At 44.6% G+C, this 72089-nt stretch overlaps 3 protein-coding genes across 3 annotated transcripts; all 3 read right to left on the bottom strand.

Annotated features, from left to right (window-relative positions):
• Positions 1-1060: 1060 nt before the first annotated feature.
• Positions 1061-4214, bottom strand: LOC123164924 (F-box protein At5g39450). The gene is made up of 2 exons (XM_044582533.1): positions 2421-4214; positions 1061-1505 (listed from the first exon to the last, which is right to left on the bottom strand). The coding sequence occupies exons 1-2, from the start codon at positions 4070-4072 to the stop codon at positions 1502-1504; spliced, it is 1656 nt and encodes a 551-aa protein (XP_044438468.1). The 5' UTR covers positions 4073-4214; the 3' UTR covers positions 1061-1501.
• Positions 4215-41392: 37178 nt separating this feature from the next.
• Positions 41393-42387, bottom strand: LOC123171131 (uncharacterized). The gene is made up of 3 exons (XM_044588762.1): positions 42023-42387; positions 41863-41936; positions 41393-41769 (listed from the first exon to the last, which is right to left on the bottom strand). Exons 1-3 carry the CDS (start codon positions 42385-42387, stop codon positions 41618-41620), a joined length of 591 nt encoding a protein of 196 aa, XP_044444697.1. The 3' UTR covers positions 41393-41617.
• A 14943-nt stretch (positions 42388-57330) lies between these two features.
• Positions 57331-58439, bottom strand: LOC123165701 (protein DMP3). The gene has a single exon (XM_044583396.1). It carries the CDS (start codon positions 58211-58213, stop codon positions 57524-57526), a length of 690 nt encoding a protein of 229 aa, XP_044439331.1. The 5' UTR covers positions 58214-58439; the 3' UTR covers positions 57331-57523.
• Positions 58440-72089: the final 13650 nt, after the last annotated feature.

Raw genomic sequence — 72089 nt, forward strand, 5'->3', positions numbered from 1 at the left:
ATGGCCGGTGGTTGGATTGGTAGCCGGTCGCTGCTGCGGACGGTGGCGTAGAGGAGAAGGGAGCTCGGCGGCCGGCGGAGAGGAGCTATACGGGCTGCCGGACCGTCGGAGTCGGCGAATCCTGCCGCGGCTGCTTCTCGAATCGGCGGCGCCGAGGCGGCTGTGAGACGCCCTCCGGCGGGGAGGCGACGCGGGCGAGGGCAGTGAAGGGCGGCGGCGGCGATTTGGGGCGGTGGCGGCAACGGCGACGACGATTTGGGCGGTGGCGGCGGCGATTTCCGGCGACTGGTGCTCGGGCGGGCGGGCGGTCGTGAGCGGGAAGGAAAATGAACGGGCGGTTGGTCGTTTCGCAGGCGACCGCGATTTTACATCAGATGTATCTCATGATGCAATTTTGCATCACGAAGTGTTGTATTTAACATCTCCGAGAGGCGGTGATGTAATTTCTTTACATATGGACCATCTGTTGGAGCAGCGTTTTTTGCTCTCGGAGATCCAAAAGTTAGGTATTTTTACGTATATAAGTTGGATTTTGGTTGTAAAGACCCTGGTTGTATAAGATACTGCATATGTATTATTATTGTTGATGTGGAATACTCTTTCAGTCCCAAAATTCTTGTCTTAAATTTGTCTAGATACAGATGTGTCTAATACTAAAACATGACTTGATAAATTCGTATTTAGACAAATTTAAGACAAAAATTTTAAAACGAAGGGAGTATTTTATAATCTGTTGTGATACCGACCTTGTTACATAGTGTGCACGTTTTCATGAGTACGTTGTGTGAATGTGGAATGTTGTGTGAATGTGGAATCTTGGGATCGATATTATGCGAAGACCACCGAAGTTCCTAGATCTGCATAATGCCGGTCCTAGGGAGCCACAAATGCTCTTACAGGCACAGCTGAGGTTACTTCTGAACGGCGGTGGCGGTCGGCTCGAGCTCTGGAGCTGCCTACACGATTTGAACAATCAATAGTTCTTCAAGATACACAACTGCACTAGGCACATCCGCGCATAATGTATGACACAAATGAGCTAGTTCTGTGAGATCAGTCATGGCAGTTCCATATAGCTGTGCCAGCCGAGAATCTCACTCAACCATGTATACTTCTAAAAAAAATCAATCTCATTACAATTGGCGCCATTTTAGCACTTGGAGCATGGGCCTGGTGCTGAATGACAGGCAGCTCATTCCTTTTAAATGTGGACAACTTTTAAAGCAGAAGCAAGCAAATAACCAAGATAAGGACATAACAGTTATGTATATCGATGCCATTTCCTGTATTCTTAGGGAAAGTGGCATTTCCTTGAGGCTAATATATTTCTCACTACTGCTACGCTTCTTCCCTTGGCAGCAACGGGGCATCATATCATTGCAAGCAGGCTTCGGTATGTAACCTGCCAAGGAGGAACGTCAGAGCTTGATCCAGAAGCATTGCTCGCTTTACCTCTGCCTCAGGTGGATTGTCTCAGTTCCTGACCCTCACCTTGCGCCTTTCACCTAAGCAAAGGGTGTTCATCGAGTTAGGCCGTCAAATGAGTAGCGCAACAATGAAACAGTGAACTGAACAGCTAGGATGTTGGACAATGCAAGATAAGAGCATTTTGAGGTGAGTAAGAAGAACCAATGGTTACTTTCTATCTATCACACCATGTCATCAATTGAAGAACAGCATGAGTGGAATCACATAAGAAATACACCCTTTGTTCACTAATGTAAGACGTTTTGGCAGTTCAATTTGAACTGCCAAAACGTCTTACATTAGTGAACAGAGGTAGTATATAATAAATATTGTCGCAAATGGTTAGTCTTTAAAAATGTATCTGCTACTCTCTTGCAGTGCAACAACTAAGGTTTCAGAACAAAAGCAAAATTGAAATGCTAGTGTATGTTACAATGTAGTGAGTGTGACCTTCAGCAGTGTGTCATGGTAAGCTATAAATTGGTAGCTAAGATCAACCAGCAATGACAACTTCAAATTTAAATACAGAAAAGACATTCTGAAATTTGCCGGGATCAAAAGATGAAGGGGTATCGGGCAATCTTAGCCGTCCTTGTGTTTAGGGGGTGGGGTACCAAAGCAAAAGTGTCAAAAGATTTGGTCATAACGCCCTTAGTCATGACGAAGTCGTCTGTTCAGAGCACAGGGTGTGTGCATGCAACTAATATGGAGATTTGCCCCAATAGAAGTATTTAGACTTAACTTTGTACATCATGATTGTTTTGGGACATGGTTGTGCAAGCAACTAATATGAAATGGGTGACCTCAGATGGTCTAACAACTGATAAGAGCTCATTTGCTACCAGTTTCAGTTTGGTACATGTCGCAACAGATTTTGTCCGATTTTTCAAATTAACCAGCAATTGGATGTCTGGAATCTGTAATCAACTATGACAGCAGAAAATGTGCAGTACCTGGGAGAAGATGAGCAGCTGGGACTTCCATGGATAGCAACAAACACATTGGAGTAAGACTTTGTGAGATACGCGAAGTTCGGTATCGGTGGCAATGTGGGCACACGCTCCCCCTTCCTCAGCAGCTCCTCCAAGTTGAGCCTTTGCAAGGTGAGCACAGACTTGTTGTCTCTCCAAACAAAGGCGAGCCGGCCATCCCGTAGAACAAACAGTGACCCGGGCTTTGAGCCAGGGTACCTGAACCCGTACCCAGTAGCAATGCCCTCTCCAGCAAAGCATCTCTCAATGCTCACACTGCGGGAATCCTCATCGGTCGGAAATGGAAATGCCTCTGTTGATGATTCGCCCACCCGCACCACAAACATGGACGACCCATTCGGATGCACGACATAGTGCGTGCCCTCCAACACCTTGGTTGCAATCAGAAGAAGCTTCCCCTCGCTGTCTTCCTCGTATGAGAGGAGCAGGAAGAAGAGGGCCTTCCCTGGTTTGCGCTCGTCGTCTGGCCGCCCCGGTGGCCACCCGAATGTGCCTCGCCACAGCCCGGCATATTCCCGGCCTGGCATGGGCACCTGCGTCGTCAACTTGTAGAGCGCAAACCTGTTGTCGTGCATGCTCGGCCACGCACGGTAGGTCGACAGCCGCAGCCGCGCGCCCCGGAGGCTCAGGCCGGTGCTCTCACTAGCGCGCAAGAACTCGCCCAATGACAGATGCTTGCTGTCCGCGTACTCCGACCTCGAATTGGCTGATGCAGAGCGCGTCACCATCTGCCGCAGCCCGTTCCTGACGTACCCAGCCATCGCAGAGAAACTCCTCCGCAGCCGCACCCTCTCACCAGCGCTCTCCACCGGCAGCGACGGCGGCACCTTCTTGGCCCCCAGCAGCGCCTCGAGCTCCGGCCTGCACACCATGCCCCCGCTGGACTCAATGTGCAAACGCAACATCGCCTCACGACGGGCGGCGAGCATCGGCAGGTCCTCATCGGAGCGCGCAAAGAGCGGGGCCGCAGCGAGCTCCGGCGGGAGCGTGACGCGACACGAGGCCACGAGAGCGTCGAGCAGCCGGCGGCGGTTGCCGAAGGAGAGGCGGGAGAACTGCGAGGAAGGCTCGGAGGAGGCAGGCGCGTGCGCCTCGAGGAGGAGTGTGTTGGCGTGGGGGTTGACGGAGGCGAGGAGGCCGGGGAAGAGGGAGCCGGGGTGGTGGCCGTGGAGGAAGAGGAACGCGGGGCGTCCATCGGCGTCGGCGAGGATTTCGAAGACGGGGGCCCAGAGGAGGCGCGGGGAGAGCTCCTGGGGGATGGCGCGGACGGCGACGAGGGAAAAGAAGCCCGGGAGCGCGGTGACGAGGTTGCCGAGCTCGGGGTTCTGGTGCGCCCAGAGGCCTTGGAGCGGGGACACAGAGTGGAGGAAGCGGCATACGGTGAGGGAGGAGCCCCCGGCGGCGGCCCGCCAGGCGAGGAGGTTGGACAGGGAGGAGGGGAGGAGGCGGCGGCACTGGGCGAGCCACGACTTGTCGGAGGCGGATAGGGCGGCGTAGAGGCGGCGCGAGGCGGCGGAGAGCGCGAGGAGGTCGCGGGGGCGGAGGTGGGCGGAGATCAGGGCGAGGACGTCGTCCGGCACCGAGAGGATCAGCTCGGCGCCGTCGACGGCCATCGGGATCGGGCGGTTTCGTGCGGTCGTGTGTGTGGTCTGGGTGTGGCGTCTGCTTCTTTTCTGCCTTTTCTTTTCTCCACCTCTGATAAAAAGTGGATCTTTTCCCCCCACCTAGAAAGAAGAAGAGTGGTGACCGACGAGGTCAGTAGGTCGTCACAGGCATTTTTCCAACTGTGGAAATATCCCTTCTCGGCATTTCGCTCTCAGGCCACACCTTCACTCGCCACTATGCCAAAAAATATCTCAATATGCAACTTTCCGGGAGATTTCGTGCTTATCGGCCAACATGTCTTCCTATTTCTTTGGGAAACAAGGTGACGCTGTATATGATATTTTATTTTCTAAAAGAAAGGGTATCACTTTGGTGTGATATCCTTCTCAGGTGGGCTGTGAGGAGATGACCATTTAAAGGCCTTTTAGGCAGCCCAAAAAGGTGCAGAAGCCCACTTCCCATTAGAGTTATGACCTAGGGTCATTTTGGACTTTGCACATAAATGGATGGGGATGCTTTACCCTCCATCCAGCAGCCACCACTAAGTGTGACGAAAATCAGTTCATCCTCCAAGAGAGAAGACGAGAGAAAACCAAGAGAGTAAGGGAAGAAGAGGAAGATTGAAGGAAGAAGAAAAGGGAGCTCCTCCCCAAGGTTGTGATGGTCCAGATCCACTACCTTGTCTCCTTCAAGCTTCGGTTCCACCATCTTTGGTGAGATTGTTCCAATCCCTAGTTCTTGAGCCCCAAATCTTGTTGTGTTCATCCAAGATTCAGAAATCTTGATGTATGAGATCCTCTAGTGATGTCTAGAGAAGAACTTGTTGTATCCCACATTTGATAATAGTGGAAGAGGATTTTGGTGGCTTCGGCCCGTGGTTTTTCCCCTCAAGTTGAGGGGTTTTCCATGTAAAAATCTGGTGTCTCTTTGTTGATGCTTGGTGTTGTCCAGAAACTTACTCCTACCACAAGACACTAGGCTGAGGAGTGTCTTGCCTGCTGAGTAACATTTTTCTGCCTCCATATATGCTGCTGCATATGTTTCCTTTCGTGCTAAGCAACGATCCTTAAATTAGTACATGATATGGTGCTGAGATTACTTGTTTCCGCTGTAGTTTTCAGTTAACCACAAATGCATTTGTGTGCTAATTCCCAGCAGAGTGGCATCAGAGCCTTGGTTGCTTAGAAGGTTGCAAATCCCGGTTGCAAATCCCAGTTGCTTGATTGTTGCTGGAAGTGCTGATCACAATGGCTTTGGAAGAAAGTGCTACTACAAGTGGCATGATAAAACTTGATTCTTCCAATTACTCATTATGGAACCCCATGATGGAAGACATCCTTTATTACAAGGATTTGTATGAGCCAATTATGAAAGACAAGATACCCACAGGTGTCACAGAAGAAGAATGGAGAGTGTTGCACAGAAAGGCAGTAGGTATGATTCGGTTGTACATCAACCACAATATTTTCCACCATGTTGCAAATGACACAAATGCATATGAGATGTGGCAGAAGTTGGAGTCCATGTATGAGAGGAAGACATCAATGAACAAGGTCTCGGTGATTAAAAGACTTGCAAAGCTTGAGTACCGAGATGGCACAAGTGTGATTGAGCACTTGATTGTCTTCCAATGCCATATAAATCAACTTTCAGCCATGAAGATCAACTTTGAGGATGAGGTGCAAGCATTGTTGCTGCTAAGTTCCATGCCTGATAGTTGGAACACGCTTGTTGTGTCACTTAGCAATTCAGCTCCGGATGGGAAGCTGACTTTAGAGATGGTGAAGAACAGTATGCTGAATGAAGAAGCCAGAAAGAAGGAAAAGGGTGATGCCTCTTCTTCTGATGCGTATGTGGCTGAAACCCATGGGAAGAATGAGAACCGTGGACGCAGCAATACAAGGCAAAATCAAATCCAGGGGAGATCAAAGTCAAAACAGAGAAAAGATATTACTTGCTTTCATTGTGGCAATCCGGGACACATAAAGAGCGAGTGCAGGAAGTACAAAAGAGAGCTTGCAGAGGGGAAACTCACAAAGAAAACTGAGCAAAAGGCTGAGAGCAGTTCAGCCATGACCGCAACAGATGAGGACTATCTAGTCATTGAAGATGAAGATTGCTATAGTGTTGTTCGTGATGATGCCATGAGTTGGGTTGTGGATTCAGGTCCGTCCTTCCACATCACATCACACAAGGAGTATTTCACATCTTACACTAGTGGTGTTGCTGACCAAGTGAGGATGGGAAATAGTGGTTCGTCAGCAATTGTTGGCAAGGGCTCTATATGCATTGAAACAAACACAGGTTGCAGATTAGTGCTCGATGATGTGAGGCATGTTCCCGACATAAGGCTGAATTTGTTATCAGTGGGCAAGCTTGATGATATCAAACATCCTAGTTATTTTGGTGAAGGAAAGTGGAAGCTCACCAAAGGCTCTTTGATTGTGGCTTGAGGAAGTAAGCAAGGTAATCTCTATGTGACTAAAACCAAGTTGTGCAATGAGGTGTTGAACGTTGTTGAAAAAGACACTTCGGTTGAATTGTGGCACAAGAGGCTTGGGCATATGAGTGAGAAGGGCATGCATGCTCTTGCTCGCATGGAGTACCTCCCTGAGTTGAAAGGTATATCCTTGAAACCCTGTGCACATTGTTTTGCTAGCAAACAACATAGGGTTGCATTTCGTACACTCCCTCCACATCGTGCAGAAAATGTTCTTGATGTTGTGCACACTGATGTTTGCTCCATGACTAGAAAATCTCATGGTGGAGCATTATACTTTGTGACTTTTATTGATGACCATTGCAGAAAAGTTTTTGTGTATGTGCTAAAACACAAATACCAGACGCTTGAAGCCTTCAAGGAGTTCCATGCCAAGGTTGAAAGAGAAACTGGTAGGAAATTAAAGTGCGTGAGATCAGACAATGGTGGTGAATACAGAGGTCCTTTTGAAAGGTATTGCAGAAAGTTTAGCATCAGGCTTGAGAAGAGTCCACCAAAGACACCTCATCTCAATGGTCTTGCAGAGAGAATGAACAGGACACTCACAGAGAGGGTCACAGCTATGCTCTCTCATGCTCATTTACCTAATTCATTTTGGGCTGAAGCTTTGATGAATGCTATGTATGTGGTTAACCTATCTCCCTCAGTTCCTCTTGCAGGTGATATTCCTCAGAGAGTTTGGTCAGGGAAGGAGGTATCATACAAGCACTTGAAGGTATTTGGTTGCAGGGCATTTGTACATGTTCCAAGGGACGAGAGATCCAAGCTTGATAGCAAGACAAAGCAGTGCATCTACCTCAGCCAACCAAGTGAAGAGTTCGGCTACAGGTTGTGGGATCCAGCCAATAGAAAGATTGTGAGAAGCCGAGATGTGGTGTTCATTGAAGATGAAACAATAAAATAAAAGATATTGGAAAACCAGAGAAGCCAATGACCAACACACCTCAGGTTGACATGGATCAAATCCGTCCTCCTCTCGTGCATGACAATCATGGGGGAGACGATGACACTGAAGACAGTGGAGATGCAACTGATCAAGGCAGTACAAGTCAAAGTGGCGAGCAGCCATCAAGTGATGATGATGATGAAGTTGGTAATGATGATGCCAACGAAAATCCACCTGATTCACCACTAGTGCAGCAGCAAAGAAGAAGTGAAAGAGGTCACATTCCTTCTTCTAAATATCCACCACATCAATATGTGTTGATGACAGATGCAGGTGAGCCCTCATGCTATGAGGAGGCAATGTCTGATGAGAACAAAGAAGAATGGTCAGAAGCCATGCAGGATGAGATGAATTCCCTGTATGAGAATGATACTTTTGAGTTGGTGAATCTGCCAAAGGGCAAGAAAGCACTCAAGAACAAGTGGGTGTACAGAGTGAAGACTGAAGAAAACACCTCAGATCCACGATACAAGGCCAGATTGATTGTGAAAGGATTCAGTCAGAAAAAGGGCATTGATTATAGTGAGATATTCTCTCCAGTGGTCAAGATGTATTCGATTCGAGTTGTGCTTGGCATGGCTGCCACCATGGACTTGGAAATTGAACAACTTGATGTGAAGACTGCATTCTTACATGGTGACCTAGAGGAGGAGATATACATGGAGCAGCTAGAGGGATTCATGGTTGCAGGCAAGGAGCACTTAGTTTGCAAATTGAAGAAGAGCTTGTATGGCTTGAAGCAAGCTCCTCGGCAGTGGTACAAGAAGTTTGAGTCTTTTATGACTGGGCTTGGTTACCATAAAGCACAACCTGACCATTGTGTCTTTATGAAGAGGTACGCCGAGGGTGACTTCATTATTCTCTTGTTGTATGTTGATGATATGCTGATTGTTGGAAATGGCACAAAGTTGATTGCTCTCCTCAAGAAGGCATTGAGTAAATCATTTGCCATGAAGGATTTAGGACCAGCCAAGCAAATACTTGGCATGAAGATCTCCCGTGATAGATCAAAGAAACTGCTTTGGCTCTCACAGGAAATATACATTGAGAAGGTACTTGAAAGGTTCAATATGAAAGATGCAAAATCTGTTATCTCTCCGCTTGCAGGCCATCACAAACTAAATTCAAAACAATGTCCTACAAGCAAGAAGGAGAAAGAAGAAATGAGGAAAGTACCTTACCAATCTGCTGTGGGCAGTTTGATGTATGCCATGGTATGCACTAGGCCTGACATTGCCTATGTAGTTGGAGTTGTTAACCGGTTCATGACAAATCCAGGAAAAGCTCACTAGGAAGCAGTGAAGTGGATTCTCAGGTATCTCAAGGGTACTTCTACATCTTGTTTACGCTTTGGAAGCGGTGATCCTGTATTACAGGGCTATACAGATGCAGATTATGCAGGTGACAAGGATCGTAGGAAGTCCACATCTGGATACCTGATGACTTATGCAGGGGGGCAGTGTCATGGCAATCAAGATTGCATAAATGTGTTTCTACATCAACTACAGAAGCTGAGTACATTGCAGCAGTTGGTGCTGGCAAGGAAGTTTTGTGGATGAAGAACTTCTTGCAAGAGCTCGGCATGAAGCAAGAGAAGTATGTTCTGTTTTGTGACAGTCATAGTGCTATTCATCTTGCCAAGAATTCAAGCTATCACTCTCGAACCAAGCACATTGATGTGAGGTACCATTGGATTCAAGATGTTGTGAGTTCCAAGTTGCTGAAACTTGAGAAGATCCATACGGATGACAATGGTTCGGATATGATGACCAAGATATTACCAAATGAGAAGCTACAAGCACGTTGCAAGGTAGCGGGCACGGCGGTGCCCCCCTCATGAGTCGGAGGGAGAGATTTGTTGGGATATCCTCCTCATGTGGGCTGTGAGGAGATGACCATTTAAAGGCCTTTTAGGCAGCCCAAAGAGGTGCAGAAGTCCACTACCCATTAGGGTTATGACCTAGGGTCATTTTGGACTTTGCACATGAGTGGATGGGGATGCTTTACCCACCATCCAGCAGCCACCACCAAGTGTGACGAAAATCAGTTCATCCTCCAAGAGAGAAGAAGAGAGAAAACCAAGAGAGCAAGGGAAGAAGAGGAAGATTGAAGGAAGAAGAAAAGGGAGCTCCTCCCCAAGGTTGTGATGGTCCAGATCCACTACCTTGTCTCCTTCAATCTTCGGTTCCACCATCTTTGGTGAGATTGTTCCAATCCCTAGTTCTTGAGCCCCAAATCTTATCGCGTTCATCCTAGATTCAGAAATCTTGATGTATGAGATCCTCTAGTGCTGTCTAGAGAAGAACTTGTTGTATCCCACATTTGATAATAGTGGAAGAGGATTTGGGTGGCTTCGGCCCGTGGTTTTCCCCCTCAAGTTGAGGGGTTTTCCACGTAAAAATCTGGTGTCTCTTTGTTGATGCTTGGTGCTGTCCAGAAACTTACTCCTACCACAAGACACTAGGCTGAGGAGTGTCTTGCCTGCTGAGTAACATTTTTCTGCCTCCACATATGCTGCTGGATATGATTCCTTCCGTGCTAAGCAACGATCCTTGAATTAGTACATGATGTGGTGCTGAGATTACTTGTTTCCGTTGCAGTTTTCAGTTAACCACAAGTGCATTTGTGTGCTAATTCCCAACACACATTCCAACTGTCTACAATAATAAGGCTTGTCTGGGAGAAGAATATCGCGGTAATAATATTCTGTAGTGCAATGAGCTCGCGCTTGAAATAGATCCCCTAGCGGCGGCTAAGGTTTAATATCCTCGCGGTGACTCCCTCGACATGAGTCTACCTATCGATGAGTCCTCCGTTGCCTCGTATTGTGATTGTGGCCCTTCCACCCGCCATCTCCTTGCTCTCGCGTGGTTCGCCAGGTCCCTGAGCTCCTGTGGATCGGTTCCTTGAACTCATGTGGTTCCATGAATCCCGTGGATCGAACGTGTTGCCTTCGGGGTTCGTGGCCTAGCAGCGGCTTGGAGTTCGTCATCGAGGCCTTCGCCCTGCCCATCCAGTTGGCCACCCCGCGACCGTTCCGCCTACGCCCTACACATACAGTTGCCCGCACTGCGATCGTTCTGCCTGCGCTCTGCCCATCCACACGACGATGACGACTCACTCTGATGGGCACTCGGCCACGTGCGATGGGTCTGGAGCCCTCTCCCTCACATAGATGTTTTTTGGCCAGTTGGATCTGGTTGATGAGGAATTTGATGACTTGGTGATAGATGCGGAGGATCCGTGATCAATGATCGTGTTTGGTGGATAGGTCTTAACCGAGTCCACACAGAGAAGACATTCAGCCAAGCTGTGTTTTTCAGAGACATGCTTGCAGCATGGAAATTCGCGCAGGAGATACGGTTGCGGCCCCTCGGAGCCAACCTCTTCGTGGTACATGCATCATGCTTGGGAGATTGAGAGAGGATCATGCACCAGGGTCCGTGGATCTTCCACTATTGGGTTGTTCTTCTCCCTCATTATGACGGCCTCAGCAAGGCCGAGCACATACATAGAGTAAATAGCAAAAAACTGCCACATTACATGCTAGGGTTACAAAAAACTACCACTTTCTTTAATTTTCCAAAATGCTACAACTATTTTGGTCCCTCTTCCAAAAAACCCAAGTGGTTGAATGATTAACTTTTAAGTGTGCTTATGAAAGGCCTGGCCTAGCCGCACATGCTGACATCTGTTAGGGCGCAGCCGTTCCAACCGGGTCAAGATGACCCGAGTCGGTTCACTCCCTCTCACTCTCTCTCCTCGCTCTCCCACGATCTGGTAGACATAGGCGATGGCGGCGGCGTAACCAATCGACGACGGTGACTCTATGGGGGAGGTGGCACCGGGGGAGAGAGTATTCTGAAGTGGATAATTGGCTCGACAGCGGCAGCTTCGCAACGCATCCACCGCCACATCCTACACCGCCGCCATCGCCATTGCCTACACCGCCGACGCGGAGGCAACCTACACCTGCGACACAACCTACGTCCTCGCAGCTGAAGCAGCAGGAGCCATGGCTTGAATACAAGCGGCTAGGGCTTTGGCTAGCGTCATCGCTGCTGATCTGGCGGGCGCCCACCGCTAGGCTTCAACATTTGGAGGCGTTGAGTAAGTTTTCTTTCTTCATCTAATTCTCTTGAATGCTCATTGTGTGAGTTAGTTGTGGATGTCTGAATTTAGGTTAGTGGTTAATTCTTGAAAATTTATGTTTAGTTTGGATGCAGTAGTGATTCAGATAGGTAGGTAGGATTTTGTACTTAGCTTGGATGGTGTAGATAGGAAATTTTTTTTTACGGTTAAAGGACAGTGGGAGAGGCTCCCACTGACTTTGTATTAACTCAGATCACAAGGTTACTAGATAGGAAATATTGATGCACTATGATGCCATTATGTTTGTATTCAGTAAGCATAACCACTTTTACTCAGTAGCTCTTAACTTTGATGCAGTACTGCTACTTAACCTTACTGAATTTTGTTGTGGTATATTTATTCAGTTAAGTTTGGATTGACTCCATGTTAGAATGATTTGTGAAGTAATAGTTCATTTAATACAGCTGGATGATGACATTTGGGAGGTGAGGCTGCATTTCCAGGGTAGAGACAACATGGAAAGAAACTTCTCTCTTTCAGACATAACATTTCTGAATTTGATTGCACTTATTGATACTGAAGGGTATGGGTCATGTGACTGCATCTATTATGTGAAGGATGATGGAATTTGTATATATGGGTTATTACTTTTGGACATTCAAGAGGTAGTAAAGGAAACGATTGACCAGTCTGATGTGACTGTTCTGAACATCATAGTGGCCAAGGATAATGAGGACATAGACATGAATTTAATAGGGGTACCAATATTTATGAAGACCATGTTCCAATAGGTAGCCCATTGGGGCAGCCTGGTTTTGTGTTAAGTGTATCACAAGATGGTGTTGTTCACCCTTCTGAAGCAAATCTAAACACACAACAGAGTTGAAATTTGAACACTACAGAAGCTCATGCTGAAGATGGGGATGCTGCTAAAGAAGATGAGTCTGGTGATGAAGATGGGGATGCTGCTGAAGAAGATGAGATGGACAAATCTTCTTCAGACTGTGAGATTGATATGAGTGATTACACGGGCTAAAAGATGCCTTACAGGGCTAGGAAGAGAGGTGAAGAAAATGTTATGAATGAGGAATAAAATTATGTTGTAGAAGGAAGGCCGGAGTTTGAAGGGGATAGTGATGTTTTAGAGTTTTGGCAGGAAGAGAAAATGAACGACAGTGAAGAGGAAATTGTGTGGCACAAGGCAGGCCTGTGAAACTGAAGCCTGTAAGAAGAGGAGCAATAAACCCAGGTCCCACTTCTAGAGCTCACAATGAGCCAGAGTTTCCCAAGTTTGAAGGTTATGTGCCTGAAGCTGATGAATTTTGCTTCCCAAGTGATGATAGCATTTCTGATTTAGATAAAGTGGTAGCGCTACTACCTTCTAGAATGAAGAGAAGACTGAAGAAGAAGGAGAGGAAATGGTATGACCCTGCACTGCCTGATGCACGTGAGCAGTTGTGCAAGGACCTTTGCTTCACCAATGCCTATGTTCAGAAAGGCACTTAGAAATTATCATGTTAGGACATTGAGAAACTTTGAGTATCATATAAATGAACCCAAAAGGGTTATTGTCTGGTGCCCAGATAGAAAGAATGGTTGTGACCTGCATTGGATGGAAGTTGGACCTGTTCCTTGCCTAGTAGATGATATCATCATCACTCGGGTTTGATCCAATGGGAAAGACTTACAGAAACTGTTGCTTGTACTTGCGATTACGGGCTGCTAAGATCATCTCAGCCAGCCGCCGGCGGTAGTTCGGAGAGTATCTTGTTGCCGTTGGTGCCCTCTGGCCTCTCTCTGCACTTATTCCCTTCTAGCCTCCCTTTGCACTGCTGCCCTTTTAGCCTCCCTCTGTCTACCACCCATAAGCACCTCCTCTTCTTCATCTATGACCTCTCCAGGGCTTGGATCCATCTTCACCTACCTAGTGTTCTTAGGTTTTCTCTGGCGATTTGGGGGGGGAGAAGGCAGGGTTGAGGGTGTGAAGTGGGTTTGTGAGATGGGGTTGTGGGTTTTATAGATTGACAAGGGAGTTGTGAGGCAGGTTGAAATAGTGGAAAACAACCGAGTAGCAGGCCCACAATGGTTATTTACCTACAACTAAATATAGCACAACATAAATAATCATACAAGATAGAAAACAACTTGACCTGATAAAACAGTTCTTCACTGCATTACTTAGCATAAGTTCTGAATATAAGAATCTAGTGCAATACTCCCTCTGTCCGGAAATACTTGTCCTCGAAATGGTTGTATCTAGACTTATTTTAGTTATAGATACATTCATTTTATCAATTTTTAGGACAAGTATTTCCGGGCGGATGGAGTACTTAATGTAACCAACAAGTTCTTGACTTAACTAGCATCACTCAAGTTACCATAACTTAAGCAGATCATATAAGACTACACAAAATATACAACCGCCACCATCAACTTGCAAGGCCTGTCTGAAGGAAATATGACCTAGAGGCAATAATAAAGTTGTTATTTATATTTCCTTATATCATGATAAATGTTTATTATTCATGCTAGAATTGTATTAACCGGAAACTTAGTACATGTGTGAATACATAGACAAACAGAGTGTCACTAGTATGCCTCTACTTGGCTAGCTCGTTAATCAAAGATGGTTGAGTTTCCTAACCATAGACATGATTTGTCATTTTATTAACGGGATCACATCATTAGAGAATGATGTGATTGATAAGACCCATATGTTAGCTTAGCACGATGATCGTTTAGTTTGTTGCTATTGCCTTCTTCATGACTTATACATGTTCCTATGACTGGTATTATGCAACTCCTGAATACCGGAGGAACACTTAGTGTGCTATCAAACGTCACAACGTAACTGGGTGATTATAAAGATGCTCTACATGTGTCTCCGATGGTGTTGGGGATATAACTACTAGTGTAACCCGCCCAGGAGGGGCCGGGTTACGCTATGGCAATTCATTATATGAAGCCCAATATCAAGCTTGAAGATGGCAGTTCAATAAAGGGCCTAAAGCCCGTAGGCGACTTAAGGCCCGTAGTGATAAATCGCCGTAATGGACTTGTGTTGTAAGGCAAGATTAACTAGTCACCGAGCCGGACACTGTTTATGAGCCGGCCGGGACTCTGTAGGCCGCGGGGCGTCAACCCGTGTATATAAGGGGACGACCCGCCGGCGGCTTAGGGCAAGTAACATCAAATCGGTAGCCAGGCATAGCGCATTCGCTCCCTGGTCATCGAAACCCTAGTAATTCCACCTCAACTGGAGTAGGCTTTTACCTTCAAAGTAAGGGGCCGAACCAGTATAACCCTCGTGTCCTTTGTCCCGCTTTAACCCCTTTAAGCTTCCTAGTTGCGATGGCTCCACGACTAAGTCCTTTCACGAGGACATCTGCCGTGACTATTCCACGACAGTTGGCGCCCACCGTGGGGCCAGCGCACGGTGGATTTGAGTTCTTGAAGGGCAGCTTCGAAGGGCTCAAGGGATACGCTGTGGGCCGGATGACCAAGAGTCGTCGCGGCAAGCTCTACATCGACGACGCAGGCTGGGGCCCCGACGCCGGCTCAATCGAGTACGGGTACCGGGTCCCCTTCGGCGGAATCCACGTTTTCATTGGCAAGATCGGCGAGCCGGGCCCTGAGCCGGACATCTGCACCGACCTCATCGAGACGGCTCAGCGTGCGAGACCCGCCCGGACTCTGCCTGCCTTGAAGCGTGCTTTCGTGGGATGCATCCACGGAGGACTCTCTGAAGGATCTAGATCTGGCGATGAGACGGCCATCTGCTCTGATGGTGAATCGTCCACAGGTGAGACGGACTCGTTGTATCAACTTCAAGACGGCAGGCTCGGGGGTTGTTCCGATGGCGACAGTATTCCGGACCCTTTTGAGCCGCCAAGCCGGGTTGGAATCTTCATGGCCGGCACACAACCTGTTCAAAACTCCGCCGCTGGGGCAGGAGGCCCTGTACACTCGCCGGCTGAGGTGCTGATGGATCTCACGGATAAGATGACTGCCCTGTTAACCGCCACGATCGTCCCAGCGGATCAAGCTCAACATGATGCAGAAGTGGCACAGTTAAAGCTGGATATAGCACAGGCCAAGGAAGATCTGGCAGCGGAAGGAATCAGGATGGCTGCAGAACGGGCGGCTCTGGACGCCCAGACTCAGCTAATTCAGGCGCAGTCTTTCCGGCTCACAATGGATCATAACGCATCCAATGAGGTCATGAGAAGGAGGCATCAGAAGGCTCAATCTCGGCTCCCTCCGGTTTATGATCCTCGAAACCTCTTCAACACGCCCGGTGCAGGGCCTAGTAACCCGCCAGAAATCACGGCACCCGGGGTTGGAACGTTGGTTCAGCCGCAAGTGATGGGGCCTCCCCGTGTGAATACTGCCCCACCTCGATACGTACCAATACCACCGGGTCATTATTCTAATCCATTGGAAAACATGGTCGCTGCAGCGGCACGACTGGCGGCTCTCCCGGTCGAGGGCGATTCTCCAACGGCGGTTGAAACCCGCAGGGTCAGAGAACTTCTTCAGACGGCTTTGGCACAACAGGAGGCATATTCATATAGCCGGGACAGGATTCATTCAACCCCTCGTCCAAACCGGAGCCCAAGTTATAGCAGACACATGGTTTCAGCGGCCGGCTCAAGCAACGTCCGGTGCCGTGACTTGCCAGGTGGGCATGGCCCGGCGCATAATGGAGCCTTTAACGCGGTAGATCAAGACAGAGCACGTCAAGAGGCTGAGCAAGCGGCTCAGCTGACAGCTTACCAGCCTTTCCCGGTTTACCCAACGGCTTCTATCGAGGCAGGCGTAGCTACGAGGACCGGAGGTGTCCCTTGTCTGGTGCCGGCTCTCCGTAACGAACGTCTGCCCAAAGATTTCAAAGGACCTAGGAAGGTACCTAATTACACGGCTGATTTACAGCCCGGAGCATGGATTGAAAGCTACGAGATGGCTATGGAGTTGCTGGAGGTCAGTGAAGCGGCGATGGCCAAATACTTCACCATGATGTTGGATGGGACTGCCCGCACTTGGTTGAAGGGACTGCCACCTAATTCCATCGGGTCATGGGCAGAGCTGAAAGCCCGGTTCATCCAAAACTTCAAAGATACATGTAAGCAATCTATGTCAATTGTGGATTTGACTAGCTGCAAGCAGCAAGAAGGCGAATCTATAACCCATTGGGTACGCCGGGTCAAGGAAATAATACATTCGTCTGATAAGATGGATGCCGGCTCTGCAGTCTTAATGTTGGAGCAAAATTGTCGTTTTGCGCCCCTGAAGATGAAGCTCGGGCGGCTCAAGCGCGATTGCAACGATATGGGTACACTGATGGCGGCTCTGGTCAAGTACGCCGACTCTGATAGTACCAAGGATCCCGCGTCTGATGATGAGAAGACAGGGAAGGGAAATAAGAATGGCAACGGCAAGGGCCCTCAGCATAACCCGGCGAGTCAAGGAGGTAATAAACGTAAGGCTGATGATGGTATGCAGTTTGTGGCTAACACCAACGCGCAGGGTAACAATCACCGACGTAAGGGGAGACCACCTCCCCGGTCTGGCGGGTCAGGCCCGACGCTTGAGCAATTATTAAATGAGCCCTGTCCAAGGCATGGCTCTAGGGAGAAGCCTGCCACTCATCTATGGAAAGACTGCGCGATCATGAAAGCTTTCGAGAATTCCAACATGTTCGATGGTAACAATGGGCAGGGCGGCGGCTCAGGTGGCGGCGGTTCAAATTCCAATTTTCAGAATTCTCAAGGTAATCAAGGTGGTTTTAACCAGCAATCTGGCCAGGGTAATCAGCAGCAGCAGCAGGGGGATACCAGACCCATCCAAAGCAGCTCAATAGTGGACAGTATCATATGTTTACTACCAGTTTGTGCAAGCGAGACCAGAAGCTTCATAAGAGGGTTGTGAACGCTATTGAGCCGGCAGTTCCACGTTACTTGCGATGGTCTGAGCAGCCGGTTGTATGGAGTAGGGAAGATCGCCCTGCCCGGGTTGATAATCCGGGTCACCTGGCCTTGGTGGTGGCTCCTCAGGTTGGAGGGTATAAATTCACTAAGGTACTCATGGACGGAGGTAGTAGCATTAACATCCTCTATTATGAGACCTTCCGTCGTATGGGATTAACTGATAAAAGCCTCAACCAGTCCAATACTGTTTACCATGGCGTGGTGCCCGGTAAGTCGGCGTATCTAGTTGGTTAGATCGAGCTGGAAGTAGCCTTTGGAGATGAGTACAACTACAGGGCGGAAAAACTGACTTTTGAGGTGGTCAAGATCAGAAGCCCGTACCATGCTTTATTTGGGCGGCCGGCTTACGCCAAGTTCATGGCACGGCCGTGTTACGTATATTTGCAGCTCAAGATGCCGGGTCACAACGGGACCATTACGGTTCATGGCAGCCGAAAGATAGCTTTGGAGTGCGAGGAAGGTGACGCTGCTTACGCTGAATTTGTTTGTGCGACAGAGGAATTAAAGTTTTACAAGGATAATGTTGACCCGGCAGATATGACGTCTTTGAAAAAGCCGACCACGGAGCATGAGCCGGTAATGAAATTTAAGTCGGCCGATGAGACTAAGCTTATTGACTTTGTTCCAGGCGACTCATCTAAGCAGTTCAGCATCAGTGCCAATCTGGATCCTAAATAGGAAAGCGCGCTCATCGAGTTCATCCGTGAGAACCGTGACATCTTTGCATGGAAACCTTCTGACATGCCGGGTGTACCGAGAGAACTCGCTGAGCACACTCTTAATATTGATCCAAAATTTAAGCCAATCAAGCAATTTCTCCGGCGGTTTAACGAGGAGAGGCGGAAAGCCATTGGTGAGGAAGTAGCCCGGCTCTTGGCGGCCGGGTTCATCGTCGAAGTCTTTCATCCAGAATGGCTAGCTAACCCGGTGCCCGTGCTCAAGAAGAACGGCACCTGGCGTATGTGTGTGGATTATACGGATTTAAACAAGGCTTGCCCGGCTGATCCTTTTGCTCCCCCCCGTATTGATCAAATTATTGATGCTACGGCGGGTTGTGAGCGTTTGAGTTTTCTGGATGCTTACTCTGGTTACCATCAGATCAAAATGGCAGTTAAGGACCAAGAGAAGACAGCGTTCATTACTCCCTTTGGAGCCTTCTGTTATGTGTCTATGCCTTTTGAGCTCAAGAGCGCCCAGGCGACTTACCAGCGCTGCGTACAGAATTGTCTTCATAATCAGATTGGGCGCAACGTTCATGCCTATGTGGATGATATTGTGGTAAAATCCAGAGAGAAGGAGACCTTGATAGACGATCTGAGGGAAACCTTTGGTAATCTCCGGGTTTACAAGATGATGCTTAACCCGGCCAAGTGTGTTTTTGGTGTTCCTGCAGGCAAGCTTTTGGGTTTTCTGGTTTCTCACAGAGGCATCGAAGCTAACCCGGAGAAGATCAAGGCAATCACCTCTCTGGCTAAGCCGGCGTGCATAAATGACGTCCAGCGTCTGGCGGGCCGGATCGCTGCTTTAAGTCGGTTTATAAGCCGGTTGGGCGAAAAGGCCATACCGCTGTATCAGATGATGAAGAAAACAGATGACTTTGTCTGGAGTGATGCTGCCAACGCCGCCTTTGAGGATTTGAAAAGACAGTTAGCTGAACCGCCAGTTCTTGCTGCTCCTGTTGATAAGGAGCCCTTATTATTGTATGTAGCCGCTAACACACGAGCCGTCAGTGTGGCCATCGTGGTGGAGCGCAAGGAGGCGGGTAAGGAACATCCGGTTCAGCGGCCGGTTTACTACGTCAGCGAAGTACTTATTGAGTCCAAGCAACGGTATCCACATTGGCAGAAGCTTGTTTATGGGGTATTCATGGCAAGCCGGAAGCTTAAGCAATATTTCCAGGGCCACCCTATCACTGTGGTTAGTTCTGCTCCTTTAGGAGATATCATCCAAAACAGAGAAGCCACAGGAAGAGTCGCTAAGTGGGCCATTGAACTTGGGCCTCATGGTCTAAAGTATGTGCCACGCACGGCTATCAAATCGCAAGCATTGGTAGATTTCATCAACGATTGGACAGAGCTGCAGATGCCTGAAGAGAAACCGGATAACACATACTGGACTATTCACTTCGACGGGTCCAGGCAATTGGAGGGCTCGGGGGCTGGAGTCGTGTTAGCTTCCCCTCGAGGTGACAAATTTCGTTATGTGCTACGGTTGATGTTTCCCTGTACTAACAATGCAGCTGAGTACGAGGCCTTGCTCCATGGTCTTCGGATGGCTAAGGAGATGAGCTTAAGCCGGGTAAGGTGCTTTGGCGACTCAGATTTGGTGGCTCAACAAGTATCAGGCAAGTGGGATTCCAAGGACCCCCTCATGGCGGCTTATCGCCGTGAAGTTGATGCCATTGCCGGACATTTTCAGGGTTACCAAGTAGAGCACATTGACCGCAGAAAGAACGAGGCGGCTGATGCCTTAAGCCGGCTGGGCTCTCAGCGAAAGCCGGTGCCGCCTAATACTTTCTTGGATATTCTGCATAACCCTTCTGTCAAGTTACCTACAGAGGAAGACTTGGCTGTTCCGGACCCAGAAGCACAGTTGGTGGCGGCTCTTCATGTTATCCCAGATTGGACAGTGCCATACTTGGCTTACATGACCCGGGGAGAATTGCCTGAGGATGAAACTTTGGCCAGACAAATAACCCGGCGGTCTAAGTCAATGATAATTGCCAATGGCGAGTTGCATCATCGCAGTGTCACTGGGGCTTTTCAGCGTTGTGTTTCCCCTGAGGAAGGTCAAGAAATTTTACGTGAGATTCACGAGGGGGATTGTGGCCATCATGCCGGCTCAAAATCCCTTGTGGCCAAAGCTTTTCGTCACGGTTTTTATTGGCTGACGGCTCATGCTGATGCAGAGGACTTAGTCAGTAAATGTGACGGTTGTCAGAAGTTCTCAAGACGTGCTCACGTGCCGGCTCAAGAGTTGAGGATGATTCCAATCACTTGGCCGTTTGCAGTCTGGGGGCTTGATATGGTTGGACCTTTCAAAAGGTCCAAGGATAAGAAGACCCACCTCTTGGTGGCGGTTGACAAGTTCACAAAGTGGGTTGAGGCAGAGCCAGTTAGTAAGTGTGATGCAGCCACGGCGGTTCAGTTCATGAAAAAGGTGATATTTCGCTTTGGTTTTCCACACAGCATTATAACTGACAATGGTACCAATCTGTCTAAAGGCGCCATGGAAGAATTTTGTCAACGAGAGCATATTCGACTTGATGTTTCATCAGTGGCTCACCCCCAATCCAATGGTCAAGCTGAGAGAGCCAATCAGGAAATCTTGAAAGGCATCAAGCCCCGGCTTTTGGTCCCTTTGCAGCGGACGCCGGGTTGTTGGGTGGAGGAGTTACCCTCTGTGATATGGAGCATCAATACTACTCCTAATAGGTCTACGGGTTATACGCCTTTCTTCATGGTTTACGGAGCCGAGGCGGTTCTCCCTAGCGACATCCGTCATGACTCGCCTCGTGTGGCGGCTTATGTTGAGGCGGACAATGAACAAGCGCGTCAGGATGCTCTTGACTTGTTGGACGAACAGCGTGACGTAGCAGCAGCTCGCTCGGCGATTTACCAACAAGACCTGCGCCGCTATCACAGCCGCCGGGTTAAGTCCAGAACCTTTCAGGAAGGTGACTTGGTGCTCCGGCTCATCCAGGATCAAACAGATGCACACAAGTTATCCCCACCTTGGGAAGGGCCCTTTGTGGTCAGCAAGAACTTGCACAATGGGTCATACTACCTCATCGATGTTCGAGAGCACAAAGATTCACGTAAGTCGGAGGAGGAGACCCGCCGGCCGTGGAATATCGCTCATCTTCGGCCTTATTACACTTGAGCCACCGGCTCTCATAATGTACATACTTCCGTGACAATGTATATATTATGATAAATAATAAAGCAGGACCTCTGTCCTTTTTTCCCCTCAAAGGTAAATGTGTCATTGTTATTTTCATTGTAATATCACATGATCACTTGGGGGCTGATCCGGCTTACGATCGTATTCGAATCTAGCCGTTAAAATTATGATCACTAGGGGGCTTCCTGTTCAAACATAGGTCGTATTCGAACCAAAGAGAACATAGCTGTCGATACCCTTTTGATCGGCACACTGCCGAGCTCACTGGGGAGTTTCTTGGTCATATTTGAATCATAGCTCAACCCCCTTTGGGAACCGACGTGGATCATATTCGAATCAGCATCGTTAAACAACTCTCAAGGTCATTTGGGGGCTTCCTATTCAAACATAGGTCGTATTCGAACCAAAGAGGACATAGCTGTCGGTACCCTCTTGATCGGCAACGCCAAAGCCACTGGGGGCTATATGATCGTATTCGAATCTTAGCTTAACCCCTTTGGGACGGTTTTCTGGTCGTATTCGAATCAGAAGCCTCCAAATTTTTGAAGTCTCTTTTTGCAAACAATTTTCTGGATTTTATTTGAAGTTCTTTTGATCATGTCTAAAGTGTTCAAGGGTGGTTCTATTCCACCGGCTTAACCTTGATCAATAAAGTTGATCGCACATAATAAACATCATATTACAGAGTTGGGTTCTCACCCTCATTTTTTCTTTTGGGTCACATAAACCGGCAGTGTAATCGAAGGATCACAGATATATGACCCTCCATGCGGTAAGCCGCCAAGGGACTTGTGATTTGTTTTATATGCACGACAATTTCAAGCAGCTCTTTAAACGTAAAGGAAAGCAGAGGATCAAGCATAAACCGGGGGAATATAAGAGGGCGGCTTAAACAGTGTTGAGCGCCACACAAGTGCGCGATGGCACGACAAAAATAAGTGTTTTCCTACTCTATTACATGACTCCCCGAGTCCAAATAGTGAAGCATTGTTTTTTATCAAGACATAAATATGAGCCGCCTGAGGGATCAAAGGTGTTGTTGGGCTGAGGCTTCCGGTTCATTCCTTTCCGCTCCTCCGGCTGTTTCCCTATCCTGGAAGGTTGATGATTTCCAGTCAATGCCACTCAAGGCTTCAAATTCAGCTTCATCATCAATTAACCCGGCCGGATCAACTTCAGGGGCGAAGGTATGCTTACGAGTTGGAGGGATCAGGCTGATTGCTTCATAATGTGGTGTTGGAATTCTCTGATTCTCGGCGTCATAACCCGGTTGGTATTTGGTAAGATCCGTGTCATTACCGATCAGAGTGGCCACAGGGCGTATGTCCTTCACGCAAGCAGCGAAATCCTTCTGGTTAAATGGGGTGCCGTCCTCCTTCAAGCTGGGATACCCAAGGGCGATGTCGGCCGGGTCTAGCTCCGGTAGCCACGCCTTGGCCCGGCTTAAAGCGGCTATGGCTCCGGCTCTTGCAGAAGCTCGTCTCAATTCCTGGAATCGTTGAGGTAGCACGGCAAGCCGCCTTAGCACATCCGCCAGACGAGTGGGAACTTCATTTGACAGAGCCACGACGGCTAAGGCACGTTGTGACCCGGTGTAGAGTTGTTCCACCAGGGTATAAACGGCCTTCAGTTTTGTCAGCATGCTTTGGTTGAGATTGGAACTCCTGGGGCCTGCATTACAAAGTCAGGTGAGCTGATGACAATTGAGATGCTTGTTGTAAAGGATTTAAACTAGATAACACTTACAGGGTAACTTACCAAAGATTGCTGAGACCATCTGAGATACATGGCGTTTTAAGCCGGATAACTCGGCGGTTGTTTCTGCAAGAGTGGCCTCCGCTTGTTCAGCCCGGTTGAGCAAAGCAGTCTTTTCGTCTGCCCAGGCCTTTCTCTCTGCTTCAAACTTCTTTTTCAATTTCTCTTGTGCGGATACACTGAATTCAAACTTGGAATTCGCCTTTTGGGTTTCACTCTCTTGAGTTTTCAGGCGATTCTTCAAGTCAGAGATCTCCGATTCAAATTGCTTAATGGCGGCCTGTATAAATTCCGGGTTACAGTTAGGGTTATCATAATGCAACATTAAGTCCCAAGCACTTTGCAAGCAAAGATACTTGGCACTTGGGGGCTAATGTATGCTAAAGAGCTCTATTTACAGTGGCGGTTCATGGAAATAAGTCCCAAGCACTTTGCAGGCAAAGGTACTTGGCACTTGGGGGCTAATGCATATTGCTGTTCAAGTACTTGGTTAAAATACGGTGAAGACCGGTTCAAATATGCTGTCTGAGCCGGCCCTTGGGTGCTACCGGATAAGCCGGTTTTCTTGCAGTGATTACTAAGCTGGTGTTAAGTCTACAACATATTTCATCATAAGTAATAGACTTGGGGGCTGGCATAGTAAGGATAACTAAGGAACAAGCAACAAGAGTTATACCTCAGATTTTTGGTGTATTTGTTTCACCATATCAATTTCCAGATCCCGGCTGTTGTGCACTTGGTTTACATAACCAGAGACGATTTCTCCAATACTCAGATGAGCATAATCAGTGACATCCAGCCGGGTTTTGCGGCGTTCCAGAAGTTCTTCTTTGGCGGAGCACTTGGCCAGCGCGGTGGGTCTCCCCGGTTCAACGAAGTCAGTCCGGATGATTTCGACGTCCGGGTCATCCGCCTTGGCCGGGCTAGGGTTCTCCGGGTTCTCAGAACCTTCCATAGCTTGTTCGACGGACGGATCAGTGGTGAGAGTTGGAGTATCATGGGCTGGTTCAGGCGGCGGCTCATGAGCGGAAGTATCAGGAGCAGCCGTTCTGAGCTCCGGTTCAGCAAAGATTGGCTCTTCGGCCGGCTTACTTCTCTTCGTCCTCTTGCTGGGCTTTACTTGTACACTGAAAATTAAAGGGTCAGTACAAAAACATGAGTAAGATAAGCACAAGATAAACAGATTATCATTACCCTGGAGCGGTTTTGAAAGCCGGCATGCTGGACTGCATTGATTCGCCGGAGGAAGGTGAAGTTCCCTGATAGTTTGAGTCAGAAGAATTGAGTGGTTGACGAGTGAAACCCGCCAAAGGATACAAAGAATATAAATCAGAGATAACCTCAGTCCGGCGTTTTCTTGTTACATCGGGTAAGCCGGAGGAGAGGTCCGCATCTTTACTGGTCCGGGTCTGCCTCCGACTCTCGTGAATCTGTCGCTTCAAAAGAAATTGAGGATCTTGATAAGCTAAAGGATGTGAAAATCTTACTTTCCGGGTTACCCTTCGGACTTTCTGTCTCGGCAAAGGCTCGGAGTCGGAGGAAATTATAGTTACCTCTTCAATTACTGCATGACTTGCTCCTGTATCCTCCTGCTGATAATCAGTGTCAATAAGATGGTTAAAGAAGGAGCCTAAAGAGTCAAGAGTTACCTCTGACTCGGAGGTATCGTCCAGATGAAACATATCCGAGGCGCTAGGTTTGTTCCCCTTCTTACGGGCAGCGGCTTTCCTGGCGGCTTTCTTGGCCTTTCTGGCTTTCTTTGCAGCCTCATGGTCATACTTGACCTTCCAGAATTTATCATCAGCCTGTAAAATATAGCAAGAGTTTTTGAGTAAAGATGAAATTATCAAAGTGGAAAGTAAGATGCTCAAGTTAATGGTTTACCGCTGGAGCCGGGTTAGCCTTGCAGAAAGGACTTAAGCCCGCTTTCCCGCAATCTGCCAGGCTCTCGTTCAGAAGAGACTTGGTCATGTCATCAACGACATCCTCAGGTAAGTCGTCAGGACTGTGCCGTAGAGGATCATTTTTCTGGCCTGTGTAATCGCACATCAAGCCGGGGCGGCGGCTCAAAGGAATCACCCGCCAGGCAATCCAAACCCGGACCAAGTCAATGCCGTTTAGGCCGTTCCCCAGAAGAGCTTTGATCTTGTTTATGGTGGGGGCAAGTGTTTGACGTTCAGCCGGAGATAATTTATCTGGTAAGGGGTGAGTTGACTCCAGGCGCAGGGCGCGAAAGCCGGGCAAAGGGTTCTCATTAGCCGGAGAAGTGTCTTGACAGTAGAACCATGTCTGGTTCCAATCTTTAGGGTGACTCGGCGGCTCGGCATAAGGGAAGAGACAGTCTCTACGTCGCTGGATTGAGATTCCGCCAAGCTCCAAGCTGGGCCCGTGGGCACATTCGTTTTGACGGTTCAGATAAAATAACTCTCTAAAGAGTAGTAAGCTGGGTTCTTCTCCAAGGTACACCTCACAGAATACTTGGAAATTGCAGATGTTTGACACGGAATTGGGTCCGATGTCTTGAGGTCGCAGGTCAAAAAAGTGCAAGACGTCTCTGAAATTTTTTGAGCCGGGTGGAGCAAAGCCCCGGCTCATGTGATCAGTAAAAATGACAACTTCCCCATCCTTGGGTTGAGGCTTTTCTTCTGACGGGTCAGGAGCACGATAAGACATGATCTCTTTCTTCGGCAGATGACCAGTCTTCACAAAATCGTTTAAGATGCTATCAGTGACGGTGGATTTAACCCAGTTGCATGTGACGGGTGCTTTGGGAGCCTTGGGCGGCATTATGAAGGATGGAAGCCTATGACAAAATAAAAATTTCCGGTTCAAATTTAAGACGGAGAAAATATTTCAATTCATATTCAAGATGGCGGCTTACGAAGGGGCCTAATGATATATGGCTAATTGTTTCAGATTGTTTAAGCCGCCATGGGAAACAATAGCAATTAAATTATTTAAATCCACTTTGAGTGATCAGGATTATTCATTGAGCATTGCCTCTTTAAGCCGGCGATAAGAGTCGCCATGGCTAACAGATACGTTTTTTGCCTAAGTGTCGCACAAACAAGTTTCGCAGGTTGAAGCTGTTATTTTGGATTAAACGGTCGTTCAGAAAAGAAAATATTCTAGACCTAAAAACTGGTACAGATGAGTTTGAGAGTTCTAATGAGGCCTCTGAACTAGAGAAAGGAATCTACTAGCATCTGAAATGGATGCGAAACGGTTACCGCACAAGTTATATGTTCTTTTTGGATCAGAAGAAGCCGCGGTGGAGGAACCACGAAGAAACGATGAAGAACCATGAAGAACACGGAAGAACTTGAAAACCCTAAATGCAGATCTGAAGTGTGGGAAGGTGAAGACTTACAGCTGTAGATCTACTGCGGAGGATCGCCGCCGTTCTCTGGTCGATTCAGGTTGATGCAGCGGCCAAGATCGACGAAGATGAGGTGCTCTGCTGCGGCGGCGGCGGCGGAGCTCGAGCAGCAGCGGAGTCGCGAGAGGAAGAAGACGACAGAAAGGGGGAGAATGAAGAAAGACCTAAAGGTCGTGCTTATTTATAAGGAAAGACTGACAGAGAGGGCGCGAGAAACGAGGAGGCCAGACGTGGTTATCCAGCTACTCCGACGCCTCAATTTTTGGGATGGTCATTAAGATAAGGATCCGTTGTGATATGACAGAATAAAAAATGAATTGAATGGAAGATGACGTCATGACGGGTTATCATGAATCTAGAAGATGACGTCATGGCGGGTTATAACTTTTTGCACAGACAGAAGCCAGAAGGCTTTTTCTTAAGGTATTGAAGATTGACATGAACCGGTTCAAATCAATCTGGGGCATAATGTTGGGGATATAACTACTAGTGTAACCCGCCCAGGAGGGGCCGGGTTATGCTATGGAAATTCATTATATGAAGCCCAATATCAAGCTTGAAGATGGCGGTTCAATAAAGGGCCTAAAGCCCATAGGCGACTTAAGGCCCGTAGTGATAAACTGCCGTAATGGCATGACTTGTGTTGTAAGGAAAGATTAACTAGTCACCGAGCCGGACACTGTTTATGAGCCGGCCGGGACTCTGTAGGCCGCGGGTCGTCAACCCATGTATATAAGGGGACGACCCGCCGGCGGCTTAGGGCAAGTAACATCAAATCGGTAGCCAGGCATAGCGGATTCGCTCCCTGGTCATCGAAACCCTAGTAATTCCACCTCAACTGGAGTAGGCTTTTACCTTCACCGTAAGGGGCCAAACCAGTATAACCCTCGTGTCCTTTGTCCCGCTTTAACCCCTTTAAGCTTCCTAGTTGCGATGGCTCCACGACTAAGTCCTTTCACGAGGACATCTGCCGAGACTATTCCACGACAGATGGTGTTTGTTGAGTTGGAATAGATCGAGATTAGGATTTGTCACTCCGATTGTCGGGAGGTATCTCTGGGCCCTCTCGGTAATGCACATCACTATAAGCCTTGCAAGCAATGTGACTAATGAGTTAGTTACGGGATGATGCATTACGGAACAAGTAAAGAGAATTACCGGTAACGAGATTGAACTAGGTATTGAGATACCGACGATCAAATCTCGGGCAAGTAACATACCGATGACAAAGGGAACAACGTATGTTGTTATGCGGTTTGACCGATAAAGATCTTCGTAGAATATGTGGGAGCCAATATGAGCATCCAGGTTCTGCTATTGGTTATTGACCGGAGATGAGTCTCGGTCATGTCTACATAGTTCTCGAACCCGTAGGGTCCGCACGCTTAATGTTCGATGACGATCGGTATTATGAGTGTATGTGTTTTGATGTATCGAAGGTAGTTCAGAGTCTCGGATGAGATCACAGACATGACGAGGAGTCTCGAAATGGTCGATACATGAAGATTGATATATTGGAAGGTTATATTCAGACACCGGAATAGTTCCGAGGTGTATCGGGTATTTTCTGGAGTACCGGGGGGTTACCGGAACCCCCCGGGGGGTTATTGGGCCTCATGGGCCAAGTAGTAGAAGAGAAGAGGAAGGCCAAGAGGTGGCGTGCGCCACCCCTAGCCCAAACTGAATTAGACTAGGGGGGCCGGCCCCCCTTTCCTTCTCTCCTCCCTCTCCTTCCCCCTTCTCCTTGTTGGAATAGGAAAGGGGGGGGCGCCGAATCCTACTTGGAGTAGGATTGCCCCCCTTGGCGCGCCTCCTCCCCTTGGCCGGCCTCCTCCTCCCTCCCCCCTTTATATACGTGGAGGGGGCACTCCAAAGGCACACAAAAGTTTCTTTTAGTCGTGTGCGGTGCCCCCCTCCACAGAAACACACCTCGGTCATATCGTTGCAGTGCTTAGGCGAAGCCCTGCGCCGGTAACTTCATCATCACTGTCACCACACCGTCGTGCTGACGAAACTCCCCCTCTGCCTCAGCTGGATCAAGAGTTCGAGGGACGTCATCGAGTTGTACGTGTGCAGATCGCGGAGGTGCCGTGCGTTCGGTACTTGATCGGTTGGATCGCGAAGACGTTCGACTACATCAGCAGCGTTACTTAACGCTTCCGCTTTCGGTTTACGAGGGTACGTGGACACACTCTCCCGCTCGTTGCTATGCATCACATAGATAGATCTTGCGTGATCTTAGGTAAATATTTTGAAATACTGCGTTCCCCAACAGTGGCATCCGAGCCAGGTCTATGCGTAGATGTTATATGCACGAGTAGAACACAAAGAGTTGTGGGCGATAATAGTCATACTGCTTACCAGCATGTCATACTTTGATTCGGCGGTATTGTTGGATGAAGCGGCTCAGACCGACATTACGCTTACGCGAGACTGGTTCTACCGACATGCTTCGCACACATGTGGCTGGTGGGTGTCTGTTTCTCCAACTTTAGTTGAATCGAGTGTGACTACGCCCGGTCCTTGTTGAAGGTTAAAACATCACACTTGATGAAAAATCGTTGTGGTCTTTGATGCGTAGGTAAGAACGGTTCTTGCTAAGCCCGTAGCAGCCATGTAAAACTTGCAACAACAAAGTAGAGGACGTCTAACTTGTTTTTGCACGACATGTTGTGATGTGATATGGTCAAGACGTGATGATATAAATTGTTGTATGAGATGATCATGTTTTGTAACAGAGTTATCGGCAACTGGCAGGAGCCATATGGTTGTCGCTTTACTGTATGCAATGCAATCGCCATGTAATTGCTTTACTTTATCACTAAGCGGTAGCGATAGTCGTGATAGCAATAGTTGGCGAGAGGACAACGATGCTTCGATGGAGATCAAGGTGTCAAGCCGGTGACGATGGTGATCATGATGGTGCTTTGGAGATGGAGATCAAAGGCACAAGATGATGATGGCGATATCATATCACTTATATTGATTGCATGTGATGTTTATCCTTTATGCATCTTATTTTTCTTAGTTCGGCGGTAGCATTATAAGATGATCTCTCACTAAATTTCAAGGTACACGTGTTCTCCCTGAGTATGCACCATTGCGACAGTTCGTCGTGCTGAGACACCACATGATGATCGGGTGTGATAAGCTCTACGTTCACATACAACGGATGCAAGCCATTTTTGCACACGCAGAATGCTCGGGTTAAACTTGACGAGCCTAGCATATGCAGATATGGCCTCGGAACACTGAGACCGAAAGGTCGAGCGTGAATCATATAGAAGATATGATCAACATAGTGATGTTCACCATTGAAAACTACTCCATCTCACGTCATGATCGGACATGGTTTAGTTGATTTGGATCATGTGATCACTTAGATGATTAGAGGGATGTCTATCTAAGTGGGAGTTCTTAAGTAATATGATTAATTGAACTTTAATTTATCACGAACTTAGTACCTGATAGTATTTTGCATGTCTATGTTGTTGTAGATCAATGGCCCATGCTACTGTTCATTTGAGTTTTAATGCGTTCCTAGAGAAAGCTAAGTTGAAAGATGATGGTAGCAACTACACGGACTGGGTCCGTAACTTGAGGATTATCCTCATTACTGCACAGAAGAATTATGTCCTGGAAGCACCGCTAGGTGCAAGACCCGCTGCAGGAGCAACACCAGACGTTGTGAACGCCTGGCAGAGCAAAGCTGATGACTACTCGATAGTTCAGTGTGCCATGCTTTAGAACCGGGACTTCAACGACGTTTTGAACGTCATGGATCATATGAGATGTTCCAGGAGTTGAAGTTAATATTTCAAGCAAATGCCCGGATTGAGAGACATGAAGTGTCCAATAAGTTCTACAGTTGCAAAATGGAGGAGAATAGTTCTGTCGGTGAACATATACTCAAAATGTCTGGGTATAATAAGCACTTGACTCAGCTGGGAGTTAATATTCCGGTTGATAGTGTCATTGGCAGAGTTCTTCAATCACTGTCACCAAGCTACAAAAGCTTCGTGATGAACTATAATATGCAAGGGATGGATAAGACAATTCCCGAGCTCTTCGCGATGCTAAAGGCTGCGGAGGTAGAAATCAAGAAGGAGCATCAAGTGTTGATGGTCAACAAGACCACCAGTTTCAAGAAGAAGGGCAAAGGGAAGAAGGGGAACTTCAAGAAGAACGGCAAGCAAGTTGCTGCTCAGGTGAAGAAGCCCAAGTCTAGACCTAAGCCTAAGACTGAGTGCTTCTACTGCAAAGGGACTGGTCACTGGAAGCGTAACTGCCCCAAGTATTTCGCGGATAAGAAGGATGGCAAAGTGAGCAAAGGTATATGTGATATACATGTTATTGATGTGTACCTTACTAATACTTGCAGTAGTACCTGGGTATTTGATACTGGTTCTGTTGCTAATATTTGCAACTCGAAACAGGGACTACGGATTAAGCGAAGATTGGCTAAGGACGAGGTGACGATGCGCATGGGAAATGGTTCCAAAGTCGATGTGATTGCCGTCGGCACGCTACCTCTACATCTACCTTCGGGATTAGTTTTAGACCTGAATAATTGTTATTTGGTGCCAGCGTTAAGCATGAACATTATATCTGGATCTTGTTTGATGCGAGACGGTTATTCATTTAAATCTGAGAATAATGGTTGTTCTATTTATATGAGTAATATCTTTTATGGTCATGCACCCTTGAAGAGTGGTCTATTTTTGTTGAATCTCGATAGTAGTGATACACATATTCATAATATTGAAGCCAAAAGATGCAGAGTTGATAATGATAGTGCAACTTATTTGTGGCACTGCCGTTTGAGTCATATTGGTGTAAAGCGCATGAAGAAACTCCATACTGATGGACTTTTGGAATCACTTGCTTATGAATCACTTGGTACTTGCGAGCCATGCCTCATGGGCAAGATGACTAAAACTCCGTTCTATGGAACAATGGAGCAAGCAACAGATTTATTGTAAATAATACATACTGATGTATGCGGTCCAATGAATGTTGAGGCTCGCGGCGTGTATCATTATTTTCTGACCTTCATAGATGATTTGAGAAGATATGGGTATATCTACTTGATGAAACATAAGTCTGAAACATTTGAAAAGTTCAAAGAATTTCAGAGTGAAGTGGAAAATCATCGTAACAAGAAAATAAAGTTTCTGCGATCTGATCGTGGAGGAGAATATTTGAGTTACGAGTTTGGTCTTCATTTGAAACAATGCGGAATAGTTTCGCAACTCACGCCACCCGGAACACCACAGCGTAATGGTGTGTCCGAATGTCGTAACCTCACTTTATTGGATATGGTGTGATCTATGATGTCTCTTACTGATTTACTGCTATCGTTTTGGGGTTATGCTTTAGAGACGGCTGCATTCACATTAAATAGGGCACCATCTAAATCCGTTGAGACGACACCTTATGAACTGTGGTTTGGCAAGAAACCCAAGTTGTCGTTTCTTAAAGTTTGGGGTTGCGATGCTTATGTGAAAAAGCTTCAACCTGATAAGCTCGAACCCAAATCGAAGAAATGTGTCTTCATAGGATACCCAAAAGAGACTGTTAGGTACACCTTCTATCACAGATCCGAAGGCAATATATTCGTTGCTAAGAATGGATCCTTTCTAGAAAAGGAGTTTCTCTCGAAAGAAGTGAGTGGGAGGAAAGTAGAACTTGATGAGGTAACTGTACCTGCTCCCTTATTGGAAAGTAGTTCATCACAGAAATCAGTTCCTCTGACTCCTACACCAATTAGTGAGGAGCTAATGATGATGACCATGTAACTTCAGATCAAGTTACTACCGAACCTCGTAGGTCAACCAGAGTAAGATCCGCACCAAAGTGGTACTGTAATCCTGTTCCGGAGGTCATGTTACTTGACCATGACGAACCTACGAACTATGAGGAAGTGATAATGAGCCCGGATTCCGTGAAATGGCTTGAGGCCATGAAATCTGAGATGGGATCCATGTATGAGAACAAAGTGTGGACTTTGGTTGACTTGCCTGATGATCGGCAAGCCATAGAGAATAAATGGATCTTCAAGAAGAAGACTGACGCTGACGGTAATGTTACTGTCTACAAAGCTCGACTTGTTGCGCAAGGTTTTCGACAAGTTCAAGGAGTTGACTATGATGAGACCTTCTCACCCGTAGCGATGCTTAAGTCCGTCTGAATCATGTTAGCAATTGCCGCATTTTATGACTATGAATTTGGCAAATGGATGTAAAGACTGCATTCCTGAATTGATTTCTGGAAGAAGAGTTGTATATGATGCAACCCAAAGGTTTTATCGATCCAAAGGATGCTAACAAAGTGTGCAAGCTCCAGTGATCCATTTATGGACTGGTGCAAGCATCTCGGAGTTGGAATAAACGTTTTGATAGTGTGATCAAAGCATATGGTTTTATACAGACTTTTGGAGAAGCCTGTATTTACAAGAAAGTGAGTGGGAGCTCTGTAGCATTTCTAATATTATATGTGGATGACATATTGTTGATTGGAAATGATATAGAATTTCTGGATAGCATAGAAGGATACTTGAACAAGAGTTTTTCAATGAAAGACCTTGGTGAAGCTGCTTATATATTGGGCATCAAGATCTATAGAGATAGATCAAGATGCTTAATTGGACTTTCACAAAGCACATACCTTGATAAAGTTTTGAAGAAGTTCAAAATGGATCAAGCAAAGAAAGGCTTCTTGCCTGTGTTACAAGGTGTGAAGTTGAGTCAGACTCAATGCCCGACCACTGCAGAAGATAGAGAGAAAATGAAAGTCATTCCCTATGCTTCAGCCATAGGTTCTATCATGTATGCAATGCTGTGTACCAGACCTGATGTGTGCCTTGCTATTAGTTAGCCGGGAGGTACCAAAGTAATCCAGGAGTGGATCACTGGACAGCGGTCAAGAACATTCTGAAATACCTGAAAATGACTAAGGATATATTTCTCGTTTATGGAGGTGACAAAGAGCTCGTCGTAAATGGTTATGTTGATGCAAGCTTTGACACTGATCCGGATGACTCTAAGTCACAAATCGGATACGTATTTATATTGAACGGTGGAGCTGTCAGTTGGTGCAGTTCTAAGCAAAGCGTCGTGGCGGGATCTATGTCTGAAGCGGAGTAGATACCTGCTTCGAAAGCAGCAAATGAAGGAGTCTAGATGAAGGAGTTCATATCTGATCTAGGTGTCATACCTAGTGCATCGGGTCCAATGAAAATCTTTTGTGACAATACTGGTGCAATTTCCTTGGCAAAGGAATCCAGATTTGACAAGAGAACCAAGCACATCAAGAGACGCTTCAATTCCATCCGCGATCAAGTCAAGGAGGGAGACATAGAGATTTGCAAGATACATACGGATCTGAATGTTGCAGACCCGTTGACTAAGCCTCTCTCACGAGCAAAACATGATCAACACCAAGATTCCATGGGTGTTAGAATCATTACTGTGTAATCTAGATTATTGACTCTAGTGCAAGTGGGAGACTGAAGTAAATATGACCTAGAGGCAATAATAAAATTGTTATTTATATTTCCTTATATCATGATAAATGTTTATTATTCATGCTAGAATTGTATTAACCGAAAACTTAGTACATGTGAAGAATACATAGACAAACAGAGTGTCACTAGTATGCCTCTACTTGACTAGCTCGTTAATCAAAGATGGTTGAGTTTCCTAACCATAAACATGAGTTGTCATTTGATTAACGGGATCACATCATTAAAGAATGATGTGATTGACAAGACCCATCCGTTAGCTTAGCACGATGATCGTTTAGTTTGTTGCTATTGCTTTCTTCATGACTTATGCATGTTCCTATGACTATGAGATTATGCAACTCCCGAATACCGGAGGAACACTTAGTGTGCTATCAAACGCCACGACATAACTGGGTGATTATAAATACTAGTAAAACGCCCGTGCGTTGCCACGGGCTTTTTAAAATTTGTACCATGGTAAATCAAATATTTTTTATGGCAATTTGTGTTTGTGGGGGATGGCAAGCATAACACATCCGCTTTAGTTCATTTTATTCAGAAAATTTCCGTGCTCGTAAACTAAAAAGTGCCATCCTCACGCCAACTAACTGTCATAGAAAACGTTCGGTTTGCCATGCTTAAAAATCCGACGTTATTTTCTCCAGGCCTGCTTTGGCTAAATCGACAAAGGCTTAGCTTATTATGTTTCGGGCGTTTAGCTAGCATAGAGAATAAAGTAGTTGTCCTGAGAGCTGAATAAACTATGTCATTGGCATAACAGCGTTACCTGCAAAGTAACTCAAGCAGCAACATCACTGTTAATCTTGTTATTAAAGAATCATGAGTGCATCAAGCTTAGTAATGTCGATTGTAGTATCAGGATGCAAAATGTTACTAACCGCTTCTGATTTTTCAAACATGTATACAACTACATGCCTTCAGTATTTTCCGCTGACAACTAAAGGAAGGAATCAAAAGTCTAAAAGTTATAACTGGAAACGTCACATTATATTCACAAAATTTAGGAAAACTCTTAGAATCAACCGACTGATTTTCTATCTACGTAAGCCTCCTCCCGAGCCGTCGGATTTGACGGACGCGTCGCAGCGCTGGGCCGTCAGATCGTCTACTCTAATCACGATTTTGACGCGGGTGCACTCTGGTCCCCTGGGTTCCCTTCGTCTGTGTTCATTTTGAACTACACGTGTTGGTCCCTGACCTTTTTACACGAGTGTGCCCCTTTGCTGCCATAGCTAGATTCCTTTTGCATGCATGTGTTCTTTTGATCTCCACCGCCGCTCCACATGCTAATATAATATGCTGCCACATAGCCAGTTGGAGTAACCACAAGACACCACTAGCATTTAGAGAATTAACACCATGGTTATTGTTATTGTACAAAGATTGAGCAGTTGTATATTTGTATTAGTTGCCAAATTATGTACACCCGGTTGATCATAAACAACATCGAGAGGGTGCCCCTAATTTACGAGCTAGACGTGTGGTGTTGCAAAGTTGGATGACTACTTGTACTGATGAAGGCATACAAAATGTTCCATTCGTCCACCGTTTTTTTTCCTGTAAAACCGAACGGTCATGTTGCAAAGCCCGCCTCATGGCGCTGCATGCTGAAGGTGGACACATTGACGGTCCAAGACCAATCGACATCAAACTAGGATTGTTGTGTTGCAAAGTCGATCACGCGACGTTGAATGCTGCAAGCCGGATGCTTGACGTTGCAAGGCAATCAACGGAAAACCCAGACTGTCGTGCTGCAAAGTCGGCCGCACGGAATAGCGCAAGGAAACACTTGACGTTTCAAAGCGATCGAAAACCACTCAATTGGTTGTTGACATTAGTTATTTAGCTGCGATCACCGCTTGCAACACAAGTCATGTTGCACTCACCGTTTGCAACTGATGGTGCGCTCGGGGAGGTTTGGAACTGGGCGGGCGTTGCAAACACTCACCACCGCAAAAAAATCGCCAACTTTGCGGCCGTCGCAACATCTCCCAAGTTACAGTCGACGTCGCACAACATCGCCCATGTTGCAGTGAATATCGCCAACATTGCGGCCGTCGCAACATCTCCCAAGTTACAGTCGTCGTCGCACAACATCGCCCATGTTGCAGTGAATATCACCAACATTGCGGCCGTTGCAACATCTCCCAAGTTACGATCGTCCTCGCACAACATCGCTCATGTTGCAGTGAACATCGCCGACATTGCGGCCGTCGCAACATCTCCCAAGTTGTAGTCGCAACATCTTTGTAACAAAATCCTCGAGCGCAACATGAGTCATGTTGCAACCCCTGAGTGTAACATGACTCATGTTGCAAAGCACTTGTAGTGCTGCTTTGGGGGCTAAAAATGGGGGGGGGATGGCTCCCCCTCTTTCTCAACAGCCAGTGCTCGCCGGGGAGATTGTTGTAGTAGCTTTTGCGTCTTCTTTTTTCTTTCTGTAAGACTTGGTGATTTCTCTTAATGGAAATCGGAAAGAGAGCTACTCCCTCCGTCCCATAATGTAAGACATTTTTTGATATTACACTAGTGTCAAGAAACGTTTTATATTATGGAACGGAGGAAGTATCTTTTATCAAAAAATAAAAATAAATTAGACGGCTATGTGACGGCTGGCTGTTCAAAAGACCAACCGGTTGGCGCATAGCATTTTCTTTTATTTTTTACCAAGCTACTGCACCCATACACCGTAAGTCTGAGAGAAAATGATTCATGCAAAGCAAACTAGCTAGGTTAAGTTGTTCTAGAATTGCGCACAACAGCGTGTTAGCCTTTTTTTAAGAGCTAGATAGGTTCTGAAGCTAGGTCCCATGGGCCCGATTGCCAAAGCAGAAAAAAGGCTGCTGCTTCAGCGGCAAACCAGCCACGGCTCGAGCCATGCAAACGAAAGCTGACTCCGTGGATCCCACGGCTGGTGAAGATTTCAGAGGAACCGATCGAGTGGCTGGAGAGGCGGCTGATCCGGCGCGGGGATCAGCCGGATGATGCGTAGCATCGGCCAATTTAGGAAAACTCTTAGAATCAACCGACTGATTTTCTATCTACGTAAGCCTCCTCCCGAGCCGTCGGATTTGACGGACGCGTCGCAGCGCTGGGCCGTCAGATCGTCTACTCTAATCACGATTTTGACGCGGGTGCACTCTGGTCCCCTGGGTTCCCTTTGTCTGTGTTCATTTTGAACTACATGTGCTGGTCCTGACCTTTTTACATGAGTGTGCCCCTTTGCTGCCATAGCTAGATTCCTTTTGCATGCATGTGTTCTTTTGATCTCCACCGCCGCTCCACATGCTAATATAATATGCTGCCACATAGCCAGTTGGAGTAACCACAAGACACCACTAGCATTTAGAGAATTAACACCATGGTTATTGTTATTGTACAAAGATTGAGCAGTTGTATATTTGTATTAGTTGCCAAATTATGTACACCCGGTTGATCATAAACAACATCGAGAGGGTGCCCCTAATTTACGAACTAGACGTGTGGTGTTGCAAAGTTGGATGACTACTTGTACTGATGAAGGCATACAAAATGTTCCATTCGTCCACCGTTTTTTTTCCTGTAAAACCGAACGGTCATGTTGCAAAGCCCGCCTCATGGCGCTGCATGCTGAAGGTGGACACATTGACGGTCCAAGACCAATCGACATCAAACTAGGATTGCTGTGTTGCAAAGTCGATCACGCGACGTTGAATGCTGCAAGCCGGATGCTTGACGTTGCAAGGCAATCAACGGAAAACCCAGACTGTCGTGCTGCAAAGTCGGCCGCACGGAATAGCGCAAGGAAACACTTGACGTTTCAAAGCGATCGAAAACCACTCAATTGGTTGTTGACATTAGTTATTTAGCTGCGATCACCGCTTGCAACACAAGTCATGTTGCACTCACCGTTTGCAACTGATGGTGCGCTCGGGGAGGTTTGGAACTGGGCGGGCGTTGCAAACACTCACCACCGCAAAAAAAATCGCCAACTTTGCGGCCGTCGCAACATCTCCCAAGTTACAGTCGACGTCGCACCACATCGCCCATGTTGCAGTGAATATCGCCAACATTGCGGCCGTCGCAACATCTCCCAAGTTACAGTCGTCGTCGCACAACATCGCCCATGTTGCAGTGAATATCACCAACATTGCGGCCGTTGCAACATCTCCCAAGTTACGATCGTCCTCGCACAACATCGCTCATGTTGCAGTGAACATCGCCGACATTGCGGCCGTCGCAACATCTCCCAAGTTGTAGTCGCAACATCTTTGTAACAAAATCCTCGAGCGCAACATGAGTCATGTTGCAACCCCTGAGTGTAACATGACTCATGTTGCAAAGCACTTGTAGTGCTGCTTTGGGGGCTAAAAATGGGGGGGGGGGATGGCTCCCCCTCTTTCTCAACAGCCAGTGCTCGCCGGGGAGATTGTTGTAGTAGCTTTTGCGTCTTCTTTTTTCTTTCTGTAAGACTTGGTGATTTCTCTTAATGGAAATCGGAGAGAGAGCTACTCCCTCCGTCCCATAATATAAGACATTTTTTGATATTACACTAGTGTCAAGAAACGTTTTATATTATGGAACTGAGGAAGTATCTTTTATCAAAAATAAAAATAAATTAGACGGCTATGTGACGGCTGGCTGTTCAAAAGACCAACCGGTTGGCGCATAGCATTTTCTTTTATTTTTTACCAAGCTACTGCACCCATACACCGTAAGTCTGAGAGAAAATGATTCATGCAAAGCAAACTAGCTAGGTTAAGTTGTTCTAGAATTGCGCACAACGGCGTGTTAGCCTTTTTTTAAGAGCTAGCTAGGTTCTGAAGCTAGGTCCCATGGGCCCGATTGCCAAAGCAGAAAAAAGGCTGCTGCTTCAGCGGCAAACCAGCCACGGCTCAAGCCATGCAAAGGAAAGCTGACTCCGTGGATCCCATGGCTGGTGACGATTTCAGAGGAACCGATCGAGTGGCTGGAGAGGCGGCTGATCCGGCGCGGGGATCAGCCGGATGATGCGTAGCATCGGCCCAAAATTTATTGTTTGCTTGTTGTTTAATAAGCCAAGTCCCGCCAAATGTGGTGATCTGCTAGAAAGATAGGACCCAGATCCGAAATACTACAAAACTAAAAACGATTGTCCCCAGAATTGTGATCGCACAATGCAAATAAGCAATACCTGACAGAACTGTTCAAAACCACATCTCAATTCCGAAATTTCTAGCAGTGCTTTCCTTCCAGCAACTAAAATAAACCATGAAAATGATAACAGTCATAATTTTTTTTATCAATTATGGTGAACTCAATCATGAACAATTACCAAAATCTGAAGTACCACTAAAATTCTCTTCCTCTCCTGAAATTAATAAAAGAAGAAATATAGGAAATTCCTCGATCCAATACATGGAAGGAACATATCTATACACCTACTTCTCACACATCTTTTCTCCAAACTACTTCAGAATTTTCATAAGACACTGAGAGTTGTTACAACGATATGGTGAGAAAACAAACAAAAAGCTTCTACATTCCAGTCCTAGGAGATCGAAACAAGAGAACCATCAAGTAACAGTCAACCACAGATTGAATTCCAAAACAGTAATGCGAAAGAATGAATTAGAACCACAGCTTGCAGTATCTGGTAATTGCAACAAACTACCAGTCCTCGAAGTACGCAGATATATTGTCTTGCATATTTTAGGCTAACAATCTCTTCTGAAGATTGCAAAGCCTGGCATGCCCTTAACTGTTTATTTAAATAATGTAATCATTGTCTAATTTTGCATAGCCATGCAAACAAGTTAACTGTTTTTAAATTAAATCTCACCATTACATTTGATTGTAGATCTAACCAAGGGTGTGGGGTGCATATGCAGTCTATTAATCTTGACATAAACTAAAAAGTGATTACATTGACGTGATGCAGTTCATTGGTCTTGATAGTTAGCTGATATAAGTGACATAATAAGTAAGGAATTTCACACAACGAAGGTGCCCGATCGATATACATATTCTAAATTCCCTACAAACCTCGAGCATGTTAGGAACACCTGGACATGCTTCCTTTGAAAGCTAGAAAAATATCTACGTAACATAGCACAAGTAGATGAAGAACTTTTGAATGATGATTTGGGGAGAGCTCTTGAAGCTATTAAATAGGTATAGACGGGGAGGATTGGATGAGCATTACAAATTCCAAGAGTCAGAGCATTGTCACTTATATTAGCTAATATCAGTACAGGGGGATGCAACTGAAGAATAGTAGATTCGTCAGAGATAAGTAGAGGGAATGCAACTGAAGAATAACAGTCGGTCCAGCAGTGATTTTTTTAAATGAATATATTTTGGTTGGCTCAAAATCCTCTTGTGTTCTGACGCTATGCAGCCATTGATTGAGAGTTCATGTTTTTTGTGGGATGAACAAAATAAACTTGGTGGCAGACTGAAACTTTTGGCGTCATGGTACGTCCCTCTTAATGGTTTACACCTCTTCTCAAATTCTGAAATTAAACAATACTCGTGCCTGGCCTCAGAAACCAGGTTCAGGAACAATTCCCTTCTTTTGTGTGCAGGTAAACACAATACTCATTGTTATTTGTACGGTTTATGGCAGGTCATTGTTGATGAGAATGGATAGGAAATTCAAAGTTAATGTAGCGGATAGCTTTGAACTACAGTTTTTGTGGTTATATCTCTGGTGATGATTGTAGCGGGTAACTTGTTGACGTATTTCCACCAGCATCTTTGGGATCCAAGTGTACTTCAGATTACCGTTCTATAGTTTACCTCTCTAAACAATTCAACTTCTGTTTACTGTTGTATATAGTTTACTTCTCTAATCAGTTCAACAAATAATATTATCACTGGCCCACTGAAAGATTTATTTGGTTCATTTGCCCGTCTGAATATGTAGTGGCCATAGAATTGACATAGCACAGGTTGAGTGTTGTACTTCTATTAGCAAAGATCATATGTGGTTCATATTTTCATATGATTTGCTCGTCAGCTAGTAAGACATCGCCTAGGAAGATACAAGCAGCCAAAACATGTAGACAACACCAGATTTTAAAATACCCTTCCCATCGGAGCTCCTTCAGTTTAGAGGATCTAAGGTATAGGTAATAGATCTCACCTGAATCAACAAGATGAGTACCTCTGAATGGAACAGATGGTGTACTACTCGATGGGGGTTGTGAGCTGATTGTAGTTCTATTGCTTCAGAGTTGTGAATATGCAGGTTGCACTATCCATACATACCTATTAGTTATTCATCAAAAAATCAGTGGACTTCATAAAATAGTTGAAATAATGCCACAATCCAATTTCATGGTCCTTGTATATGAGAGTGAACTTGTACAGTCTGTTACAGTATAAGAAATCACATACCTTGCCGTGATATTTGAAGGCAAGCCTACATGAAACACCAACATCAATAGTAGTCAGACAGTGTGCACAGCCGACTGCTGCTTCGTTCAGCCATGGCAGCACACACTCTACCCGCGACACCATGCCCCAAGGCATAAGCATGCTACCATTGTCAATTGGAGGACGGGGCAGCGACCTGCTGGCGCTGAGTAACGATTGTCGCCCGCATACCCTAGCGGGAGGCGATGTTCGTCGCCAGAGGACGAGAGGTTTAGCCCACCTGCAAGTTAACAAATCCAACAGCGATCAATCCGTCCCAACCTACTGACAACGAATCCACCTTGAAAGACAGAGCAACCAGATCGAATCTCACGAGCGCTCACTCCACCAAGACGCATCCAGTGAATCCACAGGCAGGACGGATCGACGGCACCGTACCTTTCCTCTCTGTTCATCGACCCACCCGCCACCGTCAGCCTCGCGACAGAGCATAGCGCTGCAAAGAGAGGAGGAGACAGGTCCTGGGATCTCACCTTCGGCAGGCGACGTCGGCGGCGGCGGCAACCCCGACGAAGATCTCCCTGGGGTCATGCCCCTCTCGGAACTCGACGGCGGCCGTGGCGAACCTCTGCCGCGGTGTCCCGACGGCGACCTGGAGGTCCACAATGAAGGTGGCGGCGGCTCCTCCAGGACCTCGGCGGCAGCAAAGGGATCTGCGATGGCGGCTAGGGCGTGGTTTCCGTCGACGTAGCGAATAGATCGGCGACGGCGAAGGGATCGGCGGCGGCGATGGCGGCTGGGGCGTGGGTTCTCCTAATCTCGTCCTCGTAGCGAGACTGCCCTCGATCGTCAGTTTTTTTTTCTTTTTGCACGACGGGGCCTTGCATCCCTGGTTCATCCGTTTTTTCTTTCTTCCCACAGCTTATTTCCTCCGTTTTTTTTCTCGTGCCAGGGGCCTCGCTACGTGGTTTTCGCTGGGTTTTTTTTCTTGCTACGAGATCGCTACCTCAGGGGATCGTTACTTCGGAGGTGAAGGAGGACGGAAAAAAACCGACGAAGGTGGGACGAAAAAAAACCATGATAGGTGGGACGAAAATAAACCCGGAACGGAGACTACCAACTGAGACATTAGGAGTAGAGATGCTCTACAGATGTCTCCGATGGTGTTTGTTGAGTTGGCATAGATCGAGATTAGGATTTGTTACTCCGATTGTCGGAGAGGTATCTCTAAGCCCTCTCGGTAATGCACATCACTATAAGCCTTGCAAGCAATGTGACTAATGAGTTAGTTACGGGATGTTGCATTACGGAACGAATAAAGAGACTTGCCAATAACGAGATTGAACTAGGTATTGAGATACCGACAATCAAATCTCGGGCAAGTAACATACCGATGACAAAGGGAACAACATATGTTGTTATGCGGTTTGACCGATAAAGATCTTCGTAGAATATGTGGGAGCCAATATGAGCATCCAGATTCCGCTATTGGTTATTGACCGGAGATGAGTCTCGGTCATGTCTACATAGTTTTCGAACCCGTAGGGTCCACACGCTTAACGTCCGATGACGATCGGTATTATGAGTGTATGTGTTTTGATGTACCGAAGGTAGTTCGGAGTCCCGGATGAGATCACAGACATGACGAGGAGTCTCGAAATGATCGAGACATGAAGATTGATATATTGAAAGGTTATATTCGGACACCGGAATAGTTCTGAAGTGTATCGGGTATTTTCCGGAGTACCGGGGGTTACCGGAACCCCCCGGGGGGTTATTGGGCGTCATGGGCCTAGTAGTGGAAGTGAAGAGGAAGGCCAAGAGGTGGCGCACGCCACCCCTAGCCCAAACCGAATTGGACTAGGGGGCCAGGCCCCCTTTCCTTCTCTCCTCCCTCTCCTTCCCCCTTCTCCTAGTTGGAATAGGAAAGAGGGGGGCGAATCCTACTTAGAGTAGGATTGCCCCCCTTGGCGCGCCTCCTCCCCTTGGCCGGCCTCCTCCTCCCTCCCCCCTTTATATACGTGGGAGGGGAACACCCCAAAGGCACACAAAAGTTTTTCTTAACCGTGTGCGGTGCCCCCCTCCACAGAAACACACCTCGGTCATATCGTTGCAGTGCTTAGGCGAAGCCCTGCGCCGGTAACTTCATCATTGGCATCACCACACCGTCGTGCTGATGAAACTCTCCCTCGGCCTCATTTGGATCAAGAGTTCGAGGGACGTCATCGAGCTGTATGTGTGCAGATTGTGGAGGTGTCGTGCGTTCGGTACTTGATCGGTTGGATCGCGAAGACGTTCAACTACATCAACCGCGTTACTTAACGCTTCCGCTTTCGGTCTACGAGGGTACGTGGACACACTCCCCCGCTCGTTGCTATGCATCACATAGATAGATCTTGCGTAATCGTAGGTAATTTTTTTGAAATAATGTGTTCCCCAACAATGTCAATATAGGTCGACTTACTTATCCAACATTCTCCTAATCTTCAAGCCTCTAGCATTGCCTTGATTTGCTCAAGCTTGTCCTTGCTACCATGGCCAGCATTGAGCAGCTCAACAACAACTGTCTCTAGCTCTTTCTTCTCTTGTGTAAGTAGATCCATGTTCACCTTGATACCATGCATGTCCTTTCTGGTGTTTTGAATTATTTCTGTCTGGGACTTAAGGATACACTTTTGCTCCTTTGCTAGCCTAGACTTCTCCATCTTCACCTCCATCTTTAGCTCTTCCTTTTTCTTCTCAAATTTCTCGACATCCATTGCTTTCTGGTAGTCCACCTTGCCAACACCGTCCTCCTAGTCAAACATCTTGGTAACACCACCCCCATCTTTTGATACTCACTAGAGAGATGATCCTTCTCCTTCTTCAGCTTGGATAACTCCTTATCACATGCAAGCTTGTCTTTAGTAAAAGATTTGGAGACCAGTTCGCCCTTCTGCAAAAGGACTACGTCTGGTTGGAGGGGTTGTGATTTAACACATAAGATAAACTCTCTTCGCCTTCTCCTCGACAATTGATTCGTCAATAAATGTCGATTACTCATGGTAGATGCTCAAGGTGATCTCCGAACCTTTACAAACTTCTTCTTCAGGAACCACAATGACTCTTGGTCTCTCAAGAAACTTGACACCTAACCATGTAGAGAGTTCGTAGCTCTCAAGAGTAATTGGTGGAGCGTACTAGACTTAGATACGAGTGATGCTAAACGACTATCTAAATTTTCGGCTCTGGGGTTTTCTCTCGGTGGATTTTATACTCAAATCACTCTCGAGAGAGGGTTGCTCACACAATTGTCTCAGAATCAAACGGAGCAGCCAACGGACAACGTTGGAGCGGGGTGGCTATTTTTACCCGCAACCTTCCCGGATGGGAAATGACCATTTTGGACACTCGGTCCAACCAATGGCCAATCGACATGTTCTCAACAGTCGTATTTTGAGAACAATGATAACATTACTTGAGGTACAAGTAATGCTAACTCTTCGGCCCGAATTAAATCTCTCACAAGAAGAAAATCGTTTCTCGTTAGCGAGTATTTATTCCGAACACAAAGAGATTTCTCTCTCAACTCACATAGGATTTGGGTTTAGCATCAGGGAATCAAAGCTTCGAACACTATACACCTCTTAATAGTATGGTCGTCCTATGAGTCAATAAAGAGAAAGAAGAAGAACAAAATAAATGCTCTGTTTTCACTTCGTCTTCAACTTCTCTGTTGCAGTTAATTTCTTTGGACAAACACCGAACCAATTGCTTTGCTCAACATTTTTGGGGGGTCACTCACGACAGGCATAGTCTTCGTTGATAATTGATAACCCACAAGTATAGGGAATCGCAACAGTTTTCGAGGGTAGAGTATCCAACCCAAATTTATTGATTCGACACAAGGGGAGCCAAAGAATATTCTCAAGTATTAGCAGTTGAGTTGTCAATTCAACCACACCTGGATAACTTAATATCTGCAGCAAAGTATTTAGTAGCAAAGTAGTATGAAAGTAACAGTAACGGTAGCAAAAGTAATATTTTTGGGTTTTGTAGTGATTGTAACAGTAGCAACGGTAAAGTAAATAAGCAAAGAACAATATGTGAAAAGCTCGTAGGCATTTGATCGGTGATAGAGAATTATGCTGGATGCGGTTCATCATGTAACAGTCATAACATAGGGTGACACAGAACTAGCTCCAATTCATCAATGTAATGTAGGCATGTATTCCGAGTATAGTCATACATGCTTATGGAAAAGAACTTGCATGACATCTTTTGTCCTACCCTCCCGTGGCAACGGGGTCCTAATGGAAACTAAGGGATATTAAGGCCTCCTTTTAATAAAGTACCGGAACAAAGCATTAACACGTAGTGAATACATGAACTCCTCAAACTACGGTCATCACCGGGAGTGGTCCCGATTATTGTCACTTCGGGGTTGCCGGATCATAACACATAGTAGGTGACTATAGACTTGCAAGATAGGATCAAGAACTCACATATATTCATGAAAACATAATTGGTTCAGATATGAAATCATGGCACTCGGGCCCTAGTGACAAGCATTAAGCATAGCAAAGTCATAGCAACATTAATCTCTGAACATAGTGGATACTAGGGATCAAACCCTAACAAAACTAACTCGATTACATGATAAATCTCATCCAACCCATCACCGTCCAGCAAGCCTACGATGGAATTACTCATGCACGACGGTGAGCATCATGAAATTGGTGATGGAGGATGGTTGATGATGACGACGGCGACGGTTTCCCCTCTCCGGAGCCCCAAACGGACTCCAGATCAGCCCTCCCAAGAGGTTTTAGGGCTTGGCGGCGGCTCCGTATCATAAAACGCGATGAATCTTTCTCTTTGATTTTTTTCTCCCCGAACACGAATACATGGAGTTGGAGTTGGGGTCGGTGGAGCATCAGGGGGCCCCCGAGGCAGGGGGCGCGCCCAGGGGGGCAGGCGCGCCCCCACCCTCGTGGACAGGTGGAGGCCCCCCTGACGTGGATTCTTCTTCCAGTATTTTTATTATTTACCAAAAATAAGTTCCGTGGAGTTTCAGGTCATTCCGAGAACTTTTGTTTCTGCACATAAATAACACCATGGCAATTCTGCTGAAAACAGCGTCAATCCGGGTTAGTTCCATTCAAATCATGCAATTTAGAGTCCAAAACAAGGGCAAAAGTGTTTGGAAAAGTAGATATGACGGAGACGTATCAACTCCCCCAAGCTTAAACCTTTGCTTGTCCTCAAGCAATTCAGTTGATAAACTGAAAGTGATAAAGAAAAACTTTTACAAACTCTGTTTGCTCTTGTTGTTGTAAATATGTAAAGCCAGCATTCAAGTTTTCAGCAAAGATTATGACTAACCACATTCACAATAACTCTTAGGTCTCATGTTTACTCATATCAATGGCATAATCAACTAGCGAGCAATAATAATAGATCTCGGATGGCAACACTTTCTCAAAACAATCATAATATGATATAACAGGATGGTATCTCGCTAGCCCTTTCTGAGACCGCAAAACATAAATGCAGAGCACCTTTAAAGATCAAGGACTGACTAGACATTGTAATTCATGGCAAAAGAGATCCAATCATAGTCATACCCAATATAAATTAATAATAATGGATGCAAATGACAGCAGTGCTCTCCAGCTGGTGCTTTTTAATAAGAGGGTGATGACTCGACATAAAAGTAAATAGATAGGCCCTTTGCAGAGGGAAGCAGGGATTTGTAGAGGTGCCAGAGCTCGATTTTGAAATAGAGATAAATAGTATTTTGAGCGGCATACTTTCATTGTCAACATAACAACCAAGAGATGGCGATATCTTCCATGCTACACACATTATAGGCGGTTCCCAAACAGAATGGTAAAGTTTATACTCCTCCTCCACCAACAAGCATCAATCCATGGCTTGCTCGAAACAACGAGTGCCTCCAACTAACAACAGTCCCGGGGGAGTTTTGTTTGCAATTATTTTGATTTGATTTGCATAAAGCATGGGACTGGACATCTCGATGACCAGCCATTTTCTCATGAGTGAGGAGCGGAGTCCACTCCTCTTGAGAATAACCCGCCTAGCATGGAAGATACGGACAGCCCTAGTTGATACATGAGCTATTCGAGCATACAAAACAGAATTTCATTTGAAGGTTTAGAGTTTGGCACATACAAATTTACTTGGAACGGCAGGTAGATACCGCATATAGGAAGGTATAGTGGACTCATATGGCATAACTTTGGGGTTTAAGGGATTGGATGCACAAGCAGTATTCCCGCTTAGTACAAGTGAAGGCTAGCAAAAGACTGGGAAGCGACCAACTAGAGAGCGACAACAGTCATGAACATGCATTAAAATTAATAAACATTGAGTACAAGCATGAGTAGGATATAATCCACCATGAACATAAATATCGTGAAGGCTATGTTGCTTTGTTTCAACTACATGTATGAACATGTGCCAAGTCGAGTCACTTAAATCATTCAAAGGAGGATACCACCCCACTATACCACATCACAACCATTTTAATAGCATGTTGGCACGCAAGGTAAACCATTATAACTCATAGCTAATCAAGCATGGCACGAGCAACTATAATCTCTAATTGTCATTGCAAACATGTTTATTCATAATAGGCTGAATCAGGAACGATGAACTAATCATATTTACAAAAACAAGAGAGGTCGAGTTCATACCAGCTTCTCTCATCTCAATCAGTCCATCATATATCGTCATAATTGCCTTTCACTTGCACGACCGAACGATGTGAAAATAATAAGAGTGCACGTGCATTGGACTAAGCTGGAATCTGCGAGCATTCAATAAACAGGAGAAGACAAAGCAATATGTGCTCTTGGTTAAATCAACAATAATGCATATAAGAGCCACTTCAACAATTTAATTATGGTCTTCTCCTATCGACCCCCAAAGAAAAGAAAAGAAATAAAACTATTTACACGGGAAAGCTCCCAGCAAGCAAAAGAAGAACGGGAAATATTTTTGGGTTTTCTTTTTAATTATTACTACTACAGCAAGAAAAGTAAACTTAACTAAAAGCTACACTAATTTTTTTTGTTTTTCTTAAGGTCTATCAAACACACAAGAAGAAAGCAGGAAGAAGAAAATAAACTAGCATGGATAATACAGTGAAAAAGTATGAGCACCGACATCTAGCAATGAGTGTGTGGACATAAATGTAATGTCGGTGGGAAATACGTACTCCCCCAAGCTTAGGCTTTTGGCCTAAGTTGGTTTATTGCCACGGATGGCCTGGCGGATATCCATAGTTGTAGCTGGGGTCGTACTGAGATGAAGAAGAATCTGATTGCCACTGGTTGGCAATCATCTCCGGATCCCACTGGTAATTAGACTGTCGTGGAGGTTCAAATTGTGGTTCCGGCTCCGGCTCTGTGGCTGATGTAGGGTTTCGGTAGGTGTGAATGGCCGCCAGCGGAACGAGATACGGACCTGCAGATAAATCAAACAAGGAAGGAGCAGGCAAGGTAATAGTCTCAGGGTGATGTTTATCAAAGAACAATTTGTATTTAAGCGCCCCTTCCCTATTCTTAACAATAAAGTCATGTGTTACCATACTCTTATAATCTAAATAAACAGTGGGCGACAATTTTTCTTCTTTTTCATAGTGCCTAATGGGTGCTAAGATGTGCAGCTAGGCGTGAGGCATAGATACCTCCAAAGATGGGACCCTTTGTACGGTTCAGACTTAACCGTTTGGCAATAATACCACCCATACTAACAGTATTATCACAGAATAAACCATGGAACAAAATAATAATATCAGGAACACTAAGGTTTCCACAGTTTCCGCGACCAATTAAGCAACGACTAGCAAATATGGCAAAGTAGCATAAAACAGGAAAATGTATGCTAGTGATTCTTACATCGGAGACCTTCCTAGTTTCCCCTACAGTAATAGTGTCAATAAACCCGTCCACATCTTTACGATGTGGTTCTTCTAAGCTACCCTCGAAAGGTATTTTGCAAACCTTGCAAAATTTATCTAGTGACATCTTCTTAACCACATCATATAAATGAAACTCTACTGAAGGAGTTGATTCCTTAGGATAATAGTAGAAGTTTTGCACAAAAGTATTGGTGAGTAAGAGATACTGTTCGCGTTGGTCGCGGAGGAAGTCGGTGAGGCCTGCATTCTCAGCCAATTCATAAATATCATCATAAATCCTGGCTGCTCTCAAGAAATCATCGAAAGGCCATTCACACGGTCGGACCTCCGCGGTGCGAGGCAAATTATATTTGGGCCTCTCTGCTTCTTCTCTTTGCTTTTCCTTCGAGCTTCGGCTCGATGAGCCCCTCAAAAATCTCTTCATTATTTTCTGAAAAATTCTGAAATTTTTAGTAACTTCAAATAAAAGTGAACCAAGCTCAACAAAATTGATAGCAACTACTCCTACAAGTGCCTAGAGCCTATATCATGCATTAGAACTACTTGGAACCATATAAATTTGACATGCAAGCTCAAGAACATGGTCACCTAGGCAGCACAAATTTGCAATGAATAAAGCACTAGAACAAAAACTAATTGGACCATTGGAGGAGTCACATACCAAGGAACAATCTCCCAAAGCAGTTTTGTGAGAGGTGCTTTGAGCAAGGAGATCGAAAATCGCAGCAAAATGAGCTAGAACTCGTGCTTGAGCTGGATGGTGATTTTTTTGGGAGGAAGAAGAAGTGTGTGGGTGCAGGAATAAGTGGAGGGGAGCCACCATGGGCCCACAAGGCAGGGGGCGCACCCTCTGGGGTGGGCGCGCCCTGGACCCTTGTGGCCAGGTGTTTGCTCCCCCTGCTGTGTTCTCAGTGCCAGATATTCTCAAATATTCCAGAAAAAAATCATATTAAATTGGCAGGGCATTTGGAGAACTTTTATTTTCGGGGTATTTTTATATTGCACGGATAATTCAGAAAACTGACAGAAAAATACTATTTTTACTTTATTTCAACTAAATAACAGAAAGTAAAAGGAGGGTACAAAAGGTTGTGCCTTCTAGTTTCATCCATCTCATGCTCATCAAAAGGAATCCACTAACAAGGTTGATCAAGCCTTGTTAACAAACTCATTCCGAATAACATGGAACCGGAGAAATTTCGAATGACACTATGTTACCTCAACGGGGATATGCACATCCCCAATAATAAGAATATCATATTTCTTCTTGACAGTAGGTAGAGGAAATTCAAAACCTCCAAAAATGATTGATGGAATTTTTCCAATAGAATTTATACTATGGACTTGAGGTTGTTTCCTCAGAATGTGTACCGTATGCTCATTGCCATTAACATGAAAAGTGACATTGCGTTTGTTGCAGTCAATAACAGCCCCTGCAGTGTTCAAAAAGGGTCTTCCAAGAATAATAGACATACTATCATCCTCGGGAATATCAAGAATAACAAAGTCCGTTAAAATAGTAACGTTTGCAACCACAACAGGCACACCCTCACAAATACCGACAAGTATAGCAGTTGATTTATCAGCCATTTGCAAAGATATTTCAGTAGGTGTCAACTTATTCAAATCAAGTCTACGATATAAAGAGAGAGGCATAACACTAACACCGGCTCCAAGATCACATAAAGCAGTTTTAACATAGTTTCTTTTAATGGAGCATGGTATAGTGGGTACTCCTGGATCTCCAAGTTTCTTAGGTATTCCACCCTTAAAAGTATAATTAGCAAGCATGGTGGAAATTTCAGCTTCTGGTATCTTTCTTTTATTAGTGACAATTTCTTTCATATACTTAGCATAAGGATTCATTTTGAGCATATCAGTTAATCGCATGCGCAAAAAGATAGGTCTAATCATTTCAGCAAAGCGCTCAAAATCCTCATCATCCTTTTTCTTGGATGGTTTGGGAGGAAAAGGCATGGGTTTCTGAACCCATGGTTTTCTTACCGTGCTTCCTAGCGACAAAGTCTCTTTTATCATAACGTTGATTCTTTGATTATGGGTTATCAAGATCAACAGCAGGTTCAATTTCTACATCATTATCATTGCTAGGTTGAGCATCATCATGAACATTATCATTAATATTATCACTAGGTTCATGTTCATTACCGGATTGTGTTTCAGCATCAGAGATAGAAATATCATTTGGATTCTCAGGTGGTTCAGCAATAGGTTCACTAGAAGTATGCAAAGTCCTATCATTTTTCTTTTTCTTCCTTTTAGAAGGACTAGGTGCATCAATATTATTTCTCTGAGAATCTTGCTCAATTCTCTTAGGGTGGCCTTCAGGATACAAAGGTTCCTGAGTCATTTTACCAGTTCTAGTAGCCATTCTAACATCATAATCATTATTCTTACTATTTAATTCATTGAGCAAATCATTTTGAGCTTTAAGTACTTGTTCTACTTGAGTGGTAACCATAGAAGCATGTTTACTAATGAGTTTAAGTTCACCTTTAACTCTAGACATATAATCACCCAAGTATTCAAGCGTATCGGAATTGTATTTCAATTGTATACCAAAATAAGCATTGAAGTTTTCTTGTTTGACAATAAAATTGTCAAACTCTTCTAAGCATTGTCTAGCAGACTTATAGTGAGAAATATCACCTTCATCAAATCTATAGAGAGAATTTACCTTTACTACCTGTGTCGGGTTATCAAGACCATGAGTTTCTTCGATAGGTAATGGATTAAGATCAGATATTTCTTCAACAGGCGGTAAATTAAGACCATGTATTTCTTCAATAGGAGGTAAATTCTTAACATCTTCAGCTTTAATACCTTTTTCTTTCATAGATTTCTTTGCCTCTTGCATATCTTCAGGACTGAGAAATAGAACCCCCCTTTTCTTCGGAGTTGGTTTAGGAATAGGCTCAGGAATTGGCTCAGGAAGTGTCCAATTATTTTCATTGGTCAACATATTATTCAATAAAATTTCAGCTTCATCCGGTGTTCTTTCCCTAAAAACAGAACCAGCACAACTATCCAGGTAATCTCTGGAAGCATCAGTTAGTCCATTATAAAAGATATCAAGTATTTCATTTTTCTTAAGAGGATGATCAGGCAAAGCATTAAGTAATTGAAGAAGCCTCCCCCAAGCTTGTGGGAGACTCTCTTCTTCACTTTGCACAAAATTATATATGTCCCTTAAAGCAGCTTGTTTCTTATGAGCAGGGAAATATTTAGCAGAGAAGTAATAAATCATATCCTGGGGACTACGCACACAACCAGGATCAAGAGAATTAAACCATATCTTGGCATCACCCTTTAATGAGAACGGAAATATTTTAAGGATATAAAGGTAGCGGGTTCTCTCATCATTAGTGAACAAGGTGGCTATATCATTTAATTTAGTAAGATGTGCCACAACAGTTTTAGATTCATAGCCATAAAAAGGATCAGATTCAACCAAAGTAATTATATCAGGATCAACAGAGAATTCATAATCCTTATCAGTAACACAGATAGGTGAAGTAGCAAATTTAGGGTCAGGTTTCATTCTAGCATTAAGAGATTGCTGCTTTCATTTAGCTAATAACTTCTTAAGATCACTTCTATCATTGCAAGCAAGAATGGCTCTAGCAGATTCTTCAACCAGAACATAACCCTCAGGTACAACAGGTAATTCATATTTATTAGGGGGAGAGACTTCATCATCACTATCTTCAATATTATCAGTTTCAATAATTTCATTCTCTCTAGCCCTAGCAAGTTGTTCATCAAGAAATTCACCAAGTGGCACAGTAGTATCAAGCATAGAAGTAGTTTCATCATAAGTATCATGCATAGCAGAAGTGGCATCATCAATAACATGCGACATATCAGAATTAATAGCAGAAGCAGGTTTAGGTGTCGCAAGCTTACTCAAAACAGAAGGTGAATCAAGTGCAGAGCTAGATGGCGGTTCCTTACCTCCCCTCGTAGTTGAGGGATAAATTTTTGTTTTTCCGTCTTTCAAGTTCTTCATAGTGACCAGCAGATATAAATCCCAAGTGACTCAAAGAATAGAGCTATGCTCCCCGGCAACGGCGCCAGAAAATAGTCTTGATAACCCACAAGTATAGGGGATCGCAACAGTTTTCGAGGGTAGAGTATTCAACCCAAATTTATTGATTCGACACAAGGGGAGCCAAAGAATATTCTCAAGTATTAGCAGTTGAGTTGTCAATTCAACCACACCTGGATAACTTAATATCTGCAGCAAAGTATTTAGTAGCAAAGTAGTATGGAAGTAACAGTAACGGTAGCAAAAGTAATATTTTTGGGTTTTGTAGTGATTGTAACAGTAGCAACGGTAAAGTAAATAAGCGAAGAACAATATGTGAAAAGCTCGTAGGCATTTGATCGGTGATAGAGAATTATGCCGGATGCGGTTCATCATGTAACATTCATAACATAGGGTGACACAGAACTAGCTCCAATTCATCAATGTAATGTAGGCATGTATTCCGAGTATAGTCATACATGCTTATGGAAAAGAACTTGCATGAAATCTTTTGTCCTACCCTCCCGTGGCAGCGGGGTCCTAATGGAAACTAAGGGATATTAAGGCCTCCTTTTAATAGAGTACCGGAACAAAGCATTAACACATAGTGAATACATGAACTCCTCAAACTACGGTCATCACCGGGAGTGGTCCCGATTATTGTCACTTCGGGGTTGCCGGATCATAACACATAGTAGGTGACTATAGACTTGCAAGATAGGATCAAGAACTCACATATATTCATGAAAACATAATAGGTTCAGATCTGAAATCATGGCACTCGGGCCCTAGTGACAAGCATTAAGCATAGCAACATCAATCTCAGAACATAGTGGATACTAGGGATCAAACCCTAACAAAACTAACTCGATTACATGATAAATCTCATCCAACCCATCACTGTCTAGCAAGCCTACGATGGAATTACTCACGCACGGCGGTGAGCATCATGAAATTGGTGATGGAGGATGGTTGATGATGACGACGACGACGGATTCCCCTCTCCGGAGCCCCGAACGGACTCCAGATCAGCCCTCCCGAGAGGTTTTAGGGCTTGGCGGCGGCTCCGTATCGTAAAACGCGATGAATCTTTCTCTCTGATTTTTTTCTCCCCGAACACGAATATATGGAGTTGGAGTTAAGGTCGGTGGAGCGTCAGGGGGCCCACGAGGCAGGGGGGCGCGCCCCCACCCTCGTGGACAGGTGGAGGCCCCCCTGACGTGGATTCTTCTTCCAGTATTTTTATTATTTTCCAAAAATAAGTTCCGTGGAGTTTCAGGTCATTCCGAGAACTTTTGTTTCTGCACATAAATAACACCATGGCAATTCTGCTAAAAATAGCGTCAGTCCTTCCATTCAAATCATGCAAGTTAGAGTCCAAAACAAGGGCAAAAGTGTTTGGAAAAGTAGATACGACGGAGACGTATCAATAATCCTCGCTGCCACACAGGAGATTATCTTCGGAGTTTGTACCAAACTTCTCATGACTTCAGGGACCTGTTACCCTATGTGCACTAGCAAACACATCAGTCCTTTAGTGTTTATGACAACAATCTCACACAAGGAGGCAAATTATTGCACCAACACTATGGTTTGAAAAATGAAAAGCTGTTGTTGGTAATTATGAAATGCTATAGTTTGACAAATGAAAAGCTATAGTTGAGAAATGTAAAACTACAGTTTGACATATGAAATGCTACAATTTGAGAAATGAAAAGCTGCAATGCATGCACATACCTTCTGCCTATCACTCATTAGTGTCCATGGGGTTGTGTTATCTATGCCTAGATCCTCCTTCAATGTGTTTAGAAATCACTTCCATGTGTCAGTATATTCCACTTCAACTATGGCAATTGCAATGGGAAAGATATAATCATTAGGATAAACTCCAAGAACAGTCAACATCACTCCACCATACTTGTTCTTAGTGAGACACCCATCAATGCATGTAATGGTCCCAATCTAGTAAATAAAACCTCTTGCATGCATATAAGGACATATAAAAGTTCTCAAACAGTCCATCCTTTGCATTCAGAAACATGATACTTTCAAGATTTGACCTTCTGATTTTAGTTGCGAAGTCCCATAGTAAATTGTTCTGTTCTAGTTCATCCCTATAATTTGCTTCAGTGCAAGCCTTCTTGCTCTTGCTAGCTTGCTTCTAGTAGGAAGCATATTGTAATCCAACTAAACAAGCCTGACAAAGTTTTTTAATGACATCTACTCTGAATGTCTCCAAATGCTTGCCAACCAGATATCTTGTCGTGAATTGCTTCAGTGATCATTCTCTTGCACATGTATGTTGTCCCACATACTTCTTCACAACCCATGCTTTGGTCCTGCTATCAGGTGCAGCAAACAGGAACCAAGGACAATCTCCAACACAACATGCCCTTATCCTCCACCTATCATTTTTTGTACTGTATTTGCACTCTTTGTTTGATAATGTACTCTTGAATTGCTGCTATAAGTTCAATCATAGTCGAGAACACCATGCCTATGTGAAAATTCACATCTTTCATGTTCTCTAGCCTCCACTTTTTGAGTTTCACTTTCTTCTTCATTTTTTTCTTCCTTGAGCATCAGCTACTTCCACTTCCTCTGCTGAATCACTATCTTCAAGCTCTGAATCTTGCAGCTCTTGCAACTCATCGAATCATAGTCATTGTCCTTCTGCCATTTAGATCTCTTCTTTTTTCTGCTCAAATTTCTCATCTACCCATTCTTCATAGAGATCACCATCATATTTACCCACTTCATTGTCAGAGTCAACCCAGTCTGGATCCCATTCATTGTCATCACCATCACTTTCATTTTCATTGGATGTTTCTTCTTCTACCACAAGTTTTCTTCCGCTTCTTCGCAGCTGATGTCCAACACTTTGGGCCATTGGTGGGACACTACTACTCCCTTCATTGTTGTTGCCTGCATGACATTGGTTAAGTCTGCCTTTCTGAGCTTTAACCTTAAACCTAGGATAGCTCCTAATTCCAGTGTGAAAGCCATGAGACTTTGGGCTTAGTATAAAAGGGAGATCAGGTGTACCACTAACATGAATATCTTCAATTACATTGTCAAATGTCATATCTTTGTGGTCCATAAACAACTGAAAATACTGGAACTTTGGAACAAGTGCTGCCATGTGCAATGTGTCAGTGTCACAGTCCATAATCTGGAGTCCATCATCTAGAATCTTTCTAGGGAGCAACTAGTGTAAAATGATCTTTGGTTGGTCATTATATCCTAATTGCCACATAAAATCAGTGGCGAGAGAGGAGACAATGTATCTACTTCACAACCATCAAACAGAGCAACTTTGCCATCAACATATGTCTTCGATTTGCCAAATCCGCCAAAAAAATTCATCATAGTTTATTTCTACAATGGAAAGCTCCTCTTGTAGTCCTAGATTACAAGGATTCGGTCAAAATCTACCATGGATTCGGCCTAAATCGGAAAAAAGAGTAGCATCGAGGGTTAGGGTTACGGGCACTGACCATATCGTAGAGGAGGATCTCCATGTCGCCGCAGCACGAGTGCCATCCTAGCGGGGCCGCCGTCGGACAACTGCCTGCGATGACCGCCTCTTCTCACCGGAGCAGTGCCTTCGCCGTCGACCGCCCCTGTTTCGCCAGAGAGGGGTGGGGAGGAGGAAAGGACCACGACTGGAAAGGAATTAGGGTTCGAGGGTTCTTTTGCAGATATGTACGACAAGTCGTTATCCAGCCTGGGCCTCGAGTCCACGTGGCGGCGGTCAAAGTGCCACGCAAGCTGGTCAGCGGCGGTTGGATGGAATTAGGACCTCGGATGAACAACTTAAAAAGATTTAGGACCCAGGCATGCATTTTGAAAAAAATTAGGGCCGCATCGACACTAATAGTACCCAGATGCATTTTACTCATCTTTTGTGTGTAGAATCTATAGTCGGATCGTTTACATCCCACAGGCAAATAAGCAAGAAATCGAAATGATAGAATGATACAATGCTCTTAAGTTAGCAGGAGTACTACTGTAACCAGAGTAATTCTTGAGCTTTGTAATACGCGGGTAAGTTTAATTTATTCAGGTGCTGCTGCCAGCGGCGCCGTTGGTGACAGGGTAGCCGATGCCGTGCCGCCTGGTGGGGAACGCGACGAAGAGCAAGCTGCAGAGCACGCCGACGCCGAGCGGCACGATGTCCAGCACCTGCTCCGTCTCTCTCGCCGGCGACGGGCCGTAGAAGCACCGCACAACGTTCTTGTCTCTGGCCGCCACCACCCCGAATACGGCCACCGACAGCGCCGCGTGCACGGCGTCGATTGGCGCCAGCCTGTACCTGGACGTGTCCGGCGGCGTGGGCGCGCCGGGCGGGTAGTCGAGCAGCCAGAGGCCCCTGAGGGTGGCGACGCCGTAGTAGACGCGGCCGTCGGGGCCCTTGAGGGAGTCGGTGAAGGAGGCGAGGAGGCAGGAGAGCGCGAGGACGGCGAGGAGGATCCGCGTGAGCAGCGCCGTGGTGGCGTCGCAGGCGCCGTGGTTGGTGAAGGTCGGCGCGAGCAGCTGGAAAGCCAGCACCGTGCCCGTGGGGAGCAGGTTGGCCAGGCTCGCCGTCGACGTCAGCGCCTGGTACAGCGTCGATCGTGGCGGCGGCGGCGGCGGCGGCACCGGATCCACGGCTTCATGCTTTTCTTGCTGCTGATCCTGGAGCAGTAGCGATGCTGCCGCGGCATTCCTCTGCCTGACGGAAACGGCAGAGGCAGAAGGAGCAGCTGCCATGATCGATTATTGTGAGTGACTGGCTTGGATCTGGATGGATATTTGTAATCAAATGCACTAGCTAGCTAGCTAGAGATGCATGTGCGAGACGAAGGAACGTGCGTAGAAGATTCTTGATGGAGGAGTAGGCGTTTTGTGCGTGCTTGCGGGGTGGTGGTTTTCTATTGTGGGATGGCTGGTTCTTGCGTGTCTTCGAGTTTGCTTAGGCTGGCAGTGTCGACTAGGGAGGGTTGGGTACTTCGGTTTGTGGAAGGCGTCAAGGAATAGGCAACATGTCAACATGGATGGCGTCGCACTGCAAACGTAACGTAACTGCCTCATCCATCGAGGGAAGAAGGGAGGGGGAAGGCCTCGCTGTGCTGACACGGAACTGCCGGAATTTGCATGCTACGAGTACTTAGTTTCTCCACGGTGGAGCAAGCTAAGCGCACCACGCTAAATGATCAATCCCTGATCAGTTTGGGAGCTTCCATCTTAGGGACACTTTTGTCAAACGACTCGACGTGGTAAGTCGCCATTGGAGCAAAGATAAACCCCACACGCTGACGAATGATCATCATGCCCGGTTGATAATAAAGCACAAGGTTTCGCACTTTCACCTGAGTTTTATCGTAAAAACATCTACTTAGTCTTAAACTTCATAATCTAATTCTTCCAAAATCATACACCTACGTAAGTTAACGTAACCTTCCAACTAATCCACTCATCCCCCCTCCCGAATTTCAGGTGGGTGGGTCCGGTCCTCTCCCTAACGCCAATCAATTCTTTTTTATGGTAATACGTGTCTTATTTATATCATAAGGATCATAATACAAGTCACGTACATATCGACCTGGCAAAACTAAAAAGACAGTAGAACACTAGCCTATGCACAAAGGAACGCCGATGAGAAGTAAAATTACAAACAAGACCGAAGAATCATCTGAGCTTGACACCAATGCACGTCACCTGCCTCTCGCACCATCACAACAACCATCAAAGGAAAAAAAAAGACAGATCACCTCCACATCTGAGCTCGACGTGACTCCATCGCTGATATGCAGCTTTACGGACCTCCAAGGTGGCTCGCCAAAAGCGAAACCATAACCGTTGAACGAATCAGACCGGAGTAACACCCCGGACACGCCATCGAACTCCAGATCTGGCACCCCGATATGACTAAGATGTCGGAGGAGGAAACCATGCCTGTCATCCACGAACCACGAACCCAGCACACGATCCACCATCTTCTAGATGTCGCCGATTGATACGTCTCCAATGTATCTATAATTTTTGATTGTTTCATGCTATTATATTATCAATTTTGGATACTTTATATGCATTCTATGCTATTTTATATTCTTTTGGGACTAACCTATTAACCCAGTGCCCAGTGCCAGTTCCTGTTTTTTTTGCTTTTCAAAAAATCAGTACCAAACGCAGTCCAAACACGATGAAACTTTACGGTGATTTTTTCTGAATCAGAAGGGACCCTAGAAGATTCGGGAGGAGGCCATAAGACTTATGGGAGAGCCACGAGCTAGGGGGTAGGCGTGGCCCCTGAGGTCATGACTCCCACGCAACTTCGTTTGACCTAATTCCACGTCTATAAATTCCCAAACCAATAGAGTGCCACCCGAAACACTATTTCCGCCGACGCAAGATTCTGTTCTTCCGTGATCCCATCTGGAGGCCTTTTTCGGTACTCTGTCAGAGGGGGAATCGATCACGGAGGGCTTCTACTTCATCCTTGTTGCCTTCCGATGATGCGTGAGTAGTTCACCATAGACCTACGGGTCCATAGCTAGTAACTAGAAGACTTATTCTCTCTCTTTGATCTTCAATACCATGTTCTCCTTGATCTACTTGGAGTTCTATCAGATGTAATCTTCTTTTGCAGTGTGTTTGTTGGGATCCAATGAATTGTGGGTTTATGATCAGATTATTCATTGAAAGTAACTGAGTCTTTTCTGAACTTTATTATGCATGATTGTCATAGCTTTGTATTTCTCTCTGATCTATCCATTTGGCTTGGCAAACTAGACTGATTTATCTTCAATGGGGGAGGTGCTTTGTAATGGATTCAATCTTGCGGTGTCCTCACCCAGTGACAGAAGGGGTAGTGAGGCACGTATTGCATTATTGCTATTAAGGGTAAACCGACGGGGTTTATTCATATTGCTTGAGTTTATTCTGTCTACATCATGTCATCTTGCTTAAGACATTACTCTGTTTTTCATGAACTAAATACCATAGGTGGATGCTGGATAACGGTCGATTGGTGGAGTAATAGTAGTAGATGCAGGCAGGAGTCGGTCTACTTGTCACAAATGTGATGCCTATATACATGATCATTGCCATGAATATGTCATAACTATGCGTTTTTCTATGAATTGTCCAACCGTAATTTGCCTACCCACCGTATGCTATTGTTTCGAGAGGGAAGTCTCCAGTGAAAACTATGGTCCCCCGGTCTACTTAATCATATTATAAAAACCAAAAATACCCTGCTGTAATTTATTTACTTTTTTGTTTTATAATTTACCTATCTACCTATACAAGATTTGATCCTTGCAAGTAGCGAGTTCAAGGGGATTGACAACTCTCTTGCCCGTGTTGAGTGCAAGTATTTGCTTTTGTGTGTGCATGTGTTGTTCACTAGGATTTGCGTTATTCTCCTTTTGGTTCGATAAACCTTGGTTCTCACTGAGGGAAATACTTATCTGTACTGTAATGCTTCACCCTTCCTCTTCGGGGAAAATCTCGACACAGCTCACAAGTAGCACCGATGCAAGGCCACAATCTGCATCCGCTCCTGGACTACCTTCGAAGCTCCGCACTAGCGTTGGAGTAGACGTCATCGCAACGGCAGAGCCTGAGGAAACATGTCCACCACAAGGATGCCGCTGTCACCGCATCATCCTTGCTTGAACAAACTGGTTTCCAAATTCATCCCCAACCATAGAACCGGTCGCCTCGTCAGGATAGGATCTAAGGAATCTTTATTCAGCACCGCCATCGTCGCACCAAAGACAAGGCGATGAAAAACCCAAAACCTAAGCCACTAAAGGCCAAAACAATCCGCACGCATGAATCCGGCGACCACCCTCACCATCGATGACCAACGTCCTCGACAGAGGGGAACCGTCGGAGGATGGCGGCGGAAGGAAGCGCTCCTAGCGGCGGCTGCGAGATCGCTTTCTTTCTTCCCCTGGATGAAAGAAACGAAACTTTAGTTATTTCCACCCTCTCCCCCCTCCCAAATCGTAATCCACCACGTTTTCTTTTACGTAAAAACATGTAGTAATCGTACGTAAGTAAAAACATGCCGCAATCATACGTATGTCTAGCATTATGAAACAACTTACCCCCTTCCCTCATATCCAATCATGACTTACCACGTTTGTTGTTACATTAAACACGTAAAATTACGGCGGTGTAGAATTTTTGGACCGCTAGATCTCCATCCAACGACCTGAATTGTGCTCTCCATGCGCCACCCTCCGGCCCAACCCTAACCATCGAGGTTCTCCACCCGCGGTCGATAGGCGCTACAACGCGCTGCCTCGCCGCCCCGCCCTCCCCTCAACCTCCTCCCAACACCACGACCATCCCTCTAAGCCCTCCCCCGCCCCGAGCCGATCTGCAGCAACCACAGCGACCCCCCTTCCCCCTCCCCCCCCCCCCACACACACGCACCCGCCTCCTCCTAGGTGGCCTCGAGGTGGAAAGCCTTGAGATTGGAAACAAGTGCTTATTAGGCAAATGGTTGAACAAGTTACCCACTGGAGATGAGGTACGACGGGAGTTGCTTAGAAACAAGTGTCCCAACTCAAAAACCATATTCCATGTGACTGTCAATCAGCGAATTCGTGTTTCCTGGAAGATTCAAAAATGTTTTTCTTCTGTAGAGGTGTTTTCATGATGGATGATGGCCAAATTTTCAGATTTTGGGAGGATGCTTGGCTGGGGGTTGCGCACATAGCTTGGAATATCCGCGCCTTTACAACATTGTTCATGAAAAGAAGTTATCGTTTCTTCAGTGTTGGGATAAGTCCCGTTGAACAAAGGATCCAACAGGCTCTCACGGGTGATAAGTGGACGGACTGGTTGCCCGTAGTTAATAAGTTGATGTCGGTCAACCTCACATAGGAACCAGATGGCTTTCGCCAGAGGCTTCATAATTTGTTTCTATGTATTCTGACCTCATCCAAAAAAATCTTGCGAACCAAAAGTCATATTGAAAACTAAAATTTGTATCTTGTACTTGGATATGACATCAATCCCAACTAAGGACAACCCCTAAAAGAATAGATGGTAAGGTTGCACAAAATGTTGTTTTTATGTCGACGAGGAATCACTTCATTATCTGTTCCCAAATTGTCTGCTTGTTAAGCTTTTATGGTGTATTGTGCATATTGATTTTAGCCTCCCACCATCCAAGCATAGTATGAATCAGTTCGAAAAATCATAGGTGGGGGATTCATCCTAAGATAATGCCTCAGAGTCCGCATGGGAGTTTGTTCTTTATTATGGGCTATCAGGAAGTGCTTGAATGACTATGTATTTAGCATTATGAAAGTTTCAAATTTTTGTAAGACATCTACAAATTTATCTATTGGATACTTGCATGGTTTTTTCTGAACAGGGAGGAGGATTGCTCGTCCATGATCTTTGTGTGTAACCTATAGGAGACGGTTGGTTGAGTCTTATTCCTATTATTTGGGTGGTGGCTTGGTAATAGGATACATGATCCACGAGGCTTCTTATCTCTTGCTTTTTTCGGTTGTTTTTTACTTTTGGCTTGCCATTGTGGCACTATACTAAAAGGGTTGGGTGCTCTTTGTCGCATTGTTGGTCTCGTTGGGCTCTCATAATTTTTTACTCCTTCTGTTTGAAAATATAAGGCATTTTTTTTAAAGTCAAACCACTTTAGGTTTGACAAAATTTGTAGAGAAATATATCAATATTCACAATATTAAATTGGTATCATTAGATTCATCGGGAAATGAGTGTTCATATTCTATTTAATTAATACTGTGGATGTCAATTTTTTTACCTTGAAGTTGATAAACGTTAAGGAAATTTGGTTTTTCAAAAAACAAATGCTCCTTATAGTTTGGAACTGAGGGAGTATTTGGTTTGGTGAGTGGTGGAGATGATGGAGTGTGTTTTCTTTTTATTTATATAATGCGGTGTTTTGGTGGAGTGAGGGATTACAGCACCCAAGCCCCACTGCTCTCGATATTTAAACATTTTGAAATTTGTATTTTTGAAGTTTAAAAAAATGTGATTTTTTTTTGCGGGGATACATATACACAGTACCCATGGCAAGTTTCGGTAGAAATCTCGTTTTGTTTTGGGCTATAGAAAAAAACAAATTTGTGACACTATATAGGAGAAATGGTGTGCCATTTTCTGTCAGAAATTTCTCTTTTTTGTATTTCCCAAAATGCAAAGTATTTCTTTTTCAGCTTTTTACCAGGCCTTAGGAATGTGTGTATGTATTCACGTATTTGATATAAGATTTTTTTAAGCAACGAAACTGTGTTTTTCAAAAAAGTCAAATACGAGGAGCCCTGGAGCCCGGTAGTTGCAGTCACTTTTCATGTTTTAGTGGGCCTTTCGTGATGTGATTCTGTGTTATCTGTTAATCCACGCATACTTATGTGAGGATATTTTCTGTGTTGATGTGTGCATGTACTATATTGGTGCTAGAATATTGCATGTTGACGCTTCTTCTTTTTTAGGTAGTGAGAGGGTGCGCGGGGTTGATAAATTTTTATATGCCGGTTGCTTCCGATTGGTTTGAAAAATCTTTGATCCGGTCAAAATCATGAGCCAAATCCAAAATTAAATACCTCAATGAAATGAAAAGTATCCAAAATTAAGGAGCATAGTGAGTTAAAAGCCCTGAATGAGTGTGCTCCTTGAAAATTGTTGAACCTGTCAAAATCAGATGACCCAATTCTAAAATGAAGACCTCAGTTGATTGTGAGGTCTTGAAAATTGGGGAGGATAGCGTATTTATAGATGTACCGCACTTTGGCATGTTTGGATCATGTAAATGTACAATAGTTAGTGAGGCCAGAGTCTGTGAATTGAATTATTGATTTGTCCTGGCAGATAAGGAAACGGATACGCCACATTTAAATTTGGAGCCAAAGATGTCTCTGCATCCAATCAACATATCCCTCTTTACGAAGGAAGAAAGATGAACATGACTGATATAATCTTGTTTAGTACTTCGTTTTCGTGAGTCGGAAAATGATAACATCGATCATTGGATATTTTGGGAGATGTACGTGTCATGGAGCAGCCGTAGATTCCTGCGAACAAATGAGTATGGCTAGTCGGCATGAGAGGGGACCAAATTATGAAAACGGCATGTTAGTTTTGTTTTTTTGACTGGAGGCATGTTAGTTATTCGAGAATAATATAATTTGAGTCATTAATTTAATACGAAGTCCTAGTTTGAATAGCTTGGATTTTTTCAGGAATTTCGAGTTGAGCAGTACACTGCATGAAACGGAAAACACCACGGTCAACACTAGTTTTTCGGAGCAACAAAAGTAACACTTGAGACGGGCAATTTTTAAAATCAGATTTTTTTAGGCAAAATTTTAAACCAGACGCTAACGCCCACACGTGTGGTGGGAGCCAAACCTGCCCACACGCCCTATAGCACACAGACTACGTCATGTCATCACATGCATGCATGTGAAAATCTTTTTGAATTTTCTGTTTCTAAAATGTTTTATCTCTTAAATGAAAAATTCGATTGAAGATCCGTTTTCACCATTAAATCCCTCGCGACGAGATCTTCGAAACTAGATCTCATATCAATATATTTCGACGAAATTTTTTTAGGGTTAAAAGTTGCCGTGTCTATTGCACATGAATTGTCATAATGTTTACACTGAAGTTGCCGTGATATGTTTCAGCTATTTTCTTCTACATTTAAAAGTAAATTTTGACATATTATAAAACGGGAAATTAAGAAACTAGACTTGCCATGCACCATAAATCAAAATTTCCATGATACATGCACTTAAAATTGCCATGGTTCATACAAAAAAATATTTTTATGGTCAAAGTACTGGAATTGCCATCATCGAAAAACTAAAATTGCCATGATCTACAACTAAAATTGCCACATGGCAACTTTAGTGTAAGCACTATGGCAACTACAATGTAAACATCATGGCAACTTTTGGGCAAAAAAAAATTTCGTCGAAACATATCAACATGGGGTCTAGTTTTGAAGATCTCGTCGAGACGGATTTAATGGTGAAAACGGATTTTTAATTCGCTTTTTAAATTAGGAGATAAAACATTTTAAGCCGAAAACCAAAAAGATTTCTGCTGATGTCATCTGTTCATACGTGGCAAAATGAATGGTGATGGAGGCGTGTGGGCGATGTGCAAATGCCCACAGGTGTGGGCGTTAGTTTTTTCCATATAGGAGCGAAAATTCTATGAATATATATGAATTACTATATTTAGTTATTGAGGTGAGTCTTTTCTCACGGATATTTACCTGTTGAAGTGGGTTTTTCATAAATGTTTGCATGTCTAAGTGGCATATGTGCATGTCAAGAAAAATATATTAACAGGGAGTAGCTATTTAGATATAGAAGATTAGAGACGAGTGTGAAGTTATAGTGGATGGGCCCCTTGTAGCTCTTTCTTTTCAAAAAGTTAAAACCGTATTTAAATATAGTCAAACAATTTTGGGAAAACATGTACATATTAATTGCGGATCTGTAAAATTTCGTTCAAACGATTTTGGGAAGCCCCATTAAAAAAAGGGACTTGAAAACTAGCCCATTAAACGATTTTGGGAAGGTTTTGTGGCCGGTTTGAACTGGTTTTAGAACCTGTCATGCGTTCTTTTCCTTTTCTATCTGGTTTTTCTTCAGTTCCTTTTCCCCTTTTTTGTTTTTATTTTATGTATTTTATATCAGTTTTCTCTGTTTTACTTTCTTCTTTTTCTTTTTCTTTTTCATTTCTAAACCTTTTTCCAAATATACATATGCTCTTTTGAGTATTAAGTTATACAATTTTTTTGTATGTACGTGAAACATTTATTTGATACACGTTCAAAATTTTCAAATACATGACGAAAAATCTTTCAAATACATGTCTGAACATTTATAATACATGTTAAACAATTTTCAAATGCATACTGAACATATCTGTGAATGGTATGAAATATGTGTTTAATTACGTGGACATATTTTTACATGGTATTAATTTTTTTTAAAAATCGAAATGCATGAATTTTTTTAAATGTGCTGAACATTTTTTTTGAGTAGTACGAAACATTTTATTTAATTATATAAATTATATCTTTTATGTCATGACCATTTTGTAATTGTACAAAACTTTTTTTTATAAATTACATCAACATTTGTTTCACTGAATTAACATTTTATGAAAACGTCACAAATATATTTATGAAACAATTTGTAAATATGATAAACATTGTGTTTTTGAGGGCTATCAATACATTATAAAAGTTGTGTGCACATTTGTTTCACCACATGAACAATTTTTATACGTGCAATGAAAGTCTTTTGAAATTTAATATATTTTTCCATTTGAGAAATATGAATAAATGTAATATCCACACTACTTAAAAATAATAATATCATTCATTTACCCGTGAGGCAAAGTGCTTCGTCCAACTTTATGTATGTTTCCTCGCCCCTCTTTCTGTTTTGATTTTTTTCCTTCACCCTTTTGTTCTTTCATCGATTCTTCTTCTAGAACGTCTTAACTAGTCCGCCTTTTATGGACTTACCTATTAAAATTGTATTTTTGGTAAGCCAATAGGTCATTACCAAATTTTTTTACAAATGGTGGATTTTATTAACTGAAATGAAGCATCAAGCGGATACAAACACAATGAGCATACATTCGGTCTCTGCATAGCTAAGATGCACATAGCAAACACCAACGCACACATGCAGATAAAAAAACCCTCGACAAATAGCAAAGTCATATAAGATCAAAGCTATGCCTAAGCAAGGAAGAAAAGAAAAAAATGCCCCAATGATCAAATATGTTATTGACAAACTACAACAATGGCCATCCCACACCAACCATCTTTTGACATCACAAGGACAACGAGGTTTTTTAACAGCAACGCCTTCAGGAAGGGAGCAACGTTCAAGCGTCGCTGTCCACTGGATCCAAGCAACAAACACCAGATGCTAGGTTTTCACCCTGAAGAACTTTCAAGAAAATCTGAGCAATGCATTCAGTAAGGTAATGATGCAAAAACATCGTCATCGCCATGTATAACCAACTTGGGTCTGACCTAGGTTTTCACCCCGGAGCTCAAGACCAGGTACTCGAGTAGTACTACCAAATCAAAGTTAATCATGTGTTGTCGCCAACACTTTTCCGTGATGCCAGCAACTACATGCGATGGGCTAAAAACCGGTATGTCGCCACTGCACAACCAAACCCTTTGTGTCAAGCCGTCGTTCATAGATTCCATTGGCTAAGGTAACCACTGGGTCTGGAGGGAGGAACCCTCACGAAGACCTTTGATGGCAACCACAATCCACAGCGAGTACGCCGCCACAGGCCGAAGTGGCACCACAAACCAACACCGACGATGAAGCACGCCACCGCACACTGTCACCCCACTGGAGAGAGCCCTGTCCAGGCCCATCGGTCTAGAGGCCAACATTGCCGGACCTGGAGCACGAGAAGCAAATTTGATCAGTGGTCAAGAACCAAAAGCGTTGTGCCTGCTTGCTGCAGCACCAACAGCCTCAGGCCTACCATCCGTCGTCGCCATCAGCAGCGACGCCACCTGAGTAGATTGAGTCGGACGACGCCATCTCGATGGGAATGACCCGCAACCCCACTAGCCACGGATCCGCAACGAAGGTTGTCGTTGCCCATCACCAGAGTGCATGCTCCGTGGACATCAATGAGTCTGGGATGGCGCGGGGATGAGGAGGTGAGACGCACTGAGCAGAGGAGGCATCACCCACGCCTACCGGAGCGCGGCAGAAAAGGACCCCGCTGGCATCGTCAGCCACGCGGCCTTTGACGTCGGCGTCCTCCGACGGCGACGTAGGGGATGGATGGATAGGAGGAGGCGACGCTTGGTTGTATGGTCGCCCCCAAGCCGCCAAGGCGAGGCGACGCGGGGACAGTTTCAAGTTATTACCAAATAAGTGAATTTTATTTAGGTAGATAAATCATGAGCGGGCGTTTATAAATATTTATTTATACGATCACATAAATGTGGACAGGTAATCACATGCTAATATATTAGAATATTTACATCATGTTGCAATGCATAGACAAGTATCTAAGACAAAAATATCAAAAGGAAAAAATAGTCAAAAAAACTCGTGAGGAAAACCAGACTAAAAACTAGTACAATGGAAACAGAAAATCAAATAAGCACGATGAAGCTTCTATTTCCTGGGCCAGCCCAGTAGCTGTCCGTTCTAGAGGACGCTTGCTTGCTTCTGGCTAGTTAGAAGTGGTATATGATTCTAAAAAAAAAGTTAGAAATGGTATATAAAAACCACTGGCTTTTCGTTTTCCTTCTTTTCTTCTCTTATGATTCATTTTTTTTTGTTTTTTCAATGTTTTATTAGTTTTTCCTTTTTTTACACTTTGGTTTTTTGGTTTTTTGGTTTCTTTGCTTCTGCTTTTGTTCCTTTTGTCACTTTTCATTGCTTATATATTTTTAATACATATCTATCTTTTTATACATGTTGTAAATTTTTCATATATATTGAAACCATTAGTTTTATACCCATTTAACATTTTTCAAATACATGCTTAACATTTTTTACATTGGGGTGTCACTGGCTTTTCATTTTCCTTCTTTTCTTCGCTTATGATTCGGTTTTCTTTGTTTTTTCAATGTTTTATTAGTTTTCCTTTTTTATACTTTAGTTTTCTTTGTTTTCTAGGATTTTTTAGGTTTTTTGTTTCTTTGCTTTTGTTTTTGTTCCTTTTGTCACTTTTCATTGGTTTTATTTTTTAATACATATCTATTTTTTATACATGTTGTACATTTTTCATATATATTGAAACCATTTGTTTTATACCCATTTAACATTTTTCAAATACATGCTTACCAATTTTTACAAAAACATGTTTTGAATATATTTTTTCAAATATGTGTATTTTTTAAATACATGTTGAAACATTTCTGAATGATAAAATCATTTTTGAACTATGCAACATTTTTGTACATATAGAAAGATTTTCTGAAAATGTCACAAACACATTTTTGAAACTTGTGAAGATTTTCTTTAATGTAATGTACTTTCTTATGAATTACACAGACAATTTTTTACACTTGTATAAAAAAATTCCTTAAATGGCACATACATTTCTTTTGAAATGTGCAAAATTTTATAATTGTCATAAACATTTGTATAATTTTCATATACTCTCTTCGTTTGGAATTACTTGTCGAAGAAATAGATGTATCTAGACGTATTTTAGTTCTAAATATATCCATTTCTGTGAAAAATAATTTCGGACAAAGTGAGTGTAATTTCATAATTGTATAGCCACCCTGAGGTTGTTGACCTCATCCGCGCGTCCATGGACCGTGTGTCCATCTGCCGCCTCATCACGAATCACCGCTTTCTTCGCCATTTCCGCACTCGCCACCTCTACTAGGCATCGTTTCCCATCCCCAGTCGAGGTGGGACCGGTCGCCGCTGCATCTAGCCCAGCCGCCGCCGCCGCCGCGCCTTCTCCAAGCTTGACTTTGTCGTATTCTCGTGCACCCACCTCCCCAACGCCGCGCGCTAGCGTAGGCGCGACTTCTGGAACGACCATGTCCTCCTTGTCGGCGTCCCAGAGGGGATCAAATTCAACTGAAGCGTCTTTGTCAGGGACTTGGATGTCTGTGACCCCGTGTCCCGGTGCTCATCCTGCTACCTCCCATCCCCGACGACCTAGCTGCCTTAGTACAGCACCAGACATGCTGCGTTTCAAGCCTTCAGCCGAGGATGAGGACGACATGTCTTCCAGAGTTATTTAGTTGGCAGTGCACACCAAGCTTGAACTCATCATCTTCTCTTTAGGTGCTAGATAGGGGAACGCTGGTACACATGACAATTGAATCTGTTTGCTTACAGAATCTGAAAACCCGGCTCTAGGCAACCTGCCAGACTTGTACTGGTGGCCCCGAAAGTGCCACTATGCACAAAGATATTTCTGTTGGGCATTTTATGCAAAGAAATCCACGGATCCGGTGAGCAAGTTGCTCATGCTTGACAGAGGCGGCATGGGTTTCTCTGTTGTCGACTTCCTGCCTAGGACCAGTGAAGGTGTCTTTTTGACTTTTCGTTTTCCTTCTTTTCTTCTCTTATGATTCGGTTTTCTTTGCTTTTCAATGTTTTATTAGTTTTTCCTTTTTTACTCTTTGGTTTTCTTTGTTTTTTAGGTTTTTTTTGTTTCTTTGCTTTTGCTTTTGTTCCATTTGTCACTTTTCATTGCTGATATATTTTTAATACATGTTGTAAATTTTTCATATATATTGAAACCATTAGTTTTATGCCCATTTAACATTTTTCAAATACATGCTTAACATTTTTTACATTGGGGTGTCACTGGCTTTTTATTTTCCTTCTTTTCTTCGCTTATGATTCGGTTTTGTTTGTTTTTTCAATGTTTTATTAGTTTTCCTTTTTTATACTTTGGTTTTCTAGGCTTTTTTTTGGTTTTTTTGTTTCTTCGCTTTTGTTTTTCTTCCTTTTCTTCCTTTTGTCACTTTTCATTGGTTTTATTTTTTAATACATATCTATTTTATATACATGTTGTACATTTTTATATATATTGAAACCATTTGTTTTATACCCATTTAAATTTTTTCAAATACATGCTTAACATTTTTTGTAAAAACATGTTTTGAATATTTTTTCAAATATGTGTATTTTTTAAATACATGTTGAAACATTTCTGAATGATAAAATCATTTTTGAACTATGCAACATTTTTGTACATATAGATAGATTTTTTGAAAATGTCACGAACACATTTTTGAAACTTGTGAAGATTTTCTTGAATGTAATTTACATTCATATGAATTACACAGACAGTTTTTTACACTTGTATAAAAAATTCCTTAAATGGCACATACATTTCTTTTGAAATGTGCAAAATTTTATAATTATCATAAATATTTGTATAATTTTCATAAACTCTCTTCGTTTGGAGTTACTTGTCGAAGAAATAGATGTATCCAGACGTATTTTAGTTCTAAATATGGACCGTGTGTCCATCTGCCGCCTCATCACGAATCACCGCTTTCTCCGCCATTTCCGCACTCGCCACCCGCCACCTCTACTAGGCATCGTTTCCCATCCCCAGTCGAGGTGGGACTGGTCGCCGCTGCATCTAGCCCTGCCGCCGCCGCCGCCGCCGCAGTGAGCGCCTTCTCCAAGCTTGACTTTGTCGTATTCTCGTGGACCCACCTCCCCAACGCCGCGCGTTGGCGTAGGCGCGACTTCTGGAACGACCATGACCTCTTTGTCGACGTCCCAGAGGGGATCAAATTCAACCGGAGCGTCTTTGTCAGGGACCTGGATGTCTGTGACCCCGTGTCCCGGTGCTCATCCTGCTACATCCTATCCCCGACGACCTAGCTGCCTTAGTACAGCACCAGATATGCTGCGTTTCAAGCCCTCCCTTGCTGCTACGGTCGCCGAGGATGAGGACGACATGTCTTCCAGAGTTATTTAGTTGGCGCAGTGCACACCAAGCCTGAACTCCTCATGTTCTCTTTAGGTGCGGGATAGGGGAACGCTGGTACACATGACAATTGAATCTGTTTGCCTATAGAATCTGAAAACCCGACTCTAGGCAACCTGCCAGACTTGTACTAGTGGCCGCAAAA

The sequence above is a fragment of the Triticum aestivum genome, chromosome 7D (genome assembly GCF_018294505.1).
Source record: "Triticum aestivum cultivar Chinese Spring chromosome 7D, IWGSC CS RefSeq v2.1, whole genome shotgun sequence".
In the NCBI taxonomy this organism is placed as follows: domain Eukaryota; kingdom Viridiplantae; phylum Streptophyta; class Magnoliopsida; order Poales; family Poaceae; genus Triticum; species Triticum aestivum.

Excerpts from the sequence above, each read along its gene's own strand:
- LOC123165701 (XM_044583396.1), bottom strand. The coding sequence starts at position 58,213 with ATGGCAGCTGCTCCTTCTGCCTCTGCCGTTTCCGTCAGGCAGAGGAAT.
- LOC123164924 (XM_044582533.1), bottom strand. The coding sequence starts at position 4,072 with ATGGCCGTCGACGGCGCCGAGCTGATCCTCTCGGTGCCGGACGACGTC.
- LOC123171131 (XM_044588762.1), bottom strand. The coding sequence starts at position 42,387 with ATGAACCAGGGATGCAAGGCCCCGTCGTGCAAAAAGAAAAAAAAACTG. Across the intron at positions 41,937-42,022 it reads GCCGACGTCGCCTGCCGAAG|AGAGGAAAGGTACGGTGCCG; the intron begins GTGAGATCCCAG and ends GTCGATGAACAG. Across the intron at positions 41,770-41,862 it reads TCTTGGTGGAGTGAGCGCTC|GTGGGCTAAACCTCTCGTCC; the intron begins GTGAGATTCGAT and ends GTTAACTTGCAG.